The following is a 65,536-nucleotide window of genomic DNA, read 5'->3' on the forward strand; positions in this document are numbered from 1 at the left end:
CAGACCGATTATGTTTGTGTTTCATCATAAAAGACATTTGCAAACATCTTTTACTTTTGAAAACAATTATCAACATTTTTGCATATTTTCTGAGATGTTACGGACCAAACCAGTAACTGCATCATAATTAATTTGTGTTTGTGCATTTTCTGCACTGTCAATTTGAAATAATGACCTGTTTTTTTAAATAAAGGAATGGAAATATTTAAAAAAAAATCATTTTCATTGATGAATCGAAAAAGTAATCATCAGATCAGTCAATTATTAAAATAATTGTCAGTTGCAGCCCCAGTTTTCTTACAATAACATGCTATTTTTCTTTATTAAAAACTATTTAAAAAAACTTATTAAATTTTTTTTTTAACAGATTAATGGAATTCAATTCATTTCAATGAGAAATGTTTTGATGTAAGAGTATATTGAGTTACAAGCTTGGTCAGAAAACAAATCATACTCGTAAATCAAGATCCCACTGTACTGGCTAAATGATTGATGATTGAACCATTGCAATCTGTTTGAAGACAGGGTTGGAAGCCTGTTTTAGGATTAGAACAAGCGTTTCAAGCCAATATTAGTGTTTCAAACTGTGGTATCAAGCCAGGGTTTAGTTTCAAACCTGGGTTAAGGTTTCAAGCTATTTTTTTAGCTATATATAGTGGTGCCTAATATATGTTTTTTGTGTAAAGCTGAAGATGTATTATTATTATTATACCACGTGTTTCTGTGACGACATTTCCGGACGCTCCCACTGCTCGTCCAATCACAAGCGACATTGTCGTATTGTATTATGTTTGCAGTGTAAAAGCCATATGTTTTGCTGCTAGACCCCACAAAGACTTGCTTGTTTGGCGTGTGTTGGTCGTCAAAGTGGGTTATAAAGTATCGCGAGACTTGAAAACGCTGCTATTCACGAAGGCTCATTGAAACGAGGCAAAAATAAGTCAAACCACCTCATTGTTTTCTTTTTAAACCATACACCCGCTCACAATATGAAATGGGAAATGACGCGAATCACGTGTTTTAGTGGTCCAAATTGCCCTTCCGGGTGTCCCGACTGACGTCATATTTTTGGGGGGCATTTACGCTAACGCGACCTTCGTTGCAAAGCGAAGCGATGCCACAAAATGGAAACATGATTCGTTTACTTACATTGAGTCGAAAGGCTCTGTGGTGAGGGAGCCTCGACGCATTCAGTGCCGCCGCTCCACGAGCAGCGTGGAAACACGTCCTAAACATTTTGCTCGCAGGGCTAACGCTGCTAACAATAGCCGCCATTGGCACCGTCCGCGCACACAGTTAGAACTTAGAAGCAATAAGTTAAATGGTCATGGGCAGTTGCACGTCCTTGAGAAATAATGGTAGTCACCCGATCGCGACACTGGATTTGTCACTTTCAAACACGCAACTGCACACAGTCCGGGGGAGAGGGAAAAAAAAAAAAAGCTACACACACCGCTTCGAGACCACAACGGAAAACAAAGAAGGCTTCAAAATAAGACATTTTGTTTTCTGTCATTTTTCTTTTGTTTTCGTATATAATGCTGCACATTTGTTGCCGTTTTCCGACATGAATGGCTAACAATAACTACCCCTCACTATAGTGATATATATATTTCACATATTCAATCAGGAGTTACAACCATAAAATTCCGGTATGTTCGTGGTAGATTATCGGGACTTTATTACATTATAGGCACTCAACTTTTCCGCATTGTTTTCATTTTACAGTGGTAAGTATCCACAGTCTCGTTTGTACAGTACTGCAGTAGAAATACGGGTGCTGGAATACTTCAGATAAAAATACGGATTCAACCAAAGTAAAAATCATAATAATAAAGAAAAAAGAAATATTTTCAAAACAACGTGTTCCCATAGCTTTTCTAACATTGTGAACTAAGAACAAAAGCTAAATTAGTTCATGATAACAAGTGAAAAACACACGTTATGTGTCCTTTTCCAGGTTTAGACCCAGAATTATTGAACGCACAAACTGACTGTTTGTAGGCTGAAACAAGACACATTCCCCACGATTCTCTGAAATAAGACCACGGATGGGTAATATCTTGCTTCTCCGAATCGTCAGTCATGCTCCCTGGTTCACGTTTCTCCATGTCGCTGCCTGTTTTTCTGCCTTAAGACTCCAAGATTGGAATGATCAAAATCTCAACCACAATTGACTCTACTTCTCTGTTTCGTCTTTTTTTATGTCATGTCGTCATCTTTGGAAATTGATGAAAGTAACAAGCATATTTTTGACAAAGTAAAAAGCGATATGTTTTTAAATTCTGAAAAGTATGACTGTACAGTATAATGTACTGAATTTATACTTTGTTATTTCCCACCACTGCCATTTTGTCATCATCATCAGACACATGCTCCCACACATATTTTTGTATGTATTTTTAGATTGTACAAGCCCATATTTCGAATATATTGATGTTTCATTTGCAGGGAGTATGCATTCCAGTATTTTGCATGAGTGTGTCTGCATTGTGCTGTATCACAGCTAAATTGTACACATTTTACAACTCTTGACTGCAATATGACTTCTTCTTCTTTTCCTTTCGGCTTGTCCCTTTAGGCGTCGCCACACCGCATCATCCTTTTCCATGTAAGCCTATCTCCTGCATCCTCCTCTCTAACACCAACTGCCCTCACGACATCCATCAAGCTTCCTCTAGCTCTCTTGCCTAGCCGCTCCATCCTCATCACCCTTCTACCAATATACTCACTATATCTCCTCTGGACGTGTCCAAACCATCAAAGTCTGCTCTCTCTAACTTTGTCTCCAAAAAATCAAACCTTGGCTGTCCCTCTGATGAGCTCATTTCTTATCCTATCCAACCTGCTCACTCCTAGAGAAAACCTCCATCTTCATTCCTGCCACCTCCAGCTCTGCTTCCTGTTGTCTCTTCAGTGCCACTGTCTTTAATTCCTACATCATGCCTGGCCTCACCACTGTCTTATAAACTTTGCCCTTCATCATAGCAGAGACTCTTCTGTCACAGAACACAACTGACATCTTCCTCCACCCGTTCCAACCTGCTTGGACCCGTTTCTTCACTTCCTGAACACACTCACCATTGCCCTGAACGTTTGACCCCAAATATTTATAGTCCTCCACCCTTGCTATCTCTTCTCCCTGTAGCCTCACTCTCCCCCCTCCACCTGTCTCATTCATGCACATATATTCTGTCTTACTTTGATTCACCATCTGTCCCTCCAAGTTCCCTTCCTGGATGCCAAACTTACCCATCACTTCTTCATCACCCCAGTTTCATTCACCAACATGTCCATTGCAATCTGCACCAATCACGACTCCCTCTCTCTGTCTGGGATGCTCAGAACTACTTCGTGTAGCTCCTTCTGGAATATCTCTTTCACCTCTTGGTCACATCCACACTACCTGTGGGGCATAGCCACTAATTACATTATCCATAACACCCTCACTTTCAAGTTTTAGCCTCATCACTCGATTTGACCCATAGGGCTGCACAGCAATATGAGTTTGCGAACTGTATAACATATCGCTGAATTATAATAAATTAAAGAGTATATACTCAGATTTTTACAAATGTACCTTACCTGATATCATTACAGTATGTATAAGCTTTTATAATAATAACACGCCACTTTCTTATTCACTGAATGTACCTGAATGGCGCACAGCAGGAGTGTGTGCGATACTGTGAAGTCATCAGTGAGCGCCTCCCCAAACGGTAAACACGAATTTACGTCAATACCCTGCGACCCACACGTTTGTGTGCACGATGGAGGAGCGTAGTTCGTCCACAGTTACCCTGAGAGAGTTTGGTTGTGAGCAAAATTTACTTTCTCGTCCTGACGGTTCGGCGTCTTTCATACAAGGTAACGACTTGTATAACTATGACTCAGATTCAGAGAGTTAGCATTTAGCTAATTGTCATTTTGAATATTAATGATTTTAACGGTTTGTCTTCTAGAAAGATTTGTGCTGTTCAAAACAAATGTAGAGACAGACAGCCGTGATGTATCAATTCTCAAAACACTGCGACGTTTAAGCCCTTAAACTAGCATGGGCTTTTAAATCTATGACCCATTTCTATTTGGCCCACATAGTATATTACTAGGGAGGTAAAGGAGATGTAAAGAGTTCACTTCTGAATGAAACAGATGTTCATCCAAAAACGTGTTAATTATTGTGGTTGTAGTTTGCAGTGGTGTACTGCGTCATCATTGGAACTATTTATACTACAGTATTGTCCACATTTTAGAACAGCTTTCATACAACAACCACAATGTATCTATTGTTTAAAAAAATGTCCATATGTGTCAAACTGTCATTATTATGAGAAAAACAATGTTATAGCTGTTAGGAGTCCAGTCAATTTTATTCATATAGCACCAATTCACAAAAGAAAGTTATGTCAAGGTACTTTACACATTGAGCAAGTCAACAACCACATTCTTCAAGCTCGACAGCAAGCACTTGGCGACGGAGGCAAGGGGCAAACTCCCTCGAAGGCCCGGTACACTCGTAACAATAATAAGACTGTTTTTGCCCCATCCCCACCAAAGACGACAAACACCAGACTAGTTTAGTAGATTATCCTGTGAGATTATCCTATGGTCTGAGGTGTGTTAAGAGTGATTTTTTTCCCCAATAACTGAGTTAATTAAAAGTCAATTTCTACGACCAAAAATCTTCATGTTTGTGTAGGAAGGCTGACTACTCATGACTGTGCATTCTGTCGTGAAACAGAATGTAGCCAATCAAGAAGCGACTTCACTGATGAACAACAAAACGGCCGTATATAAAAACAAACATGTCCTACCCCCATTGGCATAACATATCTGGAGGTGTTTGTATTTTGGTGTTTGTTTTAGATCACGTGAGATTTTTGTCTTGGAGGACTTGTTTCTAGATCGGCAGCAGAACACAATCTTTGTGTGTGGTCTTCCGTGTTGAGATTATTGGAGCACACCACAAGCAGTATGACCAAAACTGTTAAATGCTTGATTTTGTATCTTCACTTATGTGATCTGAAACAGATTTTAAAAAATCATTTCAGATTTAAAAAATCCTTGTGTGTACCAGGCCTACGGAATAAGCTTCAAACTTAACCAGGTTCTGTGGAGTGACCGTCTGTCTCGGCCTGTTGGGTTGAGATTGAGAGGCAGAGTAGGGATACAGAGGGTAGCCTGAGAGAGAAAACAGGATATAGAGGGGTTGAGCAACTGACGGAGCGATGAGAGATCAATGAGCACAACAGCCGTATCAGCAGCAGTAATCATTACATAATGACAGCAGCAACGACAATAACTGTGTATGTAATGTCATGTGATGGCTGGTGAGTGTATATCCATATACAAAAATTGGATCACAAAGGATATTTTCTGTTCAATTAACAATATTGTTTGTTTAAAGGTGACACAAGCGTACTGGCTGCAGTTTACGGCCCAGCTGAAGTCAAAGTAAGTAAGGAGATTTATGACCGGGCAACGCTGGAGGTGATCATACAACCCAAAGTTGGACTTCCAAGTAAGTCATGAGCTAACGAGCAGTCAAGGGCTTTGTTGGAAATGTCTGTTGCTGTCATTCTAAGCGTCACCACCAAGTGGAGTCAGCGAGCTATACTTGTTTAAATTACACACAGGAGCCGCTTTCATATTGCCTGTAAAGGCTGCTGTCTGACTGAGACAAGACAGCGCCTGTGTGTAGGGACAGGGGTGTGCGAGTTTAAAAAGAACGATAACCGATCACAAGATGGCGTACACTGTACACGGAGTATCTTCATGTCAGGTCATGTATTCTAATCAGTCAGGTCAAACCAACATTACAACATGATAGAAATAATGGGTGCTAACTTACTGTAATTAAATTACTTTATTGTAATTAAATTACTTCACACACAACGACATTTTAGACCATGATTCTACAGAACGCCGGAACAACCGTTAGTGCTAGCACTAGCTTTCTAGGCTAGATAATGTTTTGTTGGCTGCTTTTGAGCCGTATTGTATTAAAAGTACATGACCATACCTCAAGCAATCTTTGAACGAACGTCTTCTCCCGAGCACCCGTGACCACCACCACCACCACCACACGTTTCCCCCCATTTTGTTCTTTTTATTGACCAACACAACACGACACACGCGCGATCCATTGTTGTTCTCGTGGCCATGGTAACGAGTGTATCCGGTCACGTTTGATTGACAAAGCCCAGTGATCGTAAATTACGTCAAAAGACACGCCGCCACAAGGCTAAAAATAAACTAGCTTTTGGATTCAAATATACTGTGTATGACTGCGACGCGGAGTAAATGTCTTTTGCGGAACGGATCAATGATGTCATCTATCGGATCGGCGAATTATGACATTAAAGCCGATCAGCATAAAATGCTAATTATCGGCCGATACCGATCAAGCCGATCAAATCGGTGTAAAGTCTAGCAAAAATATCAACCAAGCGATGGCTCGTCTCTCCAAAAACTCCGTAAGTCAAGGTACAACTGTATCCTTCATACATCAACACTAGACTCTGGCGCTCATTTAATTATCTGACTCTTATGCCGTGTCCTCATTTGAATTCTCTAAAAAAGGCATTAGCAGATAAATGCTGTATCAACACTTACGGCTGTGATGTCGCAACTTTGCTGGATCTCTGTTAATGAGGTTTGTCTTTTTGTAGGTGTGAAGGAGCGTGCTCAAGAACAGTGTGTGCGGGAAAGTTGCGAGGCGTCTCTGCTGCTGTCCCTTCACCCTCGCTCGTCCCTCACGCTCGTTTTACAGGAGCTCCATAATGACGGGTCTGTATCCTTCGCTAACACAGCAAGACCTCTGCAGCTTTTCTTCCATGCAGTCTAACCTGTCCGTGTACACAGAGCCGGCCACCGCCTCAATGGGATCTGAAGCAAAAATTGATTTTGACGCACTTTATTTCTGGCAATATTATTGCTTATTAATTAGCAGGGGTGTTGCTAATTATAGTACCTTAGGAGTCTTAGACCTTGATCCAAATTTAGAAATGTGTGTGTTGGTTTGGGTGCTGAGGGAAATATTTGGATTGTTTATTTTTAGAAATGATCTTATTTCTATTTTTGTGTACGATCTTTTTTTGAGGTGGGCTAAGACAAAAAAAAAATGAACAAAACCACATACAACACGACATTTTGGGGTAAGGACACTTTTGGTGGTGCTTCAACCCCCGAAAATAGCCTTAGCGGTGTCCCTGTTGATCAGCCATACCCCTACTATGAACTCATTACATTTCTAGCAGTGTTGTTTACATGATCCTATTGTCAGCCTTACATGTCTTTACCCATGTATGATTTTTAATCTCACAAGGTAGCACATTCAGCTACAAGAGTGGACTGGGGTCTGCATGGATAGTATGTGTGTCTTTTGCTTCCTGACCTGTTGTCCAGCTGTTGTCCTGCTTCCTAAACGGCGCCTGCATGGCAATGATGGACGCCGGCTTGCCGATGAGTTGCCTGTTCTGCGGCGTCACCTGCGCCATCCATGCGGACGGAAGAATCATCACTGACCCGACTGCTGCTCAGGAAGCGGTAAGTGTGAGTTTCTCATGTCGGAGAGAGTCCAAAACGAGTTGTCAGTGAATTACTTCGCCCTGCCTTAGCTTGCAAAGCGAAGGATGAGCTGGAAATTAACTGTTATAAGTTAAGCATGTTCCATTAATCCATTTTCCATTCCACTTGTGTGGACTGGTTACCAGTCAATTGCAATAGACATTCAGACAAAAAAAGCACTCCTATGGACAATGTAGATTATATAGACATATTTGTCCTGAAAATTTAGTACGTCTGAGGTTTTAAACTTGACTTTATGTAATTTGAAAATAAAATGGAGGCCAATAAAGGAAACTGATGTACTATCAAGGCTAAATTCATGAATGTGCTCATCTGCTTTTGCCCTCATCAGGAGAGTCGAGCGCTGATGACCTTCGCCATCGACAGCAAAAAGCGGCGAGTGATGATGACCTCAACTAAAGGATCGTTTTCAGTGCACGAGGTGGGTAAAATAAAACAGTGGTTCTCAACCTGGATTCTGGGGATCCCCACGGGACCATGAGCTGCGACTTGGGCGTCTGCAAAATAATTTTTGTAATGAATTATTATGTTGTATAATTTAAATAAAAGTGCATACCTACATATGGGGACTGGGGCGGCAATAAAACAAACATAATAAACCTGTGTGTGTGTGTGTGTGTGTCCGTGTGTGTGTGCGCGTGCACGTGTGTACGTTTGCATACAGATGCAGCAGTGCATCGCTGTCAGTCAAACAGCATCCGAAAAGATCTTCAGCTTCCACAGAGAGTCACTCAGGCGGCGTTACTCCAAAAGCGTCGTCTGATCTTTTTTAACTTTACCCGCTGCACAAAGACCAATTGTTCTAATAAAATATTCCTCACACACTTTGGGCCTCTTCTGCTTCATTTCACTTCTAGGTCATTTGTGTTGTGTGTGTATCGTGTTCATTTCAGAACAGATACAAAGGGATGGAATGACGCAAGTGAGATGAAAGCTTGAAGAACTCCTGTATTCACGAGGTAGGAATCTTTATGAGGTCTTCCATCCATCCATCCATCCATGCATAAATTTTCTGAGCCGCTCCTCCCGATTTACTGCCGTATATGCGGACCAAACTCTCGACACTGGTCGTATAGGGACCGAACAGCCCGTATCAGTGGGTTTGGTACCTCATACTCCCGAAGCACCATGCACTGGACTCCCCGAGGGACATGGTTGAACGCCTTCTCCAAGTCCACAAAGCACATGTAGACTGGTTGGGCGAACTCCCATGTACCCTCGAGCTCCCTGCCGAGGGTGTAGAGCTGGTCCACTGTTCCACAGCCAGGACGAAAACCACACTGCTCCTCCTGAATCTGAGATTCGACTTCCCGACGGATCCTCCTCTCCAGCACCCCAGAATAGACCTTACCAGGGAGGCTAAGGAGTGTGATCCTCCTGTAGTTGGAACACACCCTCTGGTCCCCCTTCTTAAAAAGGGGGACCACCACCCCAGTCTGCCAATCCAGAGGCACACGCCTCTGCAACATTGCGTTGACATCGGGATGTCAACGCGATGTTGCAGAGGCGTTTCAACCAGGACAGCCCTACAACATCCAGACCCTTTAGGAACTCCGGGCGAATCTCAGCCACCCCCGGGGCCTTGCCACAGAGGAGCTTTTTAACCACCTTGGTGACCTCAACCCCAGAGATAGGAGAGCATGCCTCAGAGACCCCAGACTCTGCTTCCTCATTGGAAGGCGTGTCGGTGGAATTGAGGAGGTCTTCGAAGTATTATCCCCACCGACTCACAACGTCCCGAGTCGAGGTCAGCAGCGCCCCATCTCCAGTGTACACAGTAATGGAGGTATGGAACATGTTCCACTCGGACTCAATGTCAACCGCCTCCTCCGGAACGTGGGTGAAGTTCTGCAGGAGGTGTGAGTGGAAATTCCTTCTGACGGGATTCTGCCAGACGTTCCTAGCAGACCCTCACGGTAGGGTTTGGGCCTGCCATGTCGGACCGGCATCTTCCCCCACTATCGGAGCCAACTCACCACCAGGTTGTGATCAGTTGACACTTCCGCCCCTCTCGTCACCCAAGAGTCCAAGACATGCTGCCGCAAGTCCGATGACACGACCACAAAGTCGATCATCGAACTGCGACCTAGGGCGCCCTGGTGCCAAGTGTACACGTATGGACACCCTTATGCTTGAACATTTTGTTCGTTATGGATAATCCGTGATGAGCACAGAAGTCCAATAACAGAACACCCCTCGGGTTATTATCGGGGGCGCCGTTCCTCCCAATCAGGCCCTTACTGCCCACATTGGCATTGAAGTCCCCCAGCAGAACGATGGAGTCCCCAGCGGGAGCGCTCTCCAGCACCCCCTTCAAGGACTCCAAAAAGGGGGGGTACACTGAACTGCTGTTTGGTGCATATGCACAAACAACAGTCAGGACCCGTCCCCGCACCCGAAGGCGGAGGGAGGCTACCCTCTCGTCCACCGGGGTAAACCCCAACGTACAGGCGCTGAGCCAGGAAGCAATAAGAATACCCACACCTGCTCGGCACCTCTCACCGTGGCCAACTCCAGAGTGGAAGAGAGTCCAACCCCTCTCAAGAGGACTGGTACCAGAGCCCAAGTCGTGTGTGGAAGCGAGTCCGACTATATGTAGTCGGAACCTCTCGAGCTCACACACCAGCTAGGGCTCCTTCCCTACCAAGAGGTGACATTTCACATCCCTAGAGCCAGCTTCTGTAGCCGGGGATAGGATCGCCAAGTTTCCCGCCTCTGGCGACCGCCCAGCTCTTATTACACCGGACATCTATGGCCCCTCCCACAGGTGGTGAGCCCATGGGAAGGGTGACCCACGTTACCCTTTCGGGCTGTGCCCGGCCAGGCCCCATGGGGGAAGGCCACCAGGCACTTGCCTTTAAGCCCCAACTCCAGGTTTGGCTCCAGAGGGGGGCCCTGGTGACCCGCATCTGGGCAAGGGAAAACATCTTCCTGAAATCTTTAACATCATAGGGTTTTTGGAGCTGTGCTTTGTCTGGTCCCTAACTGTTAGATATATCTTAGTAGTTATCATTTATTTGCTTAGCTTGCATTAGTATTTTGCATTAGTAGCCTGCATTAGAATTATGGACAATATTTAGATAGAAAGATGTCTCGCCTTCAAGAAGATGACTCAGCAACATTTGATGGAAGGGCGCCTTGACCAAGGACGTGATCGGATGTGGTCGGGGACGGGACAGGTGTCGTCTGGTCCTATGTTTTGTGTTGTGTCTTAATGCTTAGAATATTATGTCTTGTAGAACTCTCCTATTTTCAAATAAATGTAGGAGCGACGGGGGAGATTGTTTAGAGCGTGTTGAGAGGCTGTAACCTGAACAATCTCCCATGCGCCCTCCTCATGAGTAAAATGACCAACGTCTTCATTCCTTTTGTGTTTATTCATTATAATGTTTGGTGAGATAAATCCAACATTAAATTGGTCCTTCGAGCCGGATGTCAACACACCCGAGGATTCCAGTTGTGGAGCCGACACCCAGTTAAGAGACCGTGGCCACGGCAATTGAGACCCTTTCCGGGACTGGTCTTCGTTCTTCTCAACTGGGATCTGAAGGTTGACGACAATCCACAGGATTGAAGACGACTGGTGAGTTAAATTTTTTAAAATTTTTTTGAAGAATGAATGTATCGCGCGACAAAGAAGTCTGCGGCGAAATAAACCTTGTGTAATACTAGTCACTGGCAAGTAACTGATGGACGGCGGAGTCCGACAAATTCCGCATGGACGGCGGAGTCCTATACGTGCTGAAATTCCGTGTTAAAATAAAAAAAAATAATAAAAAAAATAAAGGACGGCGGAGTCCTAGACGTACTTAAAATTCCGTGCCTTCGTGTTTCCGTGTTTCCATGTTTTCGTGTGTTTGTTAAAACGTTACTAATATCGTGTGTGTGTGTGTGTAAAAGTTTGGATGTAAGAGACTGGATTGTAAGTGACAACTGAGTTTGGAAGCAGAGGCAAGAAACCTCCGCCCCATTCGGGGTAGAAGGTTGAGGTTTACCAGAACTCAGACATTCATTGTCACCCAGTCATATTTTGAATAAAGTCAGTATTAGGTCACTCTAGGTGCAAATAAACTGACTTCCAAATTCACAAAAATGGGAAACAATAACAGTAAAACGAATCCAACAGAAAGCCTGACGTGTAAAGATTGGAAATATGTACAACTACAAAACCCTTCCAAAATAAAACATTTAAACACGTGGATAACCAAATACAGTTTCGCTGGCCAGCTGAATTCGAGAAAATTAGTTCAACTTCGAAACAAAATAAAGGAACGGCACAATAATAATATATCACAAATGGGAAAAGATGGATTTGACGACTTACTTTTTTGGCTAAATATGGCGTCTAAAAGAGAAAAGGAAGAAGAGAAAAAGAAAAACTTAACAGATGAACTAAAAGAGCAAACAGAAAAGGATAAAAATATATTGTTCCAAAGACAGGAAGATGACGAGACAGGACTAAAGATAAGAAATGTTAAAACAAAGATAGTTGAAAAACGAAGTGAAAAAAATGATGAGACACAAGCATCAGCGCCCTTGTACCCGGTTTTGCCACCTCATGAGCATCCTCCAACTTGTGAATCAGAAACTCATCGAGTTTTACGATCAGGAGGAGTACAAATGCATTGGTCTAAAAATATGGGGGAAACATTTTCTCCCGTTCCCAAAATGGCAAATACAACCTCAAACGAGGGGGACATGGATTTATATCCGATGATTGAGGTGGCAAATCCAAATGTACAAGAGGATCGCAAAGAGACTATTTTGGTCTATAGAACTTGGACTAATGAGGATGTGAAAAAGGCCGTAGCCGGCCTCATATCCTACAAAGTAGACATTGTCCAGTTTGTTGAGGACATGGAAAATCTTAGACATTCCTACCATTTAAACGGTGCAGAAACACAACAAATTTGGATGACTGCAATGGGGCCTGATTGGCATCTTTGCCGTGGAGATTGGGATCCAAAACATCATGGTGTTATAATGCCACATGATGACAGAGAATTACACCATCGAGTTAGAGCCTTGATAGAAAGAACCACAACCAGGTTCCGCAAAAGGGCGAATTACACGGAAATTGCAAGGATAAAACAAAAAGACGATGAACTATTTGAAGAATACAGGGTTAGAATGACCGCTTGTTTTAAAGCAAACAGCGGATTGACTGAGGATGCAAATCCTCAGGGCCCTTATCAACAACAGTTGAAAAATGTTTTACATGCGAACTCGAGAGAGCACATTAACAAATGGGTCGATAAACATTGGATAAACCTAGCAACTGGCTCTCTGGAGGAATATGTTAATCATGCCCTCCATGCAGAAAGAGTGTTAAGACAGAAGAAAAAAAATAATAATAATGTAGATGTCTTCCTCAACGGAGGAGCAGAAATTTACTATCAAGGCAAAAAGAGAGATAATTTTAGAGGACGCGGCAGAGGCCGTGGGATGGTAAGATATGGTCGAAAATATTATGATAATAACATCTGTTGGTGCTGTGGAAATAAAGGCCACATCGCACGTAACTGCCCGAAGAAAGATAACAAAGAAGACGGTCAAACAACCGCATGACTAAGCCAGCCTGCTTCCCAACACAACAAATCCGCTTCTGTAAACATTATGGAAAATGACGAAGTGGATTTCAATTTACAGGACATTCTAAGTTTGGATACTGAGAAACCTGAAATAATCTTATCAGTAAATGGGAAAGAAATGAACTTTCTTTGCGACACAGGAGCATGTAGAACTGCATGTCGGGAAAAGATTCCAGGTTCCAAACTATCGGGACATAAAGCAATAGTTAGATCAGCAAATGGACAAATTACTTTTGCCATGGAACTTGAGCCTGTGTGGATTAGAGACCCACAGGGGAAAACATGTAGAATGCCAATTTTCGAAGTCCCGGAGTGCCCTGTGAATTTGTTGGGAAGAGATGGCTTATTCCAACTAGGACTTGTACTCATTCCATCATCAAATGGAAATATTTTAGTGAAACGAAAACATGAATTAAAAAGAGAAGATCTCTATATGACACTGGAAAGCAGACAGAATACATTCTATTACACAATCGATATCCCTGACAAACCACCGTTAAACATGGGAGAGACTCTGATGTCTGCAGCCTTGCAGCTTATCACACAAATAGAAGATAAAAAAAACAGTGATGAGCTGCATATAACACTGTGGTACAAAAACACATCGGGTCCAGACTCAGTATATGAAAACAAGTTACGACATGCGACACATGATAACATTACTGTGGATTATCTGTACTCAGACAATAAAGCAAAAGTCGCGGCAGGAATTATTTTATCAGACAAATTAAAGGAACTGTATAAAAATACAAGTGTCCCACATATTTCAATGTGCAAAGATTATGAGTCACAGTGGAAATGTGTGGGAACATTAGTAAAACAAGGACAAGAGGCAGATGATTGGCAACAAATAGAAAACGACCTCGAATACAGTGCATCAACTGGTCTAATCAGGAAGGCAATATTTTGGACAATGCAGGGTGATGAAGGGAGACACATGCATCCTGTATGATTAGACCAGATGATTCTCACTGAAATTGATGAAGAGATGCTGAAAACAGTTCCACAAAAGTTATGGTCCGCAGGACCATTCGATGTAGGCCTTATTAAAGGGGCTTTACCAGTACAAATTAGACCAAAAACGGAATATAGGCCAGGGATTCGTCAATATCCATTAAAACCGGATGCACATGAAGGAATCAAACCGGTAATTGAAGCACTAATTAAAGCAGGAGTTATAGTGGCGTGTCCAGATTCACCATGTAACACACCAATTTTTCCCGTGAAAAAGGCCCCACCTTCAGTCGGTTGGAGGATGGTACAAGATTTGCAAGCTGTAAATTCTGCAGTGATACAGAGAGCAGCATGTGTACCAGATCCACACACATTGTTAAATTCATTAAGAGCAGACGCTACTGTGTTTACAGTAGTGGACATAAGCAATGCTTTCTTTTCTATACCAATAGAAGAGAACAGTCAATTTTGGTTTGCATTCACATTTGAGGGAAAGAAATATACATTTACTAGATTACCACAAGGTTACTGTGAAAGTCCAACAATTTATTCACAAATAATGACAACAAGCATGTCTACATTCACTCCCCCAGGAGGGAGCCAAATCTTATTATATGTCGATGATGTGCTTTTGGCATCTCCAGATGGAGAGACATGCATCAAAGATTCATTAGCCTTACTGCATCATCTAGCAGAGGAGGGACATAAAGTAAACAAAAATAAATTGCAATGGTGTAAAAAGCAAGTCAAATATCTAGGACATAATCTGAGTGTAGGAGGAAGGACTATATTAGAAGACAGAAAAACTATAGTTTTAAAAGCCCCTAAACCGCAAACAAAGAAACATATGATGTCATTTTTAGGCCTGACAAATTATTGTAGAGCATGGATTCCAAACTATGCAGAAATTATTGCACCATTGTCAAAATTGATGTATGAAGCAGACCTTAAAATGACATCACCTGTTCAATGGAATACAGAGGCAGAAAAGGCCTTCTGTGACATTAAACAACATTTGGTGTCCAGTACTGCGCTGGCCCTTCCGGATTATGATAAACCATTCATTCAGATGGTAGATTGTAAACACTATTACATGACCTCCGTACTTACACAACAATACGGTGATAAGCTGAGACCAATAGCTTATTTTTCAACTAGACTAGACAACGTGACGTGTGCATTACCGCATTGTGTCAGAGCAGTTGTGGCAGCTTCAATGGCAATAGAGAGCAGCTCCACAATTGTGTTATTTCATCCATTAACTCTTAAAGTGCCACATACAGTGTCTGCTCTCCTATTGCAAACCAATATGGCGTTTTTATCACCTGCAAGACATTTATCTTGCATGGCCATCTTGCTGTCACAACCACATTTGACTGTTGAGCGATGCACAACCTTAAATCCAGCCACACTAATACCCTTACCTGATGAGGGCACGCAGCATGATTGTCAGGAATTGGCTGAAAAAACTGCTAAATGTAGAAATGATTTGAAAGATCAACCTTTGAATAATGGACAGGTTCTGTATGTAGATGGTTCTTCGAAAAAAAATGAACTAGGAAAGATAAAAACAGGTTACGCAGTAGTAACTGATACTGTTGTGCTAAAAGCTGAGTCGCTACCGTCACACTACTCTGCCCAAGCTGCTGAATTAGTAGCATTAACCGAAGCATGCAAAATGATGATAAACAAGGATGTTACAATCTATACTGATAGCCAATATGCGTATTCCACAGTTCATGTTTTTGCACAATATTGGGATAACAGAGGAATGATTACATCAACAGGGAAACCAGTAACGCATGCTGAATTACTTAAACAATTGTTACAGGCAGTGCAGCATCCACGAAAAGTGGCAATTTGCAAATGTGTTGCACATACATCTGGCACTGACAAAATTTCTCGAGGGAATGCATTTGCGGACAAAACCGCGAAAAAGGCAGCCTATAAACCATTTTTGGGTTTAATAAAAAATATTGAGCAACAGACCTTAGATGACCAAACACTAAAAGATATGCAACAACAGAGTCCACAACAAGAACGCAATTATTGGGAAAAACGAGGTTCAAGGCTACAAAATGATATTTATATTAGCACAGAAGGGAAACAAATACTTCCAAAGAACCTATTCAAATGGGCTGCTATATTGAGCCATGGTGTGTCACATGTCTCAACAGGAGGGATGGTGGCACAGATACATCGACACTTTACAACCTATGGTTTCAATTTATATGCAAAGAATTATTGTAGAGCATGCATGATCTGTGCACGACATAATCCTCAAGGGCAATTACGACCTACTAGAGGTCAATTTCCAGTGCCTACATACCCCTTCCAACGCATTCACATGGATTATATAGAATTAAATCAAAGTGAAGGAAAGAAATACTGTTTGGTTATCATAGATGCATTTTCTAAATGGATCGAATTATTCCCAACAAAATCACCTGATGCTCTGACGGTGGCAAAAGCACTATGTAAAGACATCATTCCAAGATATGGCATACCTGAAACCATTCACAGCGATAATGGGACTCATTTTGTAAATCAAATAATCAAAAAAATAGGAACCATGTTCCACATTAATTTGAAAAACCATTGTGCTTACCACCCTCAGAGTGCAGGTCTCGTGGAAAGAATGAATGGGACAATAAAAAATAGATTGAAAAAATGTATGGAAGAGACAGGAAGGTCATGGACACAGTGTCTGGACCTCGTTAAAATGTACATCAACATTACAAGTACCACAGGTTTAACACCTTACGAAACATTGTTTGGAAGACCTTATAGACTTCCGTTGTTTAAACAAAAATGGGAACTTGATGACGAAACAAACTTAGCTGATTACATGAGAAAGTTGTTAGAGAAACAAAATGATTTAAAAGTATCTGCTGAAAGTAAACATGTTTCCCAGCAGGAAACCAAGTTGGTTGGACCGGGAGACTGGGTCCTAATTCGAAGCATCAAAAAGAAGCACTGGCATTCACCGAAGTGGGAAGGACCGTATCAAGTATTATTGACAACTCCAACAGCCCTAAAAATAGCAGAAAGAAATACGTGGGTTCATTTAACACACTGTAAAAGGGTCATTTCAGCTGAGTACTCAAATAGGGAAGGTGAGCAAAAGTCTGATAACGGAGCGGGAGCAGATGTGTAGATTCTGAAAACGCTTGCTGGTCAGTGAAGAAAAAAGACACCAACCCGTTTAGTGAGAACTCAGCAGAATGGCACACCCACGTTGGTTACGAGATTCGATAAGCTGTTACGCAGCAACTTTGGTTACTATAGTGTTGGTTTTGTTTATGTGGTACGTGGGAAGTCCCACACTAAACGATACAACGCATTTTTTAGATAGGAAATCACCTACCAACTGGACCAATATGACCAACCCAATAATAAAAAATTTGGAAGCATTAACTCGTACCAAAAGGAGTACAGTTGATGATCAGAACTGTGGGCATGACCTCCAAATGCGGCAAAACAGTTTAATATTTTGTGCCCCCCGAAATCAAGATACTTTAATCATAATTCCATATGCGGCTCTCACCAATGAAGCTCAAGAGAATGGGCAGAATTGGGGAGATAAATATGACTGGTATGCATCTATAGGCTTTGGATGGGAATACCTCATTGGTGAAACAGGTTATGATTGGTCCAATTGGTCATTAAAAGCAGCAAAAGAACATAGAAAGAAGTTTAACTTAAGCAAAACGACCCATAATTTAATATTGACATACAAGTCGAGTCACCCAATGTGTTTGATGGTGAGTTTGTGGGCATATACTGCGGGAAAAGATCCCCACTTCCAAGTAGCATTGTGTTATGGGAACCGCGTTAAACCAGAAATGCCATTAAAAACTTCAAAGAAAGGTGGACACATGTTAATGGTTAACAAAATAACTACTGATGATTGGTTCCTTGTAGTCACAGGAGTTTCAGGACAAAATAACAATTGGTTACTATTGGTGGAACAAGCAGCAAATGTAGCAAAAAAAGATTGTGTGGTTTGCATGGGTCCAAGGCCTTTGTTGCGAATAGTTCCGGCACAATTATCACAAAATTGTATTATTCCATTAATGAACGCTACTGTACCAACTAAGGGATGTAAATCATGGGATCGTATATATCCCGTAACAGAAGCAGATAAAAACAAACCGATGTTTTCTACTCTAGTAGCACCAAATAATTTCACTTGTATAAACATGATTAGTAAAGGCAAAAAATTAGGACCACTGAATGACACACAGTGTAAAGTAACCTTAAAAGTCGGACCAAATTTTATGCCAGTATCACGGAGCGACATCTGGTGGTGGTGCGGAGATGATAGACTGTTTGATAGATTACCTAAAGATATATCTGGATTGTGTGCTATTGTCACTTTGATATTGCATGTGTCAGTATACCCTATCCCTGTTCAAGATTTAATGAAAAGGGCACCAATGTTTTTGTCTGATCTAGAACATAGACAAAAAAGAGATTTGTCCTGGCAGGGGCAAAATAATCCGACGTACATCGACGCCATAGGTGTTCCTCGTGGGGTTCCAAATCAATACAAATTGGCTGACCAAGTTGCAGGAGGATTTGAGTCTTTCATATGCTGGTGGTGTACGATTAATAAAAATGTTGATAGGATAAACTACATCCACTTCAATGTACAGAGATTAGGAAATTGGACTCAGAGTGGGTTGGAAGCTGTGCATGAGCAGCTCAAAGCTACCTCTTCAAGGACGTTCCAAAACCGCATAGCTGTCGACACACTCCTCGCAAGAGAGGGAGGTGTTTGCGGTATGTTTGGAGAACAAACAATACTGCTTCAGATGGCAGCTTGACCAGAGCCATCGATGGTCTACGGACCCTCAATCAACACTCCTTGTGGGACAGCTGGATGGACGTTTTTGGTAAATATAAAACCCTAATTTCACCAATATTGATATCAATTGCTGTTTTTGCAGCCATTCTGACATTTTGTGGATGTTGTTGTATCCCATGCATTCGAGCTTTAATCAGTAGATTAATCACCACAGCCATAACCCCCATGGAGAACCGTATGGAGCTGATGTATCCATTACTGTTTGATAATAAAGATAATGATGATGATAATGATGATGATGATGATTATGCTTTAACTGATTTGTTTCCTGATCCAGATGATTACGATGTTTAAACTATAACATTCATGTATGACAAATCTACTCTGGGTGTAAATGTATTTGTTTCATAAAAATGATTCTACAGTTAAAAATCGAAATGAAGTGACTGTAAGATGATATGAGAATTTGTGCAAATACATGATAAACAGGAGGGAAATGTTAGATATATCTTAGTAGTTATCATTTATTTGCTTAGCTTGCATTAGTATTTTGCATTAGTAGCCTGCATTAGTATTATGGACAATATTTAGATAGAAAGATGTCTCGCCTTCAAGAAGATGACTCAGCAACATTTGATGGAAGGGCGCCTTGACCAAGGACGTGATCGGATGTGGTCGGGGACGGGACAGGTGTCGTCTGGTCCTATGTTTTGTGTTGTGTCTTAATGCTTAGAATATTATGTCTTGTAGAACTCTCCTATTTTCAAATAAATGTAGGAGCGACGGGGGAGATTGTTTAGAGCGTGTTGAGAGGCTGTAACCTGAACAATCTCCCATGCGCCCTCCTCATGAGTAAAATGACCAACGTCTTCATTCCTTTTGTGTTTATTCATTATAATGTTTGGTGAGATAAATCCAACACTAACCTAGGACCTGTTTGCCATGGGTGACCCTACCAGGGGCGTGAAGCCCCAGACAATTTAGCTCCTAGGATTATATGGACACACAAACTCCTCCACCGCGATAAGGTGACAGCTCAAGTAGGGAATTCATGTATGTATGTGTGTGTGTGTGTGTAGGTATGTGTATATATATATATATATATATATATATATATATGAACAAAAATATAAATGCAACACTTTTGTTTTTGCTCCCATTTTTCATAAGCTGGAGTCCAAGATCTAAAACCTTTTCTACATACACAAAAGGCCATTTCCCTCAAATATTGTTCACAAATCGATCTAAATCTCTGTTAGTGAGCATTTCTCATTTATCGAGATAATCCATCCCACCTCACAGGTGTAGCATATCAGATGCTGATTAGACAGGATGATTATTGCACAGGTGTGCCACAGGCTGCCCACAATAAAAGGCCACTCTGAAATGTGCAGTTTTATCACACAGCACAATGCCACAGATGTGTTCTGAGGGAGCGTGCAATTGACATGCTGACTGAAGGAGTGTCCACCAGAGCTCTTGCCCATGAATTGAATGTTAATTTCTCTACCATAAGCCGTCTCCAAAGGCGTTTCAGACAATTTGGCAGTACATCCGACCGGCCTCACTTGAGTGGGCGAATGCTCACATTCGATGGCGTCTGGCACGTTCGAGAGGTGTTCTCTTCACGGATGAATCCCAGTTTTCACTGTTCAGGGCAGATGGCAGACAGGGTGTGTGACGTCGTGTGGGTGAGCGGTTTGGTGATGTCAACGTTGTCAGTGGTAGTGACAGCGAAATATGTAGAATTCAGGGTACTTTTGTTTCGAAATGCAACATCAGATTTGGAATGGACCTCTTTTGGTGGAGACCTGGGGTGGTTTTGTGTCCCCCAAAACTTGACTGGTGGTGCGATACCGAATATATATTTATATATACAGATTTTAATTATTTTTTTAAATCAGTGGTAGTGACAGCGAACTATGCATTTTCAGGTGAGTTTTACTTTGAACTGGTACATCATATTTGGATGGGACCTGTTTTGGTGAAGACCTGGGGTGGTGTACTGTCATCCAGAACTAGACTAGTGTTGCGATGTCGAATAAATTAGTTTAGATTTTTTTTTTTTAAATCATTGATAATCACAGTGAAATATGCAGATTTCAGGGGACTTTTATTTAGAATTGCAATATCAGATTTGGATGGAACCTCTTTTGGTGATGACTTTGGGTGGTGTAGTGTCAACCAGATCTGGACTGGTGTTGCAATAACAATTTCTTCAATGATTTTTGGAAATCAGTGGTAATGACAGTGAAATCTGCAGATTTCAGGGAACAAATGCCAGCCCCGCATGTGTGGAGATTGCATGTTCTCCCCGTGCCTGCGTGGGTTTTCTCCTGGTACTCCGGTTTCCTCCCACATCCCAAAAACATGCATGAATTGGAGACTCTAAATTGCCCGTAGGTATAAATGTAAGAGCGAATGGTTGTTTGTTTATATGTGCCCCTGCGATTGGCTGACGACCAGTTCAGGTTGTACCCCGCCTCTCGCCCGGAGATAGCAGGCATAGGCTCCAGCACACCCGCGACCCTAGTGAGGAGAAGCGGAACAGAAGATGAATGAATATCAGATCTACATCAAACCTCTTTTAGTGAAGTCCTTGGTTGGTCTAATGTTCCGCAGATCTGGATTTGTCTTGCGATACTAATGGGATTATTTAGACACCCGCGACTATTATATTGCAGTCATGTATGGAGATTTCATATGAACTATTTTTTTAATGCATCTCAAGATTCAAATTAACCTTGCTGGTTGAAATCCTGGCATAGTTTACCTTCTCTCAGGAGTGGACTGATTGCATTATAAAAGAGAGCTTATTTAATACAATTATTTTAAATCCGAAGCATTGATGTCCCTGTAAGGTGGCTTTCGCTGCTAGTTGTTGGCTTATTGCTGTAATGCCTAGTATGAACAAAATTAGGGGCGGCTGGTTTGACTTCTTTACAAGTGGAGTCTGGCTTAAGTGCAGTAAAAAGGAGTTGTCTATTTGAAGTTCTGTGCTTAGTTGTTAAAATGACACACCCAGCAATTAATCAGGGTGTGGTGTCTATTACAATATTGGCCACAATTTGAGAAAACAAGATTTTTACGCAACAGTTGCTGAGGCGCGTTGCTTATTTGATGATGTGGATGACAAATTCAGTGGTTAATCAGGGCGCAACATCTACTACAGCGATTGCCACAATTTATTGGAATATGGTCTTTTTTTTTTTTTACTGAAGGAAATAAAAAGTTGTCTTTTTGAGGTGCGGCGCTTATCTTTCAAGTGGACATTGGGGCACTGTTTAATGAAATTAAGCAGTTGTTATGCAAGAAGGTCCTGTGCATATATGTTGAAATGGATGACGACTGTCTACGACAGGTTTTAAAATCTGGTTGTTTTCTCATGAAACATTTGGTGGTATCAGATATCATGATAAAGATTACAGCCACCATTATTTTTTCATGAAGGAGAAAAAAATAAATAAAATGACTTGTCGATTTGAGGTTTCGGGGTACTAGTTGAGGCCATAAAACATAAAAAGAATTCAACTCAATTTCAAAGAAGTGCATTTTCATTAATTAGAATTCATTGGTTTTCCTTCCACTTTATTTACATTTAACAGAAGAACGTCAGCCCAGAGAGGAAATCCACATGTCATGTGACAGGAAGTGAGTGGTCCAGGAGGATTCTTTCAGGCTTAGGAGATGGTGGAGGATTGTTGGAAGGTTGGAAGCTGATGAGGTATCATGGGCCATCTTTGTGTACTGTTCACACACAGTTATTGTTATTAATTACATTTGATAATCATCGGTGCACAATATGATATAAAAACTACATCGACACATAAAATGTGGACTTTCCCCTTGAAATAGACACTGGCTTACATTAATGGCACGCTGAAGCTCAAGCCAAGTCAGGTGAGGGACTCATGCTGGACATCTTTTTGTCTCTCTGTAATTCCCAAAGGAATATTTAAGCACTCTTAATTTGCAAACTCCATGTACTCACTGTAACATAACTCCTTTTTGCCCTGTCTCTCATCTCTTTTTTGGCACTTATCTTAACAGCGTCAATCTCTCATGGTCGTCATATCTTCTCTCACACTGCACAATGGGAATCTTAAAATTCAATCCAATAGGTCCTGAAAGGTGATAATATCTTTTAACCTGAGCACACAAGTTAGCATCTTGTGTGCAAGTGAAATGTATTAAAAGACTTGATAGTAACTTGTCGAGATAGCTTGTGCCAATGGGATAGCATTTTACCTGAGATAAAAGCCTGTTTAACAGGGAGGTCCTGCAAAATTAACACATCGGTCATGACAGAAGATACAGCATTTGTCAGCCTTTGCCTTTTACACAGAACCCACCAAAGAAGAGTTTCTGCCAATGATTGAATATGGATTTCACACATAGACCCGCATGATGGCCAAACCGGAGAAGAGCCGATGTTTATCCACCTTTGCTTTTTACACACTACCCAGCAAAGACGGGATTTTGCCAACTGGATTGGATGTTGCTTTGAAACAAAGGTACTGCAAAATGGCCAAATCAGAGCCATGTTTATCTTTTTATACATTTGCCCTGCTGTGCCTTTTACACAGAACCTGGCAAAAGGAACGTTAAACTTTGTGCAATTTAAAACAGCAGCACAGCATCAGTCCAACGTACCCCCCCCCAAATAAAAAAAAAAAAACTGGCCGACGACCATAATAAGCCCCCATTTGTTTTGTTAGTGAAATGGCTAATTGGACTGTTGGCAGAAAATCCGAGATAAGACGATTCACCTTTGCCTTTCACACAGAACCCGGCGAAGATGGTATATTGCCAAATGGATTGACTATTTATTTCACACCGAAGTCCTGTATAATTGCCAATTTAGCGCACATGGTATACCATCAAATGGATTGGATATTAATTTCACAAAGAAATCCTGCATAACGGCCAATTTCGAGCCGTAACAAAAGACCGGGTATTTATCCACCTTAGCGTTTTACACACAGCGCAGTTAAGGCGTATTATTACCGGTACCTCAGAAGTGGAAACTGTCCAAACATGCCACGTACAAGTTTTACCAAGGTGTAATCAATCAATCTACAGACTCGTCCTGCATTCAAAACTGCAGAAAAACCAGAAATATCCCAATATATCTAAAAAAATGTGGTAGTCAAATATAAACAAAGAAAAATGTCCAAGGATATGCAAAAACAAATATTGTTTGTGAATCTCAATTGTGTCTGAATACTTACGTCTACATACCATCTTGGATACAATGAACCAACACTAGCGAATATGTGCGAGTAATTAACGGCTGCCCCCAAATTTTTATAATTGCCTGTATTAATAGTTTAAACTATAAATATACCCCAAACTCATTACCCTAAAAAATAAATGCCTTACAGATTATTTGATTTTGAAAAACTGCACCAGAAGTGTGCATCTATGTTAGCTTCGTAAGCTGTAAAAACACCAATTACTATTTTCATCTTGTTGCATCTCTGGGCATTACAGAAAGAGCACAAAATATGCAAATACCCGCCAGTAAGTGAGTTTTTCAGCAAATAGCTGAGGTTAGGTTGCATGAAAAAAACCAAAATGCAAATAGGTAGAATCATGAATTTTGAACCACTACGTTCCTATTAGCCAGCACTTTGGTGGCCTCTTGTGGCATCTTAGGGCGTTACAGAAAAGCCCCCAAAAAAACAAAACAAAAAATACACCGATGACTGTGATTAGGTGAGTTTTTCAGTGAGATTCCATAAAAAAAAGCGAATGGATGAATTTTTGAACAGCAGGATTCACTGTACATGAAAAGCTTACTCAAGCGCAGAAGACACTAGCTTGTATGTGTGAGACATGAGCTATCAGAAGAAGACGACTTAGCTAACGTCAACGTAATTGTAATGTTTATTCCTGAATTACACCATTATTCTTTTAGAAGGGTTCTGTGTGCTTCTCCTTCCAGCCAACAGTGTTCTTGTACGGAGTCCCAGGCATGACATGGAAATGTTTTTTTAATTTATTTTTTTGATTGTGACCACAATATAGGTAAAACGTGCTAATTTGTGGCCACGGAATAGGTGTTGTATGAACAACATACAAACAAATAATGTAAATAATGTCATTACTGATAGATGGAAAATTTCATATAAGACTTTAGGACATTGCGTAGGCCTATTGTAGTTTCTAGCAAAGGTGCTCTCCATTTGCTTACCCAGATGATCAATTCACAATATGCAGAACATCACGTGACCAACGCGGAACACGAAGTAACTGACTTCCTGTGTATGCCTCGCTAACGATCATAACTAGGTTTGATTATGTGATTAGGTGAAGCCGAACTTGCTGAAATTGTGGTTTTTGTTATGGCTGGTGTCTTCGGACAAAGTTAAATGCGTGTCTATCATTTATTTATACAAATATGATATCATACTTGTAAACATGATCGAAGTACAAACACCGTCCATTATCATCTTTGGTGGCTGTGTGGCAGAGGCGAGACCAAGTCATTGCTTCGCAAGTCGCAAGTAAGTCTTAAGTCTTTGCCCTCGAGTCCCGAGTCAAGTCCCAAGTCCTACACTTTTGAGTTTCGAGGCCTTGGAAAAAAAGCACCCAAATTCACCCCTCATAATTCTTGGGGACTTTAACAAAGCTAAGCTCAAACTCCCTAAATACAAGCAGCACATTGACTGTGCTACCAGGGAAAAAAACATTCTAGACCACTGCTACACCACACTAAATGACATATACCGTGTTTAGACTGCACAGACTAGAATGTCTTTAAAACTTCAACTGACAGCCTGAATGACTATATGGACAGTGTCACATCCAAAATCAGTTTCTGTGAAGTTTCGGTTACGTGCTCTCCAATATTGTCTACGTTTTTGTATTTTTTGTTCGTATTTGGAGACATTATGCGACTCACTTACACAAGGGAAGACTTGCTAAACATTAGGGAGTCTACCCCGGACTTTCTTTCACCAACTTTCAAAATCAGCTCAGTTTTTCCTCTGAGTTACTTACCGGAGCGGCAGCCACGCAGCATGGAGGCGAAGGCGACATAGGGGAAAACGAGCCGGAATCCAGGTCAAGAGCCGTAAGAAAGGATTCCGAATGTCGCTCCCGTCGATTTACCTCGTGAATCTACGCTCCCTACCCAACAAAATGGATGCGGTTCATCTTCTCACAAAGACCAGTAAAGACTTTGGACGGTCTGACGCCATGTGCTTCACGGACAGATGGCTTTATGAACCATGTCACAGACCATGTCACAGAGTGATCGGGGAAAACAAAAAGCGTCGGGATATGCTTTTATATCAACGAAAAATTGTGTACCGACGTTAAGGAGCTCAGCACACACTGCAGCCCGGACTTGAAGTCGCTGTTTTTGAACTGTAAGTCATTCTACTCGCCGTGTGAGTTCACTTCTTGCATAGTCGCGGGTGTCTACATTCCCCCTAACATGAATTCCGCACTGCTAACACTCGCTGAACAAGTAAACAAACTTGAAAAAAAAAACACCCACATTCACCCCTCATAATTCTTGGGGACTTTAACAAAGGTGAACTCAACCACAAACTCCCTAAATACAAGCAGCACATTGAATGTCCTACCAGGGAAAATAACATTCTAGACCACTGATACACTACGCTAACATATCCAGAGTGAAGGCTTGCATGTGTCAAAGCAGACCAGGAGAAGGTCATCCATGCTTTTATCTCAAGTAGACTTGACTATTGTAATGGTCTTCTGACTGGACTCCCCAAAAAGAGCATGAAACAGCTGCAGCTCATTCAGAATGCTACAGCTCAGGTTCTGACCAGAACAAAGAGGTCAGAGTATATTACTCCAATTCTAAAGTCTTTACACTGCCTTCCAGTCAGCTTTAGAATAGATTTTAAAGTTCTGCTACTGGTCTATAAATCACTAAATGGTTTAGGTCCTGAATACATGAAATAAATGCTCATGGAATATAAACCCAGTAGGGCTCTGAGATCGAGAGACTCAGGTCAAATAGTGGAGCACAGAGTCCAAAGCAAACATGGTGCAGCAGCATGTAGGTATTATGCTGCATACAAATGGAATAAGTTGCCAACAGAAGTAACATCAGCCCCAAGTGTGAATCTTTTTAAGTCCAGGTTAAAAACTCTTCTTTTTTCTCATGCTTTTTAGAGCATTTCCACAATTAAATGATATTTCTTGCACTGTATGTTGTACTTTCATTTTTCCCTTTGTTTTTAAATGCTTTTAATCATGTAAAGCACATTGAGTTACCTTGTGTATGAAAGACACTACATAAATAAATTTGCTTTGCTTTTGCTTTGCTACTGCAGACTTGAAAAGGACACTTTCACACCCCACATTCACCCAGCTGCACCACCGACCACCATCACACCTCTGACTCCCCCTCCTGCGTTGAACATCCAGGAACAGGATGTGAGAAGTATCTTTAAACAACAAAAGTTTAACAAAGCGGCAGGCCCCGACCTTGTGTCCCCATCCTGCCTCAAAGTCTGCGCGGGCCAGCTTGCTCCAGTATTCACACAGATCTTCAATAGATCTCTGGAACTGTGCATGGTACCATCCTCTTTGAAACACTCCTCCATCATCCCAGTCCCCAAGAAACCTACAATTTCGGGTCTGAATGACGGCAGGCCTGTCGCCCTGACATCTGTGGTCATGAAGTCCTTTGAAGTCCTCGTGCTGTACCATCTCAAGATCGTCACAGGTCCCTTGCTGGACCCCCTGCAGTTTGCCTACCGAGCTAACAGGTCTGTAAATGACGCAGTCAACATAGGACTGCACTTCATCCTAAAACACCTCGACGGCACGGGGACTTACTTGAGAATCCTGTTCGTGGACTTCAGCTCTGTGTTCCCCGAACTCTTCTCCTCCATGCGTCTCCAGCTCAGCGTCTCACCTGAGATCTGCCAATGGATTTACAGCTTCCTGACGGGCAGGGGAGGCTGGGGGACCCCACCTCCTCCACACGCACCATCAGCACTGTGGCCCCCCAAGGATGTATCCTCTCTCCACTGCTCTTCTCTTTCTACACAGACTGCACCTCAACCACAATCATCGGCCTCATCACAGACAGTGACAAGTCTGCGTATCGACAGTAAGTGGAGCAGCTGTAGCTTTGGTGCAGCCGACACAACCCGGAGCTGAACACGCTCAAGACGGGAGAGATGATCGTGGACTTCAGGAGGCATCCTTCGCCACGGCTGCCCCTCACGCTGTCCAACTGCGCTGTGTCAACCGTCGAAACCTTCAAGTTCCTGGGAATTACAGTCTCTCAGGACCTGAAGTGAGAGACCAACAACAACTCCACCCTTTAAAAGCCCCAGCAGAGAATGTACTTCCTGCGGCTTCTGAGGAAGCAAGGAATTCCACAGGAGCTGTTGAAGCAGTTCTACACAGTAGTAATCGAATCAGTCCTGTGTTCATCCATCACAGTCTGGTTTGTTGCTGCTACAAAAAAAGATAAACTCCGACTGCAATGGACAATCAGGACTGCCGGAAAAATCGTCGGTACTCCCTACCTACCCTTGAGGACTTGCACCCTGCCAGAACTAAGACAAGAGCATGCAAAATCCTCTTGGACCCTCCACATCCTGGTCACCACCTCTTCCAGCTTCTTCGCTTAGGTAGGCGCTACCGATCAATGCAAACTAAAAGCAGCAGACATTACAACAGCTTCTTCCCTCTTGCCATTAAATTGCTAGATGCTAAGTGACTCGCCGTAGTGTGCTTTTATGTTTTTTATGTCTCAAAAGTATTTCTTGTCAAAATGTCTGTCCATTGTCGCACTCGAGCGGCTCCAAGAACCAGAGACAAATTCCTTGTGTTTTTGACATACTTGGCAAATAGAGGATTCTGATTCTGAAATAAAATATATTTTAATATATATTTAATTAATATGTATATATGATATACTGCATTTATATATTTAATATATTTAAAAAATCATATTTATCAAAACAAATTTGATAAACAAGTGCATTGAACCTTTATAAGAAAACTTAGGGGCTGATCGAAATTTTTGCACCTTCAAAGCCAATTGTCAAGGGGGGTGGGGGGCTTAGTTTATTGCCCCTTCAAAACCGATTAACAGCAGGTTTTCAGTTATTCTATGAAAATACTATGCTGTGACTCACATTTTCTCTTTATTTCTGAAGTGACATTCAACAGACCTGTCACAAATACGAATTTGCAGCACTGCTGTAGTAGTGCTGCAATTAGTAATCGAGTATTCTACTGACAATTCTATCGGAATAATCAAGTTAAAGGATAAATATATTTTTTTGCTTGGTTAAAGAGCAATTATGAATACACCAGAGAAAATGAGACATTTCACTAAATAATGAATGACCAATTGGTTTCGTCTTTGAGATAATCAAGTTTTTTTTTTAATTCACATTGTGCATAACGCCGGCAACTGTATTTTCTTGTCTAAGCACATTTTTAGTGAGGCAATTTCAAACACAATTTTAAATAGATTTCAGTTTAAACTTGGCATTTATTGTATCAAAAACATAAGGCATTAATTTAAAAAAAAGAGGAGCACAAGTTTTTCATATTGTAAAGGTGCAATTTTATCCAACTGTGGTATCTCAGTCGGAACACTCGGGGGCACTATGTAAAAATATTACGTCAAAAAGAGACGAAGAAAAGGACACAGCGAATGTAGTTTCATGTCGAATAGATGCTCGCTGCGTGCTGATCGATTGGTAAATAAAGTTAATAAAAAAGAAATACAGTACAAGACTGATTCTTGAGAACACCACACTGACTAGACTGTAAGGTACAGGAATCCCAGACAGCACACGGCAGGCCTTCTATGTAACTGTGTGATCGCTCACAAAGCTAGCTGCTAATGCTAATGAAAATAAGCATATGTGACGTCAAGCCACGCGATTCCCACAATGCAATCTGGATTTTGCATTTTTTCTTTTGCAATAATTGACGTCCTTATTGTTACGTTAAATGTCGTCGCTTCTGTGTATGTTAACAGTGGTTCTTGGAATGTATACCTTATTTTACTGTCACATTTATTGTTGCACTGTCCTGTTTTTTTTTTTTTAATAATGAAACCATTCGGTAGTGTGTGAAGGAATGACCACATGGTCCATCCTTCTCCCCAACCGTGCACAACAGGTGTTAACTGTAGCTTGTGTGTGTGTGTGTTAAAGGCTAACAAAAAGTAACTACACATGAGCAATTAGGGTGTGGAATGCTTCGACCTAACAAATAATAATGAAGACGTTAAGTTGTTGCTTATTATATTTCCCTGTAGTAAAACTGCAGTTGCACATATAGCTATAGAAAGAGAAGGCTACAAAGTCTTAGTTTCTCAGTGCTCTGGTCAAAGTAGAAAGTCTTTTCAAGTTAGTGGGTTCAAGTTTAAGTTAAGTCACGAGTCATTGCTGTTCAAGTCCAAGTCGAGTTGCAAGCCTTTTAACATATTGTCAAGTCGTGTCCAAAGTCATCAAATTCAAGACTCGAGTCTAAGTCATGTGCGCATATACCGGACTGAGCGTTGAACCCATAAATTAGTGTTTGAAATTCACATTATACTTGTTTCGCATCCACAAATTAGCATTTTGTGCATGTTATCTATATTGTGGTCACATTTAATTTCCCCTGAACGCCCTATGTCAGGTCGCTGTATTCCAACATCCCTCATGTTTTCTTTTAATGATTTTTTTTTAAACAATCAAGTTGTGGTGTGGTTTCAGAACTTCACCAGCCTATGGCGAGGTCCACCAGGATCCACTTCTCCGCACACGTGTCTTTTAAGTTCGCTTACATGCTCTTGTTCTTAACAGAGAGCATGATACAGTATCTACACTGTGTTTCTCTTCTAACTTTGGTACAGCTAACGAGAATCCAAAGGGCGGCGGGGAGCTGCAGGTGGATAAATCAAGCGCATTGCCATTAAGAATACATAAAAGAATAGCTTAGAATTGAACTTTCGCTAAGCCACACACCCCCTAACACAGGCTGGATAATCAGCACAGAACAGATTTGCTTTATGAATCATTGTAAAAGTAGCCGGCTAAAGTAACGAGGCCAGCTACTATATGTTCTCCAGGTTTCAGAGTTTGTGGTGGCCGATTGCTTTTTGTGATACAGTAGTAAACGGAGAGCTAGCCAGCTAAACTAACAAGGATAGCTACTGTATGTGTTCGTGGTCGCAACATTTTTATAGTCTTATTTCTTTTTGAAAGATTGTAACATTGAATAGAGAGCTAGCTGGCAACGTTTACGAGGCTATTTACATGCTTCAGGTGGCATTGTATAAAGCCTATATTTCGTTTCGCTTTTTATTGATAAGGTAACAAGTCTAGGTACGTTATGTGCTCTTGGTTACAATGTTTGTATAAGGCCTATCCCTTTATGCTTTTTGAATGATTCTAATAGTAAATAGAGAGCTAACCGGCTAAGATAAAGAGGCTAGCTACGTCATGTGTTCCTGGTTGCAACGTTTGTGTGGGCCTGTTGCTTTTTGCTTTTTCAATGTCGCAGGATCACGAGATTTACCAAAGATGACAGACAGTCTGTCGAAATGCAAAGTCTGATTGGAATGGCCACTTTAACTTTAACTGCAACGCACCAGCAGCTTTGAAAATCGGATGATGGGATCTGTTGGGATGTGGGAGGAAACCAGAGTAACCCAGAGAAGAAAACCCACGCAGCCACGCGGAGAACATGCAAACTCCACAAAGGAGAGGCCGGGATTTGAATCCCCGCCCTCAGAACTGTGAGGCAGATGTGCTAACCAGTCGTCCACCGTGCCGCCCCAATAAACTTGTATGGACCAAAATTCCATGGGGTTCTCAAGTCGAGGCTAGCCGGCTAAGCTAACAGGCTTCTATAAGATGTATTTCTTTTTGCTTTTGAATGGCTATAGTAGGGCAATCCAGCTTTACAGGAACAGCGTCGCTGCTTAATATTGTTGTCCTCCATCTTGCTGCTTGAATTTGGCATTCTGTCTGGTGACGCCAATAATTAAGGGGGTGTGTCTTAACTAAAGGTCAATTTCCTATGGTTGAAGTGTGAAGAGCCAATGCGCTAAAATGTGATTATTTTACAAGTACCCGTTGGTGGCGTGTGCACAAGATAATTTTTTTGGTTTTGCTCCATGAGAGTGTTCACGCCTTTTAAAAAAAAACAAATAAATCAATGTTTATGGCGGCTTGGCAGACAGGTAGGAAATGAGAGCGGCGATGGCGCATATATAGGTGACGATCCCGAACATGATGGAGAGCACAGAGAGCCACAGGGCCTGGCGGGACGCCGCATTGGCCCCCTGGAGGTCGCCCTCAGCCGAAGCTTTGTTGGTCTGAAAGAGGACAAAGGACACTGAGTCAGGGGTGGCTTCGATGGTCAGTTCTCGAATTTGATCATTGCGACTCTATCCTGGAAAACATACACATTTTTGTAAAATTATGACTTTTGATCTTGACATGATGTATCTTTGTTGTTGTAAAAATTACAACTTTTTTCCAGAAAGAAGATTCAACTTTACTCTCATAGCATTAAATTTCCCATATATTGGCTATTTAGACCTCCGTGGAGTGACTCTCTAACGTGGACTTAGTTTAACTTAGTATTAATTTCATTTCAAAAAACACCTTGGTTTTGACAAGCGAGCAGTGGCTGTTTCTAATATGGGAGCCGCCGATTTGCCAGATATGAGCAATTGATGGTCGGCGCACATGGCACCTATAGGTAAACTTGTAACAGCTGTCTTTAAAATAAACAGCAAACACATGAAAACAAAGTTTTCGCCATCACTTCCTCGCTCCCTGACCAGTCCTTGGCACGTTTCACCCTGGCTATATTAAAGGCGGGAATTTCCCCCAGGCTGCAGTTTTTTGTGAACGGTACCGAATGGCAGCTCGACGTCAACGTGTAGATTTGCTCGATTTTTAGCTAGTATCAGCGAGGTCCTGCAGACGTAACCGAAGATATTTTTAGCTTTTGTCTTTACCACAGAATCCAGCAAAGTGGGATATTGCCAAAACTGTCCCGCAATTGGATGTCATCATCGCACGCATCTGGTGTGACATATAAAATATTCGTCGAACAGTGACAATTGCTTGTAACACAACACGATGGGAGAACAGAGTGTTGGGGGTCTAACTTCACCCCTTAGCACTTTGGCATCTACCCCAGCTATCTGTAGAAAAATGCTGTATGGATTGTTTTTGTGCCTGTTCTGAAAAATGTTTTATTCAACCATTATTTATCCAAGTAAGGCATTACAGAACAGATTCTCATTTGCAATGCCAACGTGGCTGCAGACAGCAGAGTGTAAAACAAAGCAAAATAAAAGCAAATACATGCTAATTACACTGCCACAAGATACTGTCGAAGTCAGGTCTGAATAGGAATTGGTGTCACGGAGGTATGTTGAAGTGATACACCTCAACTGTTTGAAGATCTTTGTATGTTGGGGAAGAGCTAAATTTAGTCTGGGTTGTTAGAGAGTCTTTGCAGCATTATGCACGTACATGTGCACGTCAAGGTCCTTTTTTCAAAATCAAATCATCTGTAAGCCATTTATTTTTAAGGGTAATTTAAAATGAGTCTGAAATTATATTCAACTTTTTTGTGATCGTAGTTTGTGGTATTTACAGTTTAGACAATTTATATAGGCAATTATAAGGAAAACAATTGTGGGGTGGCATCAATTGCTCGCATTTATATTCACAGCAGGTCTCGGTCCCTATCCCTCTGCGAAAATAGGGGGTTTACTGTACCTCAGAAAACCCATTCCGCCCTGTTCACACAGATCAGCGAAAAGGGAAAAGGTAGAAAGTACCAAGGTTAAACAGGCAATGTGAAAGGGTCCAATAATTGTCAGAAAGTACAGTGGTACCTTGACTTGGGAGTGCTCTGCGATACGACCGGTCACTCGGTCGATTTATTTTTGCTTTAGTAGGTCAAGATAGCACCGCATGTTTAGGTCACACCAGACACTGATATCATATAAGGCGATGCTGCATCGCTGTGTAACACTACAGACAGTCACGGAAATATCCTGCTTCGCTGGCTTCTGTGTGAAAGACAAATATACTGTATGCCGAACCTACTCTTACCGTTCCTCTGCTCCATCGTTGTGTGAAAGAGCCTCTTGTCTTTGTCTCTGACCGACCTCGCGCCATCCCCCACCTCCCTTTTCTGACACCACTCAACACCATTGGTTATCTCTCACCTTGAGGCTTCTTGTTATGACTCTACTGTAATGAAGGCCATTGATTCCATCGATTTGCCACTCGCTGCCAGTTGGGATTGAGAGAGCATTAATGGGATTTTACACAGCTGATGTTGTCCCCTGTTTTGTTTACTATTCCACTAGACCAGGTGTTTTCAAGCCTTTTCACCACTTGCAGTGTAGAATCCCAGAATCCCAATGCCAATTAATCTACCACTTGTGCACCTAAATGCTGGTTTGATTTTAAAAAGTTGTAATGTTATAATAGGTGTCCTTGTCTTTTATATAAATGTTTGAACTCATAAATGCTTTTTAAAAATAATGATAAGATTCCTTGATTACAATCAAATTAAATTGACCTTATTTGCACCTCAAGAAGTGTTTAAACTAAGGAAAGATGACCCCATTAAAGAGAAACACAGACATTTAAAAAGACACAGACGCCACAAAATGTCTTGACAGGATACCAGTAAGAACAGGTAACTCAGACATAGCCCAAAAAATATTTTGCTCTTATGAGACCATTAAAGAAATAAGTCCAGACAGGAATGGCCAAATATGGTCAGATCTATGACACAATTAAAAATCAACTCATCCATGATGACAAGTCAGAGAAAAGGGTTTATCACAAATTTTGTATATAAGCCCGTGTTTCCTCATTGTGCTTCAGTCTCTCCTGGGAGATGCGAAAGAATTTGTTCTTTTGCCTTTTAGAATAAATTCTTTGTGAGCAGACCAGCTTGAACTCCAGCGTCTTTTTCCTGTTAAGACTTCTTTTCTGCACCAATGAAATTTTGACTTTGTAAAAACTGTGCCAAATTTTTGACACCCAAGAAACTTTGGCTGTTTGTATTGAAAACTGCTCCATAATTTGAATTAAAAGGCGAGTTTGCAGTTTAACCCCCCCCCCCCCCCAAAAAAAAACCTTTATGTCATATATGTTAAAACTGTCTGTATGACCTGACAGTAGAATGTTAATAAAATGATCATTTTAAAAATCATCCTTCTCTGGCCCCATCCAATGCCTCTAATTGAATTTTAATCATTACATTGTTTTTTTTTTTACAACTGGGCACAACACAACAAGAATAGCCAATCAGAGACTTTATAGCTTGCAGGCGTGACCGAATAATCTGTCAATCTTTTGCTCACGCCACACAGCAGCCTTGCGCAAAAGGATACTAATTTTGGTGCTTGACTGGATTATTTCACTCCGGTTAGCAGCAAAAGTTAAAAAGAAGGAAATGGACAGCATGCTCCTTCAAATCAAGGGTTAACATATACAATATAACGGTGGTGTCCTATACGGGAAAACCTGCACATTGCTGGGGTGGGAAATTACCACCGGCACAGATGTACGAACGAACGGTGACGTCACCGTTCTCACCGGGTCGTCAGGTAAATTGATCATCACTCTTATGTTTTTACTTGATTGTACATTCCCCCCCAAAAGCCACCAAACATTTTGTGTTTGGCTAGCGCGATAGTGAGTAGGGGGTGTTTCTTTGGGCAGAGATGCGAGGGTGGGGAGTGAGTGAGGGTACATTCAAATCATGCTAGCGGTTTGAAAACTGCGTACTCTCTCTTTAAGATGTGGACTTCCTCAGTTGACCCCCACTCCCCCAGTTTCTCAGTTTGAAAACCACTATACTAGACACTGAAACAAACTAAACATAAAAAAAAAATCACTTGTTTAGACATTCCAACCCTTCTTATCTTACATTTTTTTAAATCTTTAAATATGCTCACAACGTTGATCCTTTGTGCTTAAATTAATCCCACAAATCAATGTAATCCCTTCGCTTGTGTGGCTCTTAAAACAGTGACTGTGGTTAGTGCATTGCTGCCAACTACTGTGCCAGGTTGCATCTCGTCAGCTTCGTGCAAATGTGTGCGCGTGTGTCTGTGTGAGTGTGGGTTTACCTTCTGCGAGAGGTAGAAGGCGGCAATGCCCAGGGGCCAGAAGCAGCAGAGCATGGAGAAGAAGGCGAGGCCCAGGTAGTCCTGAGGGATCATCAGGGGGAAGTTGCTCTCGCTGTCGGTATCGCTGAAGTCTTCCATGGATGAATCCTGAGGGCGGGAGTGGACACAGTCGGGAGGTCAGAAAGGCCGCTTTTGTGCACTGGTCAGTTTACAGTGTTAGGGCTCCCTGGATTCTGAGGTGTGCCTTTTACACACCTTTTATCTTTTCTGTATGCGCTAAATTTATATACTTAACCCCTTTATAGAGAATTTATTGAAATTGTTGGAAGTTCAAAATGTCAACCCTAGATCATTGAAGTGGAGTTTACCAATCCCCAAAATTGGAACAATATGGCGTTTGACCAAATATTCTACTTCCAAAGTCAAACAATGAATGTGGTTGGATGTTTGGTGGTGGTCGTAGGTGTAGGTGCAGAATGGCAGCCACGAGGGCAGCTGCGGACAAGTAGCTTTCTACCACCAGGTGTGACTGTGTGCAATAATGCCTTTTCAATAGCTTTCAATGGTACGCCTCTGCGATAGATGTTATTTCTGCTCTAAAAGAGGCCTCGAAGCAAAAGAAGCCTGGTCGGCGTTCATGTCTGCGGCAAAACTTCGCTGGTGCCATGTGATTGAATGAGGTCATGTGAGTGAATGAGGTTAGCCCGGACGAACTCTGACAGGTCGCTCGTGACTCCCGCATCATTAGCAAGCGAGGATTTATTCAATCTGACTTCCTGTACGCCTCACTTTAAAGCGTGAATACATGTTTGCAAATTATGGACCTGCAGCTGTACCGATTTTTTTTATTTGATTTTTTTAAAAATGTGAGACCCCACATGTGACATAACAAAAATGGCCATGATTGTGCTTCTTGCTCTTATACAGGGTGTCCACAAAAAATGCAATCACTCTGCCGCGAATCGCCAAAATCTGATTAATTGACACCCATCCAAAAAGGTTTGTAATTGCCTATAGATGTCACAAGATGGCGGGAAAGCACTTTTTTTTTTTATTAGACATAACTATGGCCTGACAAAATGAAAATCCTCCCGTCAGTTCAACATAAGGCCGCCACACACAGCGCGACGTGGTCCAACCTGACTAGGATGGCCCGTTGCAATAAGGTGGACAGTTTCCGACTCACATCCACGCATTGAGCGATTTAGCGACATGGTGTGAGGGAAAAGTGCAACACTGCATCTGGTTTTGAGGCTCCACATTTTATATATTATAATCACTGTTATTAAAGCAAAAAAACATAGCCTGACTGTCAAGGAAGAAGCAACTTGGCATAAAGGTGCCACCAGATGACACAAAGCAATATTTTTATATGAGACATGGCTTTAGTTACCACATCTGCCTCACACTTCTGAGGACCCGGGTTAAAATCTGGCCTCGCCTGTGTGGAGTTCGTTTGCATGTTCTCCCCGTGCCTGTGTGGGTTTTACCCAGGTACTCCCGTTTCCTCCCACATCCCAAAAACATGCATGGTAGGTTAATTGAAGACTCTAAATTGCCTTTAGGTGTGAATGTGAGTGTGAATGGTTGTTTTCTTATGTGTACCCTGCGATTGGCTGGCAACCAGTTCAGGGTGTCTCTTGCCCAGAGTCAACCGGGATAGGCGACAGCACACCCGCAACCCTACTGAGGATAGGCAGTATGGAAAATGGATGGATGGACACTGCTTTGGCGTGAGCACAAAAAAAAACAACTAATAGGTCAGTTTTTCAGCAAATAATGGAGGATAGGTTAATCTTTGAGAATAGACAAATTTGCGAATGCCGAACCACGACGATAATTATAACTGTCCTCATAATTATTATTTTTTTGTTGCAGTGTAAATAACCCTAAATAATTTCAAATGCCTGATTAATGTTTGAAAAGGCTAATTTGTCATAAAGGGCACTGGAAGTTTTAAAATAATAATAAATTATAATTAGCATCTAATTCCTGACCTCATGCCAATTGATCCTTTTATGAGGATATCTTAAAGATTAGGTTTATGCCACAAACCAGCAACATTCAATGAGTCGGGGGAAAAAAGTTAAAAGACAATGTCTCGCAAAGCTGCAATGCTGTCAAATCCGTTGGTCTGCATTATTAGCTCTGTTTGGAAAAGGATGGAAACCAGTTTCAACATTTGCGAATGCAGGAATAAGTAGATTAGACTCGGGGTAGAAGACTAATGTTTCATGCCATTAAATTAGCTAAAATATTTTATTTAACTCATGCGACTTGTATCTGTCAATAAACACCTAAATTAACATGAAATATACTGTTTGTGTAAAAACATTTTTTTGGGACACCCAGGAGTGCGTGGTGTACTGGAAATGACCAGCACAGAGCACCACACACAACCATTTCTCCACAGACGAGGAGGAAAACTCACTCTTCTTAACACAGCCCTGGATAATCTGTCAAACATGTCCGAGATTCGAGTCTTTGCGGACTTTGATTTTAAGGAAGGAATGCTCAAATTAGACCAGAGTTTTGGTATGTATGATAAAGATACAAGAGCTGTATGGGGGGGGGGGGGGGGGGGGGGGGGGCATCTTTACAAAGATAATCGTGCTCATGTTTGAAGTATAAATAATGCGATTTTGTGCTTGGGTTGTTCCTGTCCGCTTTTATTCCCCGCCATTTTCTTTGCGAAATGCAGAGTGCAATGAAGGAGAAGAAGATGCCGTGTTGCCTTTGAGGTCACGATGAGGTTTCCTTCCGCACTTTTTCACATGACTGCACCGCCGCAAGAATTCCAAATGAGCTTTTTGTCTGTCCTTGAGGAGTAAAACTCTTTTGACAAAATGTTTAGGCAGTGCGTGTAAAAACAAATGTTAAAATAGCCCATTATGGGATACTGACATAAGTTTTAATCTGCATTCCTCTTGGTATTTATGTTCCTCGTAACAGCGTCATGGACTGTTGGAACAGAGCTGTCATCCTACAATCGTTACCTGCGCTGAGCTTCATGCAATGTGACTCCTTCACAGCTTTGGCTTGCCGCTGTCCCCAAAATACTTTGCTCACGTCTATTAATAAGTCAAGAGACGCTTGTGCTTATAATGCAGTTATCCTCTTCACAGCAGCAGTAGCAGAGGATGTGTCACATTTAAATGATGTGATTAAAAATTGCTCGGTCTCTTAAACACAATTTCCACTCTAAGTAACATCTGGGTTTTCTAATGGAGACTTCTACACTATTAGATCTTGCCTGCCTTATAATGCTACAGTTGAGGCTAATGGAAGGTAGGATACATCACACTTAAAAGGGGACATTACAGAAAATCAACTTTTGGGGGGTGGAGGGCGTTGGTGATGTGTACATGTGCCACATACACACAGTGTTCTCAAAGTTTTGGGCTCCAGGGACCCCTTGCAGATGAGAAATATTTCCAACGACCATCTCCTAATCCTAACAGCAATTAAACAAAACTGCTACATGTACCCCTAAATGCTATAGGAATTTAAAAAGTTGCCTATTTTCAAGTAAAGAAGTCTGAAGTACGAAAAAAAAAAAAAGTCTGAATGTTACAGGAATTGCAATTGGCTGGCGACCAGTTCGGGGTGTAACCCGACTCTCGCCCGAGGGTAGCTGGGATAGGCTCGAGCACGCCCGGGACCCTAGTGAGGAGAAGTGGAATGGAAGATGAATGAATGAATGTTACAGGAATGAAGTCTTTCAGGGAAAAGAAGTCGCAATCCAAGAACGAAGACGTAATTTGTCGAGATAAGAAGTCCAAAAAAACAAACATAATAAGCGAATTACTCCTCTAAAAGCATGTTACTGACAAGAACAAAAGGCGTATTTATTTGAGAATGTAGTCCTATTTTTTAGAGAATAAAGATGTATTTTTCCAAGACAAAGTTGTAATATTGTGACAAAGTCAAAGTTTAAGTATTTTAAGAAGTGAATTAAAAAATAAAATGTTATTCTTGTAATATTGGGCCTTTTATTCTGAAAAAGAGACCTTTATCTACCAAAATAATCTACATCTTGAAAAAAACACCTTTTGTTCTCGAAAAAATAGGATTTTATTCCTGCAATCAGTGGCAGTTTCTGGCATGTGCGGTATGTGTGGCTGCACAGGACATGCCTCGCCCGTGGTGTGTGAATTGGTTTTCTATTGGCATCATGAAATGTCAATCATTGGCATTTTTGTGGGGAATTTTGTCCCTCCTTGTGGAGAAATAAGCGTGGTTTCAGGGATTTTGCTAATAAACGAAGTGAGAGTTTATCGGTATTAACAAAGTAGGACATCGTTATTCGAAGACCTCTGTATTGAGGGAGATACTAAAGGTAGCTCATTGTTGGTCCAATGGGATTGGGAATGTCATGGCCAAGTATTGTGGCACTGTTGTCGTAAAAGGAAAGCGGGGGCCTCACACAGGGCACCATTCAAGCTAGGATGCTTGTACTGTCTCTAATAATACGCTCTTTGTTCAAAAGGAAATTACTTTATTAATATCAGTTTTTAATTGGCCCAGGCGGCACGGTGGCCGACTGGTTAGAGCGTCAGCCTTACAGTTCTGAGGACCCGGGTTCAATCCCCGGCCCCGCCTGTGTGGAGTTTGCATGTTCTCCCCGTGCCTGCGTGGGTTTTCTCCGGGCACTCCGGTTTCCTCCCACATCCCAAAAACATGCATTAATTGGAGACTCTAAATTGCCCGTAGGTGTGAATGTGAGTGCGAATGGTTATTTGTTTCTATGTGCCCTGCGATTGGCTGGCAACCAGTTCAGTGTGTTCCCCGCCTCCTGCCCGATGATAGCTGGCACTCGGGTCGCGTGCCCGCGACCCGAGTGAGGAGTAGCGGCTCAGAAAATGGATGGATGGATAATTGGTCCAAAGCTAAGGTAGGAAAGAGAAATTAGCTTCTAATATTTGTTTTATTGGCACGCCAGTCATCATATGATATGACATAATAATTTACAGTGGATCCCCGCTATTTGTGGTAGATAGGGACCGGACCCGACAGCGATTTTTTTTTAAATCAGCAAATAGGTGAAGTAAGGGAGGGTCCGCTATATTGCAAATTATATGTGTTGTGCAGGGATCCCAGTTTAAGAACCACTGCTTTAATCTATCATACTGTCTAAAGCAGACAGACATGGAGCATTCAGGCAAGGCGGTGACTTGACTTACGTCCGAGTCAGGGAGCAGGTCGTCTTCGTCGTCCATGCTGTAAGAGGCGCTGTAAAAGTCACCGTGCGCCTCAGATAGAAGTTTACGCTCCAGCGTGGATCCGGGGCCGATGTCTACAAAGGTGGTCTCCAGGTAGTCCTTGCCGAGCAGCGATTCGCCGTGGCTCCAGATGGGAGCAACTGGGTAGAAGGACTCAAAGGTGCGAGGCAAGGAACACGGATCCAGAAGCTGATGTGGCTGCTGAACATCCGGAGGGTGTCCGCAGTAGCCCCTCCATGCCAGGGGAGGGTAGGCCATGTCCTCCTCACACTTGACCAGCATTCCTTTGAAGACTCCCACGGGAGTCGGTCCTGATGGCGGCTCCGGGCTTCGCCCCAGTAGAGGGTGCTCCAGCTCATCGCGGTTCTCCATCACTGGCTTTGTCTTGCATCCACACACAAAATGTAATCTACAAAATTGTAATGGCTTCCCCGAGGAGTGCACAATGGGATTAAATGCTTTGCCGGCTGCTAGTGTTTCAGCGATAATCCATCTTTAATCCAATTCTATGATTTCTCTCTTGGTAAAAGCTCAGCTGCCGAAGACAATGACACACGTTACATCCCTCGTCCCCTGCAGATTATGGCTCAAGAATCCCAAAGCCTCTGATCTTCAAGTGTTTGATTTTCTAGTTTAACTCTCCTTTTTGTTAATGGATAACCAATGAAAAGCCCTTTCAGGAACTCCCGGAACAATCCAATCCTAACGGAGCAAAAATTTGATAATTGTTCCCAGGTCACTGGTAGTCTAGTCCGTGTGGGATTGCTTCCCACTCAGTTGCTGTGGATGGCTGTCTTTCTATCACTTCACATGTGGCCTGCGATTGCAGAGGGTTAGAAAAGTTCTTGGTGGAAATGGCAGTTGAAGAAAGCTGTAGTGATTTCAAAAGTAGAGCTTTGTCATCAGACGCTGCCTGGCGACCATTCTGGGGTCTAGGATTATATCATTAATCCTTCCTGTCAAGGATTAGAAAAAAGTTCTGGGTGGAATTAACAGTTTTGGGTGTAAATTAGACTTTGGGAATCAGAAACTAACAGATAAGAGCTGACTTGATTTCGATGCTCAGATTTGTTTGTCTGTCTCTTTGTGCCCTGCGATTGACTGGTGACCAGTCCAGGGTGTAGGATTTATACATATATGCTTCCCATCAGGGATTCTAAAAAAGGTTCTGGTGTGGAAACAGTTGTGCAATGACCAGAAACTAATGTAAAAGACTGGTGGTGACTGGTGACCCATACAGGATGTGTGATAATCTCATAAATCCATCCTGTCAAAGATTAGGAAAAAAGTTAAAGATGGAAGTGACAGCTGTGGAATGATCGTAAAACTTCCATGATCGTAAAGTACCAATCCTTCCAGTCCAGTGTTAGAAAAATAGTTCTGGATGCTAATGAGAGCTGAAGACTAAAGTGACGGATAAGCGTTCATGATTTCAAGATCCGGGTTTGTTGTCTGTCTCTATCTGTTCTGCGACTGACTGGCGACCAATGCAGCATTTAGGAATTTCACATCAATCATTCCCGTCAAGGATCATAAAAAAGGATCTGGGTGTAAATGACGGTTGAGGAATGACTGTCAACGAATGGATAGCACTAAGGAGGAGTCTTGATTGAAATGCTCAGGTTTTTTGTGTCTTTATCTCTATGAAACCTGTTATTGAGCAGTGACCAATCCAGGGTCAAACATCACATCAAACCTTCTTGTCAATAATTGGAAGTAAGGTTCTGTTTGGAAATAAGAGGAATGATGGTATTCTTGGTTCGTTGTCATCTGCCTTATGCCCAAAGTCAGCTGGGAGAGACTCCTGCTTTCTTGTGACCCTGAACAGAATGATCAGAAGAAAATGGGTGGATTGATGGTGTGTTTTTCAGATGGCTGCACTGATAATGGGTGCGTGTTGATTATGCCCAAGCATCAGTCAAACTAGTGGCGCCATGGGCAGATTGGGGCCATATTCGAGGCCAGTTAATCTGAAAAAGCAATGAGGCTCCAGAAATAGAATCCTCCGGTGCGCGTCGGCAGGTCAGCCAGCCCGCCGGCAAGCAGCGTCAACCACTGCACTGCGTCATGATGAAGAAATCAAAGAGCCGCCGTGTTGATTTACAGTACGCTGGCTTTGCTGCCAGCCTGAGCTCCTCCTTTAATGTGGCCGGTCCAACTTCACAAGGTTTAAGTCGGGACAAATGGGGAGCGCCAGGCTCTTTATCCAGGCTGCCACGAGGAAGAGGAGGAGGAAGACGAGGTCTATTAAAGAGAAGCAACAAAGACATTTCAGTGTCAACGTTCCCTTGATCAAGAAACGATCGTCCTCCAGGAGCACACTGATCAACGCACATCAATAGTGGGCCTGTAGAACTATCATCAGTTCCTTTACAAACTTAGTCAATGAGAAGACTGCTGAGTGAAGTGTAAAAACCCGCAAAATCCCAAAGAAGCACTTGAGATGTTTTCTACATAAACTTTATATAAAGTGGACCTTTGGGTAAAACGGTACTTGCTCAGAGTTTAGAAAGTTAGTTTTCGGATCATTAAACTGGAACACTTACTTAGTTCAGCTTGATGTGTTCCAGATGTCCTCGAATAAAATCAGGAAGTGCTATAAGCAGAGACACACACAAGAAGGAGTTATATAAAACAATATTTGAGAACATCAGCACAACAAGTCAGTCTAACCTTTAAATATGACAGCTTGTTTTGCTGATATATTCAAAATATGATACACCAGAATAGAAGGTAAATGGGGTATTAAATGCAATGTGAGTCATGGATACGTTCATGCAGATATATGTATACATGAGTGATGACCATATGATTGATAGATGGCTGATGCAGGACTGATAGATACATGGTGATAACGGATGGATACCAGATGGATACATAAGTGATAGATGACCAATACAAGATGATCACTGATGGATTCACAATTGTTTCATGATGACACCTGATGTATACATGAGAAATGCAGTAATTGATTGATAGATAAGCTAATTTCTCATAAAGGATACATAAATGATGATGCAGGATTGATGGTTGCATGGTGTATACATGATTGACAGATGACAATACAGGACTGATAGATACATGTTGGAAACTTGATAGATGCACGATGATACCCGATGGCTAGATGCCAATACAGCACTGATCAATCCTTGTTACATAATAATGATCAAATCATAATTGATACAGGATGGAGTCATGTTACTTGATGCATACATGGCAGATACAGCGGCTAAAATAAGTATTTAACACGTCACCATTTCTCTCATTAAATATATTTCCAAAGGTGCTATTGACATGCAAACCCAAGTAATCCATACATACAAAGAAAGTAGAACAAATAAGATCAGAAAATTAAGTGCAAGTGTAATAATGTGAAATGACACAGGAAAAAAGTATTGACTACGCCAACTGATATTTATTTAATACTTTGTACAAAAGCCTTTGTTTGCAATGACAGCTTCAAGACATGCATTGCATTGCTCTGGGGTGATTTTGGCCCACTCCTCCACGCAAGCAGTCTTCAAATCTTGAAGGTTATGGACCTTGAGTTTCAGTTATTTCTATAGATTTTTTATTGGATTCAAGTCAGGTGATTAGCTGGGCCATTCTAGCAGTTTTTTTTCTTCTTTGAAACCAATTGAGAGCTTCCTTGGCAGTATGTTTTGCATCATTATACTGCTGAAATGTCCACCCTCATTTCATTTTCATCATCCTTGTAGATGCAAGCACATTTCTGTCAAGAATGTCTCGGTACATTTCCCCATTCATCCTTCCTTCAATAATGTGAAGTTTACCAGTACCATTTGCTGAAAAGCAGCCCCACACCATCATGTTCCCACCTCCGAACTTCACTGTTGGTATGGTGTTTTTAGGGTGATGTGCACTGCCATTTCTCCTCTGAATGTGGTTTGCATTATGGCATCCAAACAGTTAAATTTTGCTCTCATCTGACCAGACTATAGTCTCCCAGTATTTAACTGTCTTATCCAAATGTTGTTCAGCAAACTTTAAACGAGCTTTGACATGCTTTTTTTTCCAGCAATTGGGGTCTTGCATGGTGAGCATGCACTACAGGCCATGGTGGCAGAGTGCATTACTCACTGTTTTCCTTGTGACAACAGTACCTGCTAGTTCCAGGTCTTTTTGAAGCTCTCCACACGTGGTCCTTGGCTCTTGTACAGCTCTTCTGATTATTCTTTGCACTCCTCTGTCAGAAATCTTGCAAGCAGCACCTGATCGAGGCAAATCTATGTTTGTATAATTGGCTTTCCACTTGCGTATTGTGGCCCCAACCGTGCTCACTGCAACGTTCAGAAGCTTAGATCTGCGCCTGTAACCAATGCCATTGTTATGTGTTGCAACAATTACTGTGCAATAGTCTTGAGACAGTTCTCCGCTCTTACCCATCATGAGATGTGTCTTGACTCACATCTTGGCAATGAGACCTTTTTGTCGGACTGAACCAGCTGATATTTATTTGCACTGACAAGGGGCTGGATTACGTTTTGATTATTGATAGCTTTTAGGTGTTGTCTTGGCTTGGCCATACCTTTTTGCACCTCTCTTTCTTCATGTGTTCAATACTTTTTTCCTGTGTCATTTCAAATTTTTACACACAACTTAATTTCTGAGGTCATTTGTTCAACTTTCCTTGTACGTATGGATTACTTGGGTTGTTCCCAACATCTGGTGGAATTTTCAGGTCAATACCACCTTTGGAAGTACATTTAGTGAGAAAAATGGTGATGTGTGAAATACTTATTTCAGGCACTGTACATGACTGATACAGAGTGATCCCTGATGGACACATGATTTATTATTGATAGATGACTGATACAGGATTGAGTGATATGAATACATGACAATACCAAATGGTTACATTATGGTACCTGATTGTTACCTAATGGATACATGATAGATATGTGATGGTACATAATTGATATTGAACAGATACTGATTGATTGAATGATACATGATAGATACATGGTGGAGACATGATGGATGCACATTGATAGATGCCTGATACAGGATTTATAGATACATGGCGATACCTGATGGACACAAAATGTCTGATGGGCATGATAGACACATGATGATACTGGATGGATACATGACTGATAGATGACAATACAGAATTGATAGAGACATGGTGATACCTGATGGATACATGATGATACATGTTAGACACATAATAGACACATGATGATACTGGATGGCTACAGGACTGATACATTATCGTCAAATGATCGGTACCAGATCGATACCTGATGAAGACATGATCGATATAGGATAATACGTGACGAATTGATGACCAATACCAGATACATGGTGATACATGATAGATACATGGTATATGTATAGTTGATACGTTTGTAGTTGTTTCTGCATTCATATTTTTCGATTTAAAACTACACTGCAACTACGTTTACTTAATGATACATTTTTACTTTTTGTATCATAGGATTTAACAATATTCTACAATAGTTGCTTAGTAACAAGAGGAGGTGATGTTCTCATGTTATGGAGAAGATGCTGCAGTGTTGCGGTGAAGCTTGAATGCAATCAATAGCACGTTTCATTGCGCCACTCGGGAGAGGAAGAAGAACATGTGATTGCCTCATCAAGCATCTTTCACTGTTCTTGCACATCACTTGCGCTCATTGAGTCCATGCTTCCTGTTCTCCCATCCACACACAAACACATACACACTCCCAATCACTGCATCGTCATTCCAGTAGCAATGCACTCAGCTTATTACGACCGCCCACCTCCTCGTCCTCCTCATCTTCTTCTTTGGATTCTGCAACACTAATAAAACTGCTCTGAGGGAGGTGACAAGGACACAGCCACAAATCACCAATGATGTGTAACAACAGCACCCACTTCCCCCTTCGACTCACCTCCGTGCTGTTATTCAATCAGGACAATGCGTGTTTTAACTTGGAGGCTTTGATGACACAGTGCAGTATATTGCTTTCGCTATTTATCATATCGTCGTCTCACTGTGTACAGTATAGATGCACCAGCAATGCCTCCACAGTTACATAGCTACCATAATGCATCACTAGTGATTTTATTGATTATTGCAAAACCCATGTATTGATTTGGTAACTTCCATTGATAAACAATTGATAGAGTCATTATGATACCTGATGGATAAATGGTTGATACGGAATATCATGATACCTGTTAGATACATGACCGATAGAGGATTGGTTGATGCATAATGGCTATGTGATTGATAGATCATTGATACAGAATTGATAGCTACTGTTGCTAATAGCCAATTGATATATGACCAATTCAGCATTGATAGATACCGTATATGTTGGTACATGTTAATACGTGATGAATACATATTGATACCTACTGAATCCATGAGTGAGTGATAAAGGTTTGATAGATACCAGTACGTGATAATACTTGATGTATAAATAATAATACCTGTTAGATACATGACCGATACAGGACTAACTTAACTTAACCTAACTGACTTTATTTTATTTTTTTAAAGATGACCTAAAACAGGTGTTGTCAAACAAAGTTGTCTATTTTCAGGGGGGGGGGGGGGGGGATGTCATAATCTTGCGATAACAAATTCATATTCTTTTTAGAAGAAAACGTTGTTATGAGGATAAAATTGTTATTTTCCCCGAAAGAAATTTGTGATCCTTATAAGAACATGGATGTATTTTGTGGGGTAAAAAAAAATCATAATCTTAAAAGAATAATGTGAGATTTAGCCAAGATAAAGTGATAATAATATAAGTCAAAGTTTAATGAGAGAAAAAATTATATTTTCCATCCATCCATCCATTTTCTGCCGCTTATCCGCGTCGGGTCGTGGGGGCAGTAGCTTTAGCAGGGAAGCCCAGACTTCATCCAGCTCTTCCGGGGGCATCCCGAGGCGTTCCCAGGCCAGCCGAAGAACGTAGTCTCTCCAGCGTGTCCTGGGTCGTCCCCGGGGTCTCCTCCCGGTGAGACGTGCCCGGAACACCTCACCAGGGAGGCGTCCGGGAGGCATCCGAATCAGATGCCCCAGCCACCTCATCTGGCTCTTCTCGATGTGGAGGAGCAGCGACTCTACTCTGAGATCCTCCTCTGATGACTGAGCTTCTCGCCCTATCTCTATCTGCGGAGGAAACTCATTTTGGCCGCTTGTATCCGGGATCTTGTTCTTTCGGTCACGACCCACAGCTCGTGACCATAGGTGAGGGTAGGAACGTAGATCGACCGGTAAATTGAATCAAATGGATGGATGGATGGATAATTTTCTTTCTTTCATTTCATTCACTCAGAGATTAAATCAATGGGGCCGTTTCAGCTCCACTTATCCCCGCTGTGGCGTGTCTCCGAGGGAGGCCGCTCAGCTCCGATTGGCCAGGGAACAGGTACATGTGTTTACATTATCGCTTGCGATTTTCCGCATCCCGTCCATGGCAGCGCGTTTGTGTACAGGCTCAACTGGTTGACCAATTACCTCTAGCGCTTTGTATTGTGTGTGTGCTGAAACATATCGAGTGAGACTGCAGAGTGGCTGAAAATCAGACAAAGTCAGCAGCAGCAACAGCAATTTAGCTTCCTTTTCCTATTCTACCTACGGTTTGCCTCACTGATAGCTTACAGAATCCGTTATATACATATTTTCCCATAGGACATAGTCATCTTTTTGCCCTCATAAAAGCTTTATTAACAATACAGCCGGTGTTTATGTCAGTCGTTCTCAAAATGGGATCCCAAAGGGATCCACGAGTTGTAGCTTGGGGGTCTGAAAAATTCTTTGCAATAATGATTTTTAAAATACAAATCTACTTGTGTCAATAAAACAAACATAATATACCAATTATTCCTCCCTACCATAGCTTTGGGGCACTGAAAAGCTCTGATATGATTGTGACGCATCATCACATACAGTACATGTGATATCCTTGCATGAATAAAGTCTGCATGAATCAAGTAGAATTTAGGTGCTTTTTCCCCCAAGAATATAGTCCCTTTTTTTCTAGATAACAAAGACATAATTACCATAACAAATTGTGTATATTATTGTGGGAATAAAGTACCAATATTATTTTTTAAATTCCCTTGTTAAAATATAATCTTTTTTATGGGCGCCGCTGCTTATTTCAGCAAGACAATGCCAAACCACATTCTGCACGTGTTACAACAGCGCGGCTTCGTAGTAGAAGAGTCCCGGAACAAGACTGGCCTGCCTGGAGTCCAGACCTGTCTCCCATTGAAAATGTGTGGCGCATTATAAAGCGTAAAATACGACAACGGAGACCCCGGACTGTTGAACAGCTGAAGCTGTACATCAAGCAAGAATGGGAAAGAATTCCACCTACAAAGCTTCAACAATTAGTGTCCTCTGTTCCCAAACATTTATTGAAAGTTGTTAAAAGAAAAGGTGATGTAACACAGTGGTAAACATGACCCTGTCCCAGCTTTTTTGGAACGTTTTGCAGCCATAAAAGTCTAAGTTAATGATTATTTGCTAAAAACAATCAGGTTTATCAGTTTGAACATTAAATATCTTGTCTTTGTAGTGTATTCAATGAAGTATAGGTTGAACATGATTTGCAAATCATTGTATTCTGTTTTTATTTGTTTAACACAACCTCCCAACTTCATTGGAATTGGGGTTGTAGATTTGAATCTAATTATTATTTTACTGTACTTTCTTTTTCAAATGTTCTAATTCAGTGGAGTACATTTTTTTCTTTTCAAGCACAGTTCAGTTGTATTTACCTTATAAGTACAATACATTTGCATTTAATCTCAGATTGTTGAATTTTTTTTCAGAATTTAGGTAAATTCATATTTAACTATATTTATATACAACACAATTGATTCCTTGTTTAAGTCGTTTTTGCAATTTTCCCGATATTTCAGCACAGTGTTAATGTTGAAACTGTGCATAATGTTGCAGTGGCTAAAACATTTTTGTTTCAATTCAGTGCAGATTTTTTTGAAAGTTTTGAAGTACAGTACATTTCTAGATACAGTTCAGTATTTCACTTTTAAGTACTTTTCATCCCTTCATACCCAGTTCAGGGTGTACCCCGCCTCTCGCCTGGATTCAACTGGGATGGGATACAGCACGCCCACAATCCTAGTTAGGATAAGCGGGATGGAAAATGGATGGTTGGGTGGATGTACTTTTCATTTCATTTTTTTTGACAGTGTAGTTGTATTTAACTTTAAATTATAATATGCATTTGATCTTTATAACGTGTATATAAAGGTTCACACTGTACATAATTCTTTACAGTCAACATGTTTTAATCCAACACAGTACATTTGTTACTTTTTATGTCCTTTTTTTGAGTACAGTTAAGTTTTATTTGTACTTGATTGTAATTGTACTTTTATGTGGAGTACATATTTGAATTGAATCATTAAGTACTGCTTTTCCCCCGATATTTAAGCACAGTGTTGATGTTCAAACTGCGCATCATGTTAAAGTGGCTTACAAATATATTAAATATACTTATTCTTCCTTATTTTTTGATGAACATTAGGCCTACTGTGTGCTACTATTTGTGCACGCCCACTTGTGTGTGCAAATGAGTGAATCGTGTCTCGCTGTCTCCTGCAGCTGTTTTTAACCCAGTTGGCATTAATCATCCGTGCTACTTGTGAACGTGCACGTTTGACTGTGGTATCACTGTGCACGTACAAGCACACTTATACTACTATGTACGAAAAAGCGTGACAACAAGGCAAACATACCGTTTGCTGCATTTGTGTTATTGTTAAAACACAAACATACACACAATACTGTGTTACTCCATAGAGTTGACTTTTACCTTTGGGACCACAACTGTACAACAAAGTATTAGTGCGTTCTTTTAAAGGCATCAGTGTATGTCTATATTCGAGCAGAGGGCGATATTCCAATGTCAATGCAACTTAACTCAGTAAATTGTAATTATGACGATAATGAGCTCGCAGTGCTGCGTTTGCCAGCTCGTCATTATTTGCGCACCCTATTTGCCGTGTGTGTATATACGGTATATGTATTTGAGTGTATACATGTACTGCCTCATAGTTATGGGGTCACAGGTTCAAATCCAGCCTCCCTTTGTGGAGTTTGCATGTTCTCCCCGTGCCTGCGTGGGTTTTCTTCAGGTGCTCTGGTTTAGTCCCACATCCCAAAAAACATGCGTGGTAGGTTGATTGAAGACTCTAAATTGTCCGTAGGTGTGAATGTCAGTGCCAATGGTTGTTTGTTTCTATGTGCCCTGCGATTGGCTGGCAAGCAGTTCAGGGTGTACCCCGCCTCTCACCCAGAGTCAGCTGGGATAGGCTCCGGCACGCCCGCTACCCAAGTGAGAATAAGCGGTGTAGAAAATGGACGGATGGATGATCCATAGTCCAAAAATAGTGCCAATAATAAAAACTAATAATGTGAATTGAATAGAATTGTACACATTCAATTGATTGTCTACTGAGTTCCATTGCATAGAATTAATAATAAAATAATAATTTAGAAAGTAATCACATGTATGGCACTCTCATAGGGCAATAAATACTGTATATAAACACTATAAAAGAAGATACCAATCAATCAATTCAAATGAATGTTGTGACGCTGGATGTGGTGAATCGACAACCCTGTCCTGTTGTCGCCTCACCTTCAGGTTGGAGTTTCGGCTTGTCTGTCCTCTCGATGAATCCTCAGCCATCGAAGGAGACAATCGGCCGCTCGTCCCGAATTGTTTTGCATCCACGCTGGTGCGCACGGTAGGACGTCAGTGCTGCATCGGACTCCCTTCCCCCCCCCCCGCGCGTCGTCTTCTTTCCCGTCATCCCCCTCCTCTCCTCCTGGCTCCTCCTCAATGGAGGGAGCATGGCGTTCCTCTCTCCTGACAGCCCAACTTCCCTGTGACCCTCTCTCTCTCTCTCTCTCTCTCTCTTTCTCTCTCTCTCTCTCTCTGTCTCTCAATATCTTTTAGCTTCCTTCAGGTTCCAGATACTGCAGCTCTCCTCCTCTGCTTTGCAGCTTCATGACCACTGGGTCCTAAAAGCCTTGAGTTTGAAGTGTGTGTGTGTTTGGTGTTTCAATTACTGCAGGGGGCATAGAAACAAGCATGCTAAGTGAGGACATTTTGCCTTTTCTTACTTGTTTAAGAGGATTACACAGGTCAAGGCTTGATTTTGGGTTGGAATTAGGATTGGGGTTAAGACCAGACATGCTGCCTGGAGGGGCTTTAAGGTTAGCGTGTGTGTGTTGACAGTAGAGCTTCTTTTTTTGTCCTGGTTCTGGTTGCGTTGTTTATCATGTCTATCAAGTTTCAATGTTCAATTGAACTATTATGCATACGTATGCATAAAAAGAGTTTCATAAGGGCTCTATATTCGTAGACTGCGCAACATGAGCTGGAGCCCAAATGATAGCGCATCTTGATTTTCGTGCTGCGCGTGTTTCGCCTATTTGGCAGATCTGCACCAAGATGGGCGTACCGGCGCAATCAGGGACGTGTCTTTTGACATCTGCCTGGCACATGTGACAAGTTGGTGACTGAAAGTCGATCTAAACTTACGCCTGCTCAGACCACGTCTAACTTTTTGGCACAAGGTAGATCGCTGGTCTAACGGGATTTTGGTGAATCTGATTCTCAATTTGTTGATCCCCTTATTATTATTGTTGTTATTATTCTTATTCATTCAGTCATTCATCTTCCGTTCCGCTTATCCTCACTCGGGTCGTGGGCGTGCTGGAGCCTATCCCAGGTATCTCCGCGCGAGAGGCGGGGTACACCCTGAATTGGTCTCCAGCCAATCCCACTGGTATTATTATTATAATTGTTATTATTTATTATTATTATTATTACCATCATTATTATATATTTTAAATCATCCCACTGGCCAGCACACAGCTATGGGGGTGCACACGAACAATGTGGGTGGGGATGGATACATGAGTTCTGGGTGGCGGTTATCACCATTCTGTATTTAATCACGAAGTTGCCACATCGGCCAAGAGCAGGGACAATGCTACAGTCACGCACAGATCGCTGCGTCCTTTTCTGCATATGGAGACGTCTCCATGTGAGACTATTTGCGCCGCTTTTAAAGGGAATGAGAGAAGCCACTGAAGTCGGCTGTTCTATCTATCTGTGTGTGTGTCTTTCTGTCTATCTAGCTATCTATTTATCTATCTCTGTTGATCAGTCTGTCCATCCTTTCTTTCTATCTATCTGTCTGCTTGTCTCTTTCCTTTCTTTATATCCATCTGTCCTTTCTCGCTCTGTCAGTTTATATCTGTCTGGCTGTCTTTCCGTCCATCTATCCATATATCCTTTCTTTTGATCTGTGTATCCTTTCTATCTGTCTATCGGTCTGTCCTTTCATCCATTCATCCAAAAAATAATGTGCAAATCTGCTCAGCAGGCGTGAGCAATCAACATAAAGAGGTGGGAGAACAAAAGATGGAGGGGGAAGGTGCCTGGCGCTTGGGTGTTATGCATTGTGAGTGACTGCATGTGTGTGCGTGCGTGCATCCGTGCGTGTGGTGTTATCTCATGCTTTCTTTCATGCCCACTTCACCAATTGTGTGACCCACTTTGGCCCTCCTGAGTCACACTCCAGAAGGCATCAGTGTGCATGTGGATAAAGCTCCATAGCACCAATCGATGGCCGGGATGCATGCTGGCTTATCTTGACTATTTAATGAGGCACATATTCATGCACACACCTCAGAATTTTTTTTGCTGATGCTGTTTGGATGGCCGCAAAGTCGCCTGTCTGAAAGTGTATTTGTCTTCGCCGGCCATCACTGGGGCAGGGATCAATATGCTCAGGGATCAGTGCTCTCGGCTCCCTTTTTACTTTGCGCGACCAACCACCACCAACACACTAGGTCCATTCAGTCGTCATTACGCTGCAGAGGTGGCAGAAGTACTCTCACTCTGTACTTAAGTGAAGTACAGAAATAGATATTCAACTCTTTTACTGACAGTAAGTGAAAGTAAAAAAGTACAGGGCCTGAAGTGTATTCAAGTACAAACAAAAAACAATTTTTTACTGTCAACAATATTCAATACCCTTTTTGGTAGATAGGCAGCGTTGCCTCAACCTATCATGCGTTCAAAACAATATGCTATAACAAACAACACAAAATGCTAAATTGGCTAATGATGACAACTGAACAAATACAGCGGTACCCTTACTCATGAGTGACCTGACTTATGAGTTGTTTTAAATAAGAGCCGGACAATTTTTTTTGCTTTGCCTTGCGAGCACCAATTTCAGATATGGTAAGCAGCAGTTTGGCAGATAGCGAACAATTCTTCAAAAAAAGAGGCTTCATGTTGTTTATTGCCACTCCCAGTTGAAGTTCACTGCCACATAACTTTATGTTAAAGAAGTCCACTAGCAAAATCCTAACAATACAAAATGAAATGCCACAGAAGGGCTAATGAATAGTATCAATGGTGTGGCGTTGTAACCACTGAAGCAACGGATATTTGAACACAAACGCTGCATCAACACACGTAGACAAACAATAGAACCATTCTCACAGGATATATTCTTTATCCTCTGTGAAAAATTACTAATATGCTGTGAAAGTCTATTTCATTTGTGTGTGTCTGTGTGTGTAAAATGTATCCATTATACTGCCCCCTGGTGGTCAAGGTGCACACACACCAGAAAGAGCTGGAACAGATAAATGACATTTACATTCATTTCAATAGCGAAAGGTGATATAATTTTTTTTTTATAAAGACAGTTTATATGATGCAAATAAGGTACATTATAGGTGCCTAGATCATTAATTTGGTGTGACCAGGGTACATTAGAGGTATATAACCCATTCATATGATATTAATAGAAGAAGAGTTAAATATAATGCAAATAGAGTACATCATCAAACAGGAAGGGTGAAGATTTGACAGTAAGACTCTTACCACCTGGTCCGTCATGCCTTGCTGACAAGCCTATTTGTGAATAATGAGCTAACGGGGGATTGGGGCTAAAAGGCCATGACCACCTTGTAGTCAGCCTACCACTGCGGAGGCAGAGCATTTAACATTCCTCATGCTGGGAATACAAGAAGCTTGATACATAGACAGACACGGCCCAAGGCATAAGCTAACTAAGCACCTGCTTAGGGCCCCACCATCACTATGTACAACAAATTCTGCTTAGGAAGTGTGAACCGGCTTTGTACATAGAAAGCTTGTGTTCTTACGCCCCAGGAACGCTGTGGCAGCAGCATCCTGAAAGCCCACCTCAGCAAAGCCTGTGTTTGTAAGGCGGGCGGGGGGGGGGGGGGGGGGGGGGGGGGGAACGGACAATGGATAGGTGGGAAGGGGCTTTGACAGCCTGAGGTGGTAAGAAGCTCATTAGGGAGAACACAACTAGTCCAATTCTCTTGCAGAACTCCAAAACATGGTTTACGGCCTGCCTCTTCAATGTATATGCTCCCATCGGGTTTCTTTGCAACCTGTTTTGTTGTTGTTATCAAGGAGCCTGGAGCAAGAGAGCACATTTGGGGAATTGCTCTTCCTAGTGAGGTAAATTAGGATACATTGTATAGAACAGCAAGAAATCTAGTAAAAGATGGGTAATTACGGCTCTCTGAAAGAGGAAAATTGCTGGGTTCACTTTGGCCACACTGGAGAATTCCGAAGTTTACAGGTGGTGTGAAAGGAGCTTTTGTTCCAGTTCAAATACTACATCTGAAGCTGAAAATATTACACTGGGGAACAATTTGGGGGGGGGGGGGGGGGGGGGGGGAATTCTTTTGAGTTAGATTTTTATGCTGATTAAAACAAAAATTGTCATGCTAATTCCAAAATTGCAGTCAGTTTTTTCCTAGTATGTCAAGTTTTTTTCTCCACATCTTACCCTCCAGATAAGCAAAATTCTAGCTATAGTAAGACTTGCCAGCTGATTACGATTGGACTCATCTATAGCTACGTGGCAACTTGTTTGTGCAGTCACAATTGAGACAGTGCGGTGAGAGGTGTGTGCAACTCCCAATAGGTCAGTACAATCAATATCTGCAAACAGAAAGCTAGCATAGTAGGAATTAAGAGGCTTCGTGCTGGCTTTTGTCTTAACCTTGTAACTATGGGCATACCGTTGCATGTTATATTTTTTTGTTTGTTTTTTTTGTTTTCAAAGCTTGTAACTATTCCATCTTAGTGTTTTATTTACATAGGTATTTATTTCCTTTATTCCACTTTGTTCAAAAACTTGATGTGATAGAGAAAAACTGAGATCAGCTTTGGATTCCGCACCCAAAAATGTATTAAAAACAGCTGTCAGACCTAACTCAACAAAACTTGTTTCTCCCAGTGATCAGGTCAACTTCTTCAACCATTTGGTGTTGGTAATGCCAATAGAGAGCAGCAATATGGGGAAACAAAAGTGGGGGAAAAAAATGACACTTTTTACAGGTTGAGTGGAAGGAGCCTTTGTTAGGGCTCTTATACTACCTCCGAAGGCGGAAAATTGGTGGGTCGGCTTTGTATCCCAATCTGTGTTAGTGCCATTAATACAAAACCGCACCATGGAAAAGGTCGTTTCAGTGTTGTTAACTCAGAACAGCAACAGGGAGAAAGTCAGGAAAAATGCTTTTATGGCCTTTACATATGGCGTGAAAGGAGATTTACTTAAGGCTCTGAAGCTAACGGAATATAGCTGGAACTCCTTGAGACCCCATTCCGTGTCAATGCTTTCTTTAAGAGAACAACAACAAAAATTGAAAATGCTTTTAAAGATTTTACAGGCAGTGTGAAAGGGGATTGTCTTATGGCTTTGATAATACCGCCAAAGCTGGAAAATTGCCTGGCGTGCTTTATCCACCATTTCATGTCGGTAATGTCTATAGAGAACAGCAACATGGAATATACGGTGAAAAATTGCGGTTTCATGACTCATGAAAAAGACAACTGCCTGTCATAAAAAAATGGTGTTGTGCCAACGGTCTCTTGATCCGCATGTCGTCAGTCTTCCTCCACCCTGCTGCCTCGCCCTCCCGCCCACTCGTCTCAACGCCGTTGTTAATGTTTTTTTTCCACCTGACGTCAGCTGTTTTTTTATTTTTTTTATTTTTATTTTTAAATTTATTTTTTTTATGCAGATCGCCAGTTTTCATGTTTCTCAATCAGACAGTGGGTCTACTTATACCATTAAGTACTGTTCTTGTGTCCTGGTTATTGATCAGGTCCAATAGCCAATAAAATGACTCACACTCTGCACTTAAATAAAAGTACAGATACTTGTGTGTGTGTGTATTTAAAAAAAAAAAGTAAGTCAATAAAACTAAATTGAATAAAATACTTAACCCTTACACACTGTTCTGTCCCGTAAACTGTCTGTGTTTCACAGAAACATGTGCCTGTTAGTCTTTGAAGGGTCATGGGGGAACCCTCGAACAGCACCAGAACAATCGTACACACGAAACATTAGGAACAGAAGTCAGGTGCCTTAACAGAGGTGCAAGATCTGCACTTGCAAAAACCAAGTACCTGCATCATAGCAGATAAAAATACACATTCCCTTTTCTCTGACACATTAAGGACTATTTAACATTTAATAATGTCAGATAGCCTATTAATACATTTTGAAAAGAGCTATTGTTGATTATTATGAGGATGTTCTTGGCCCAGGTCAAAATTGACCAAGAACATACTAACTGTGCATGGAAAATGAAGAGTAGTGTATATATGGGTTGCCGTAACAAAGCATTTGTACTTGGTTACTTCCCACCCCTGATATCCATCCTGGTAAGGTGGTCACCACCAAAACTGGCGGGCAAAATGCTACAATCACGGCCTGATTTGCTTCGCACTCATTCTTGCTGCGCTCGTCACAAAAAGAGCACATTATTTTTTCCCCCCCCTCTCCCTCTTTCTCACTGCTTCCATTTTGTTTTCCTGCCCTTGAGAGGCACAGGAGATTTTTTTCCATCCGGATGCAGCGAGTTTGCCGACCTCGCCGCGAACTGACACGGCTTCTTGTTATGGGCATTTGCGAGCAAACGGACTGGGAAGGTCTCTAATCCAATCAGACAGCGGGAAAATGCATACACACACACACACACACACACACACACACACACAGAGAGAGAGATTGTGATGTCGGTAATGAAGCAGAAGCAAATAATGAAATGAAAGCCTAAGTGCTCGTTTAAGGGGATTAAAAGTCTTTTCCGTGAGGATGGAGTTGAGTCACTGTCAATGAAGATGAGAGCCAACAATACAAGATAGAAGCACGGAAATGGTGGCGGGGGGGTGATTTAGGCGGCTTCGGTTTCAGGCTTTCAGGCAATTAAAAGTGATTAATAGCCTCCCTATGGGGGGTTGTGGTGGTTAATGGAGGCAGATTAAGAGGAAGCATTGCTCCGACTGTTAGGAAGTCAAAGAGACTGAGAACACCCACAAGACGGAAAGACGGACTGGAATGCTACCAGCAGTGTAATGCATCTGTGTTCATCCATCTATGCCAGCGACTTATAATGCCATACAAAACAATACCAGTGCTCTACCACTAGTTGGCAGAAGGTCCAATTAACCTGTGCACCCACCTGTTGCCATTTATACAACAGAATAATAGTTTTTTCCCCCCAGATTTCACTCCAAGTAAATTTGAGAGGAAATTCAAATTCAAATACTGCACAGCGGTGTCTGAAGATACGAGTGACCCAATCGAGATACAAGCCGTTGTTTAGGTGCGTTTTTTGCTTCGATTTGAGAGCAAAAATTTGAGATACGTGTGCTGTATGGTGGCAGTGAACTCAACTTACTTCACAACAAGCAGGAGTTTGGCAGGTAGTGAACAATTCTTCCAAAAAAAGGCTTCAAGCTGTTTATTGCAGCTCCCAGTTCAAGTTTGCTGTCAAATTAAATAAAAACAAAGAGAACTTTGCATTAGCAAAGTCCATCCATCCATTTTCCGTATCGCTTATCCTCACTAGGGTCGCGGACGTGCTGGAGCCTATCCCAGCTGACTTTGGGCGAGAGGCGGTGTACCACCCTGGACTGGTCGCCAGCCAATCGCAGGGCACATATAGAAAAACAAACATTCGTACACACATTCACACCTACTGGCAATTTTTAGTCTTCAATGAACCTATCAGGCATGTTTTGGGGATGTTGCTCTTAGGAAAGTCCTCTTAGCTTAATGTTAGGAAACAGTGCAGAACACCATAGATAGACTAATGAACGGCGGCATAACACATGTAGACAGATAATACTCACATGCATATTTTTCTTATTTTTACTGCCTCCGAGTGGCCATGGTGCACACACACCAGAAGGAGCCGCACTATTGCAATGAATTAAGCACGACGCTCAAGATAATCATGGCTGAAACAGATTAATGGCATTTCCATTCATTTCAATGGGGAAAGATGATTTGAGATACAAGTGTTTTGAGTTACGCGCCTGAAAGACTTAAACTCATATCTCAAGGTACCCCTGGATGTACTTTGGCTCAGTAAAGATAAGGAAGCGCTGTTCTAGTGTTGTTGTTTTGGCGGAGGCCAATACTGTAGGTGCATTGCATCCATTGTGCATCCAGCGACGTTCTGAATAATAGACGAGTGCTTGTCCTCCTTCCATCCCTCCACAGTTAATCCCAGCTCGGCCCGGCTGCTCTCGTCACTTGAATAAATCATCCCGGCCTTCGGGATGACAAGTCCATCAGCGCGAGCTAACTCTGCCATCTTGTCTCGTTACATAGTCTCCCCTCCCCTTTGTGTGCCCTTCACATGCTGCTTTGGGAATTGCTCCTATACCAGTGTTTCCCAACCAGGGATACCCCTAGGGGTACACGAGCACTTTCCAGGTGGTACGTTGAAACACGCTTGAACAGGTGTCACGGAAAACATTACGTATTCAGGATTATTTTTTAAATGTATTGTATGCATTTTTTATTTTTTTTTTTTAAATGTAACTGTAATCTGGTACAGTCACTGAAAAAGACGTAATCAGATTACAGGTACATTTATTAAAAATGTAGATTATTTCGCAAGATTACATTTTTAACGCGGGGTGAGAGACCCTGGTTGTTGTTTTAAGCACTCGCCGGCTTTCCCACTAGCGGGCCAAGCAACCTTGTCAGGAGTTTAGCACAGCAACAGGTGGCTAAATAGTCACAACATATGTACCTAAATGGGCCACAGCCATCACGGCCACTGGCGAATGGCCATGTTGCCTTCCCAAAAGCGGCATGTTTAAAAGTGACGCAATGGACGGTGACTATGAATCGTATTCACTGGAGGACTTCTTTATTTTGGATCACATTTACAAAGAAATCTGAGCTGTCAAAGCCATTCGGACTGCTGGCGACATCGGCTATGGGGAAGCTAGCGAGCTAGCCCAGGAGCCTGCAGCTAAATTGTAAAGCGTAAACATTTCCGTCACACATCGCTCACTGCTTTACGATTTAAGCACCGTATTAAATCAAAGCAAAGCAAATTCATTTATATAGCACAATGCTTGCACAAGGTAACTATGTGCTTTACATGATTATTATATATATTATTATTTTATTACCACTGCTAAACCTGCCACAGGGAATAAAAGGTTTGACGTAATGTATCGTAATTACGAGTGCGCGTGCATTTTTTTAGTTAAAAAGAAGACAATGCCTGGGAATTAAATGTTCAAATTAAGGAGATGAAATAAAATGATTTTAATTTAATAATCAATTACATGAAGTTGATCAGAATCATCAACACGTATGAGTGAGGGGGGAGTCATGGTATGACAAAAAGTTTTCAGGGGGTACGCAAAACAATAAAGCTTGAGAACCCCCGCTATTTGCGGCCACTCAAAAATGGTTTGAGGGATGGCAGCAAAGCACTTTTTTTCTATTAGAGAAGTCTACGGCCTGTGTAAATGAAGCGCCTCCTCTCACTTCAACTTAGTTTGCTTGGCACCAAGATGCAGTATTGCTGTTAACGCGTTACTTACTCCAAAATGGCCACCATTTTGAGCAACAAACAATGTAACGAATTACTTTATTGTATGTAATGTATGTGTAGGAAAGTAAGCAGATTACAGTTACTTCATCAAACCAATAATAGTTACTATTGAGTCAGCAATGATTCTTAGCAAACAATCATTTATAGCTGATGACATGAAGAAGCAAAACTTTTATTCTAACGTATTGAGGAAAATGACTGGGATGTCATTGTTTATCATACAAACACAGTGAAGGTGCAGTAAATGTAAAAGTGCAAAGAATGGCATGGCTTCACTGTTGCCACACAATCTTTCTCATTTCACTTAATAGAAAGTGCATTTGATTGTTGTTACTTTTTTTATTTACACATTAAGAATAGAGTTTTACTGGCTGTTGAGCGTGCAATGCGCTGTGGGTTAATTATTCATACGGAAGTGCGTCGTCAGAAATCGTCATGCAGGTAAGGACTGACTCACTGAAGGACTTCGCTTAAAATACATTTACAAAGACAAGCGAGAGCTTTCAACATCATCTGGAATCCGGACTACTCATGAGCTGGTTTAACGCGCTGCACCCCTGATGTCTATCGGTCTATCTATGAGTCACGAGTCTTTAGAGAAGTGTACTTGAGAACGGTGTGCTTATTTAAATGTTGAGGTACTTCCTGTAGTTGCAATGTCAAGTCTGCACTAAGGAGGTCATTTCATGGGGCTTCAACTACACTAATATTTAAGTTATTGGTTCGTGTTGGGCGGCGCGGTTATCACATGTAATCACAGTTCTGAGAGACCCGGGTTCAAATCTGGCCTCGCCTGTGTGGCGTTTGCATGGGTTTTCTCCGGGTACTCTGGTTTCCTCCCACATCCCAAAAGACTCCGAATTGTCCGTAGGTATGAATGTGAGCGCGAACGGTTGTTTGTTTATACTGTATGTGCCCTGCCATTGGCTGGCAACAAGTTCATGGTGTCTCTTGTCCAGAGTCGGCCAGGATAGGCTCTGTGGATAAGTGATATTCCTGCCACTTGGTAGCCGCTGAAAGTAACTGAAAAAGTTACTTGTAATCTAACGTAGTTACTTTTGAAATCAAGTAATCAGTAAAGTAACTAAATTACTTTTAAGCTCAAGTAATCAGTAAAGTAACTAAGTTACTTATTCAAGATAACTGTGGCAACACTGCCAAGATCCCACAAAAGGGCAACAAAGCAATATATCAGTATTATAAAGACGTACGCAGGCTCCCTTTATTGGTATGGAAAAAACTGCACTGTATAATGTTACAACGACCAAAATTTTTTAATCCAGTACATTACATTTGTTAAGTACAATTCAGTTATATCTAACTTTTAAGTCTAATACATTTGCATTTAATGTTTTAGAACTGATGGTTTTCAAACATGTATTTAGGGACAATTTTAATGTCACTTTTATGTGCAATACAATTCACTGAATCATTATTTAACTACGGTTGATTTTCCCCTCTTTTTAAGCACAGTGTTAATGTTCATAACGACGCATAATGTTACAGTGGCTTACAATTATATTAGATATACTTTTTATGCCGTCCACCGACGCCGCCCATCCGACCTGACTTACATTGAGAAAGAAGAGTGGGAGAAAATGCCGCACAACAGGAGTGCCAAGCTCGTAAAGCCGCACCCAAGAAGACTTGAGGCTGTGATTGCTGCCAAAGGTGCTTCAACAAAATATTAAGCCAAGGGTGTGAATACTTCTGTACGCATTATGTTTAAATGTTTACATTTGCGAGCAACAACTTTAGATAGACACTGGATAATGGCAGTCAACTCAACATATCGTGAAGAAATCTTCAAAACAGTCTTTAAGCCGTTTATTGACACTCCTTGTTCAAGTTTACTGTCAACCTAAACAAAACAAAGAGAATTGTGTCACTGCGAATTTAACCAAACCACAGGAGGACGAGGAGGCGGCTGACGTCACTCGGAATGTGTTCGGCATGCACAGCGGGGGAACAAAAAAGGTGCTGCAGGATGTGCCGAGGATAAGTGCAGAATTGGTCTGTGCATCAACAGACGCATTTTGGTTCATTTTAGCATCCAGGACAACATTTGAACAGTCACTTACAGAGGCCTCAATGGTTGTATAGTGCTCAGGCCAGCAGGCCACTGGTATGACTGTTTTAATGATGCAAATCACTTTGTGAGTCGTCTCTGTGAGGTTTTCCATCAATAAAATGCACTTCGAGTCATTAAACATTTCCAACTATAATTAATGAAGCAGCAGCAGATGCTTCCTTTGCTTTTCCCAAAAATTCCTGTGACCTTGTGTGTTATATGCGACGGCTAGGGTTCTACCTAGACGAGTTTAGTTTAATGAACGAAAGTTCATCAACTACTTCATTTTTTGTGTGAATTTGAACTGAACTTAGTTCATTTCTGCCGGAAGAACGTTTTTGAGAATGCGCTCGTTCTGGCGTCCGTGAGCGGTTTTCGAACGAAAGTTCATTTTCACTCAATGTGTGCCGGGTTTTTTTCAATGCGTTCGGATTCCCTGCCTGTGTACCGACCTCTGCCCGTTTATTAGACATCTTTTTTTAAACTGTCCATTTAAATTGGAGTCATGCATATTGGGTTCTGTCCCTTGTTCCGTTCATGACAACCATATACGAGCCTTCATACAGTACGTCGGGGTAAAACCGCCGTATTTGGCAACACATTCAAGTTTACATCGCAACTGCGTGAGTGTGCGAGTTACGTTCAGGGACACTGTGTAAATGGCAATGAATTTTTTCTTTGGTACAGAATTGTAAAAATGGATTACTAGGAAAATTATTTGTATCAGAATGATTGTTAAAAAACTGTATGACCACACTGTCATACGGAATTTTTTTAGATCAAATATTTTGTTAATATAGTCAGCCAGAGCTGCGAGACATGCAGTTATCGTTGTCCTTTCATCCTTGGTTCCTGTCATACTATGTTGTGTTTTTGTTTGCACATTAAGGACAAAATCCCAGTTTTTGTTTTATTTCATTTAAAAAAAAAAAAAGACCATTGAAGACCATAACAGTTTCCCAGCATCACCTAAGTGTCGCCAAAGCACCAAAAACTGTAGAAACGTGCGTACGCCAGCCATGCAGTTGGTGTGAGGCACCGCACATTTCCACGGTCATTTCACTCTTGATACATCTGAACATTGACGTGAAAAAGAACGGACGCCACGTTTTTTTGTGCGTACGTACCTTTTGTACATGAGGCCCCAGGACCTTGAAATGCTTCTTACGAAGCCACTCCTTCGTTGCCCGGGATCACTGTCATGCTGAAAGACCGTGCCAGGTTTCATCTTCAATGCCCTTGCTGATGGAAGGTTGTCACTCAAAATATCACGATACATGGCCCCATTCATTCTTTCCTTGACGCGGATCAGTCATCCTGGACCCTTGACAGAGAAAAAGCCCCAAAGCATGATGTTCCCAGCCCCATGCTTCACAATAGGTATGGTGGTCTCTGGATGCAACTCAGCATTCTTTCTCGTCCAAACACAACAAGTACAGTTTATACCAAAAAGCTCTATTTTGATTTCATCTGACCATATGACATTCTCCCAATCCTCTTCTGGATCATCCAAATGCTCTCCAGCAAACTTCAGACGGGCCTGGACATGTACTGGCTTAAGCAGGGGGACACGTCTGGCACTGCAGGATTTTAGTCCCTGGCGACGTAGTGTGTTACTGATGGTAGCCTTTGTTACGTTGGTTCCAGCTCTCTGCAGGTCATTCGCTCGGTCCCCACGTGTGGTTCTGGGATTTTTGCTCACCGTTCTTGATCATTTTGACCCCACTGGGTGAGATCTTGCGTGGAGCCCCAGATCGAGGGAGATTATCAGTGGTCTTGTATGTCTTCCATTTACTAATAATAATTGCTCCCACAGTTGATTTCTTCACACCAAGCTGCTTACCTATTGCAGATTTAGTCTTCCCAGCCTGGTGCAGGTCTACAATTTTGTTTCTGGTGTCCTTTGACAGCTCTTTGGTCTTGGCCATAGTGGAGTTTGGAGTGTGACTGTTTGAGGTTGTGGACAGGTGTCTTTTATACTGATGAGTTCAAACAGGTGCCATTAATACAGGTAACGAGTGGAGGACAGAGGAACCTCTTAAAGAAGAAGTTACAGGTCTGTGAGAGCCAGAAATCTTGCTTGTTTGTCGGTGACCAAATACGTATTTTCCACCATAATTTGATGATAAATTCTTTACAAATCAGACTGTGATTTTCTGGACTTTTTTTTTTTTTTTCCTCATTTTGTCTCTCATAAGTGATGTATACCTATGATGAAAATTACA

At 41.7% G+C, this 65,536-nt stretch overlaps 3 protein-coding genes across 4 annotated transcripts in view; 1 reads left to right on the forward strand and 2 right to left on the reverse strand.

The window, feature by feature from the left end:
• Positions 1-1,419, reverse strand: part of bckdha (branched chain keto acid dehydrogenase E1 subunit alpha) — an 11,858-nt gene extending 10,439 nt beyond the window's left edge. The window contains exon 1 of the mRNA XM_061681721.1: positions 1,150-1,419. Within this exon, the coding sequence (XP_061537705.1) occupies positions 1,150-1,275 (126 nt within the window). The 5' untranslated portion in view covers positions 1,276-1,419. The remainder of the gene's footprint in view (positions 1-1,149) is intronic.
• Positions 1,420-3,735: 2,316 nt separating this feature from the next.
• exosc5 (exosome component 5) lies at positions 3,736-8,405 on the forward strand. The gene is made up of 6 exons (XM_061681738.1): positions 3,736-3,867; positions 5,408-5,521; positions 6,672-6,793; positions 7,408-7,548; positions 7,922-8,011; positions 8,255-8,405. The coding sequence occupies exons 1-6, from the start codon at positions 3,771-3,773 to the stop codon at positions 8,351-8,353; spliced, it is 663 nt and encodes a 220-aa protein (XP_061537722.1). The 5' UTR covers positions 3,736-3,770; the 3' UTR covers positions 8,354-8,405.
• Positions 8,406-22,437: 14,032 nt separating this feature from the next.
• tmem91 (transmembrane protein 91) lies at positions 22,438-52,170 on the reverse strand. Of its 2 annotated transcripts, XR_009768906.1 has the most exons (6): positions 51,933-52,170; positions 43,842-43,891; positions 41,257-43,539; positions 36,074-36,220; positions 22,813-32,272; positions 22,438-22,692 (listed from the first exon to the last, which is right to left on the reverse strand). XR_009768906.1 is itself a non-coding variant. In XM_061681560.1 (5 exons), exons 3-5 carry the CDS (start codon positions 41,665-41,667, stop codon positions 32,117-32,119), a joined length of 714 nt encoding a protein of 237 aa, XP_061537544.1. In that variant the 5' UTR covers positions 41,668-43,539; positions 43,842-43,891; positions 51,933-52,170; the 3' UTR covers positions 22,438-32,116. The 2 variants fall into 2 exon arrangements, 1 of the variants encoding a protein (XP_061537544.1); XM_061681560.1 differs by having other exon boundaries at positions 22,438-32,272.
• Between the last annotated feature and the right edge of the window lie 13,366 nt (positions 52,171-65,536).

Source organism: Phycodurus eques, chromosome 7 (assembly GCF_024500275.1).
Source record: "Phycodurus eques isolate BA_2022a chromosome 7, UOR_Pequ_1.1, whole genome shotgun sequence".
NCBI classification, from domain to species: domain Eukaryota; kingdom Metazoa; phylum Chordata; class Actinopteri; order Syngnathiformes; family Syngnathidae; genus Phycodurus; species Phycodurus eques.

What these genes read in the sequence shown, in the direction of transcription:
- exosc5 (XM_061681738.1), top strand. Translation starts at nt 3,771, where the DNA reads ATGGAGGAGCGTAGTTCGTCCACAGTTACCCTGAGAGAGTTTGGTTGT. An exon ending in AGCTCCATAATGACGGGTCT is followed by an intron (nt 6,794 to 7,407) that starts GTATCCTTCGCT and finishes CCTGTTGTCCAG; the next exon opens with CTGTTGTCCTGCTTCCTAAA. An exon ending in CGACTGCTGCTCAGGAAGCG is followed by an intron (nt 7,549 to 7,921) that starts GTAAGTGTGAGT and finishes TGCCCTCATCAG; the next exon opens with GAGAGTCGAGCGCTGATGAC.
- tmem91 (XM_061681560.1), bottom strand. Translation starts at nt 41,667, where the DNA reads ATGGAGAACCGCGATGAGCTGGAGCACCCTCTACTGGGGCGAAGCCCG. An exon ending in ACCTGCTCCCTGACTCGGAC is followed by an intron (nt 36,221 to 41,256) that starts GTAAGTCAAGTC and finishes TCCCGCCCTCAG; the next exon opens with GATTCATCCATGGAAGACTT. An exon ending in CCTTCTACCTCTCGCAGAAG is followed by an intron (nt 32,273 to 36,073) that starts GTAAACCCACAC and finishes GTCCTCTTTCAG; the next exon opens with ACCAACAAAGCTTCGGCTGA.